Genomic DNA, 72,089 nt, shown 5'->3' on the forward strand with positions numbered 1-72,089 from the left:
AATTAAGACAAGAGCCTGGAATCTAGTTTAATGGATGTGATGTCATTAGTTGTGCAAAATGGCAAAGCGTTGCTTTTACATGTAAAGTTATTTGTCAATATTTCGGTTTGAATCGACTCTGGTATCATCTTAAATTCAAAAATTATGGCAGAAAGTTCAGAAACTGAATCTGATAAGTCGTCAACAAATGAGGAAAATACAGAGTAGTGTTTACAAAGCGACAGCGAAGACAGTGCAAAAGCACTTGGAGACGAAATTCTGCCTTACCAAAATGAACCTTTAGCTAGTACATCAAACAGCGATGATTCAGATGGGTCTGGCGAACACGAGGGAGACGAAGATGGATTGTTTCCTTCGATTTTAGAGCAGCGATACGAGAACAAGGATATGATTTCTTCTTGGTAGGTATTTTTAAATATAAACTAACCTTACAGACACTACTAAATTATAATCTAAATATAGCTTGAACTATAATGGTGTTTATATTACCTATAATAGCAAGGGAAGACTGTCACCAGCCTCAAGGCGAATTTTCAAATAAACATTTGGTTTTCTTGTTTGCTAATATAATGTATATAAAAATTAACATGAAATTTACATGAAATCTATATAAAATAAATACTGTACATTATATATCATTTGAAAATAATAAGGTTACATTGTACAATATGAAATATAATACATGTATTAAAGAGTACAGTTGAAGTCAACTTTTATGCTAGTAGTAATAATCTAACAATGAAACCTACAGTAAATTCACCATTATTTTGCAGGTGTTCATGTACAATGTGCCGTCATGAGACATTAATATCTGCCCGTGAGTTCAGATGCTGCAAGGAAATTGATTTGGCTTATGGCAAACTGACATTTGACTGTCACTCTAGCACAGAAAAGTTTCCATGTATAACACTGCATCCTGATTATCTTGCCCTTACACATCGCACAGTGCTTATACTGGTTGCACCGTTGCTAAAGGACAAAAGTGGCAAATCGTATGGGCGTAAAAGTGGTTCAGCAGAAAATGAGTGAGTTATGGGTACAGTATTTATATTATGCAAAGCACTTTCAAATAATTTCATATGCTCTAAACTGCAGTGCTACTCCATAGTAGTAAGTAAATTTGATATGGGTTAGTGAAACACTATACAATTTCATGAAGGCTAGGTATAATTGTCAGATATAGGAGAGTAGGTATTTGGCACAGGTTGCAGCAGTTGCAAAAATTCAGTTGTTCTCAACCATTGATTATTTTTTATGTATGTGGACTGCTGGTATACATTTGACATATGTTTATGTTTGCATCTGTCTTAGGTATCTGAGAGCTACAGGATACAGATGGCTTATTCGCTGGATATTTGGCACCTTAGGGTGGAGAATTACCAGGCCTTTGCCTGCATCTTAATCCCTTTATTATGTATTGCTTCTTGCTTTGCAAGTCTCTGCGGGAACTTCCTATTCATTGGCTCTGGAACTTTGGATTTGTACTCTTCTAGTTTTGCCTTAAGTACAACTTTTGACAAAGTAAACACAAGTTTTCTTATTTCATCAACATAACCTGAAAACATTCACAGCAATTTGTCACTGGGAGTTTTATTTAAATATATTTGCTTTATGGCATTTATATAAGTGTTATGTAAACATGCCCATAAGAAAATAAGTGTGTTTATATATGGTGTAACGGTACCTTGTGAGCTTTGATGTTAAATATTACACTGTAAAGTGCATATATGACATCCACTTATTTGAAAGGATGTGTAAGTTGATGGGCTAAGTTAAGTTATTGACTTATCCTATGATTTTATGTGTCCTTTCAAATTAGCAGGTAAACAATTTTGTGTCATATGCACCTTAGCAATTTACATACCATAATTTGGAGGCACTGGCACTTCAACGTACAACTTCTTCCACCATTTTAAATTTTGGATATGAGACTTTGTAGTAGGGCTTGCCATTTTTGCCTGTTATTGTCTTTCTTTTTAAATTCTCATTGAAATGGAGACTTGCCAGTATATGTCTAAAATATGGAAATAATGCATAAAAATAGGCCATGCAACAAGTGATTAAGTAGCTAAGTAAGGCAAAAAGTACAATTACCTGCAAAATGTTCCCATCCAGGAAAAGCATAACATTTTTGGATGCCAGAAGTTTAGGGTGGCATGAAACCCTTCTAAGCAACTTGTTTGTGTGTCAGGTGATAGGTTTTGTATATCATTCAAAATTCTTTTGTTCAAGAGTATGGTAGACATCTTTTCATGCTCTTTTGTGCCTAGTCAGAAATATATTGTGTGGTTATTCAATATTTCTTTATTGCTGTTTGAATACAGACACGCTTGACAAAAATGCATGGCAAAGCGCCAATATGCAATCGTGTGTGCCTGCGGTTATTCACATAAAAATATCTAAAACCTGATGGCTACATGAAGTATCCACTCACTCGTTTTCAAAATGGCGGGGAATACAAAACTGACAAGGGAGGATGTTCTTGCTCAGATTGTTAACGAAGGTCGTCCAAACAAGCGAAAGCGCGGCGATGAGGAAAGCGTACAAAGGGTTTTAGAGCGTTTGGCCCTTGAATCAGAGCTGGACTCCGATTTATTTGTCTCAGCTGGCCTGAATGCCTTAATGCCACTCTTTGCATTATGCAAGATCGACCACTGTGCTGCCGATGTTTTGGCAAAATATAGCATGAGTACGTCGGCTATCTTTCAAAGTGAAGCAAGGCTGTGGCTTCAAAGTATTTCTCGGCGTCTGGGTGGGAGACAAAGGATACAAAATCCCTTTTTTGGGGAAATTTCCCGGGATATCCCCTTCGAGTTGTTTCTCGTAGTAGTTAAATTGGTAAAAGCAACACCTACATATTGTGAGCCATTTTGCTACTATAGTAACAACAAGAAGGGGGAAGTTATATCGTTTACGTCTCTGCGATTGGTGGTGGAATTACTTTCATTAGTTTCGGGCTATGGAGAAGAAGAAGTAGTCAACTATTTTAAAAGGAATCTTAAAGCCGGATCTCGAAAGGGACATAAAATTTCAGTAATATGCTCAGATGTAAAGGATTTTGCCTTTGTCTATAAGCGAAGACAAGGTAAACTTGTTATCTCGTTTTATTTTGGAGAATGGAACGTTGCTGGCTTTCCACAACATGTTTAAAATTGGATTTTATTTAGGCTGCAAGTTTCCTTTTATATATAGTTGACTACTTCTTGTAATGTTATGCATTTTATCACAGTTAATGGAATATACATAGTTTGGAGACTACATAAAAGTACAATGCAACTTATTAACTATGTTATTGTCCTGCTTTATGCAAAAAAAGGTTCCTTTCTTATCAAATGTCTATTGTATTTTAGCCAAACTAACTAATGGCATTTCTCTTGCTGAGCTCCTCAACCTTGACTTGAAAAATATGTTAATTAAAAGATTGCTAATGGTTTATCTGTGCAAAATACAACAGACATGTGATGGGAAAGGAACAATTTTTTGCAAAAACCTACCTAAACATAGTTAATGAGATGTATTGTGGTTTTATGTAGTCACCAAACCATGCTTATTTCATCAACTGTGATTTGATATCATCATGAGAAAGGTCTATTGCAGATGAGAGTATTGATGTTGGATGCACTTTGATTTAAAATTTTACCATACCCAAAGCCACACATGAGTGCCAGTGCTCTTTTCTTGATGTATATATATATATATATATATATATATATATATATATATATATATATATATATATATATATATACCAGGAAAAGAGCACTGGCACTCAACACGCAATGGATCTATTAGCTGATAACAGCAAAAATGCATGCTATGTACAAAATACACTAATATTGGCTTGAATAAGTGATTTTATTTCCTAGCCTGGTAGGTTGACTGGTAATCTTCAAATACCAAATGTCACAGGCATTAAATAGACAAATACATGTATAATCTAATGACATGAATTAACATAGTATAGAATTGTGTACCAATGCTATTAACACCTGTTAGTAATTTAAATTTGTAGTGGAGATTCTCACAACTAAATTGCAAGATGTTCTTACCACACTACATGGTTTAGCCTAAACAGATAATATCTTGCATCCATGCTAAACATTCAAACAATATTTGAAAACATTTGGCTTAACATTTCTATCTGTAACATATACACTACATATTAACTATATTTAAGTAAGGTAAAACTCAAAGTACCTTTTGATGTAACTAAAAGTCAATTAAACAATCATTGCAGTATGTTGTTATGTTTTGAAGTATATTTAGATAATATAAAGTTGGATTGGTTTTAATCAGTCTGCTGTTATTCAATAATACCTCAGTAGAAATACAACTATTTCCCACATATGCTGCACTGAAGCACAATCCTACTCGTGACAATACTATGACCAAGTTAGGATTGTTAATGGTTACAATCTTAACTTGGTCATATAGTGTTTCTTATATCTGTATGCTGTGGTTCAATCTACCCAGTCCCGGTACAATTAGTTTCATTTCGGAAGAAGTCGAGAGTACTCAAAGCTGAAGCCAGCCAGGAACACAGGGGGATTTTAGTCGTACGATTTTAGTTGACCGATTTTACTCGGGCAATATCAAACTCTTTGGATATTGTCTTATGCAGTCCACTGACAATATTCGCTTACAAATGGCATCGTGCTAGGATCGATTTGGTAAATCGACTAAAATCGGCTTATTAAAATCGCATCCTGTGCGCCCGAGGTGACAAATATTTAGATATGTGCGCAAGCAAATTGAAACGGGCTGCGGATATACATCAGTTAGGTTTGTACTCTTAGATGTACCTGGAATTCCAATAAATTTAGTTATCAGTTATAAAATATCGACAAGAATAATAACTGATTTTCCGATAAATTAAAATACTAGTTAATAGTGATGATTTTATCGGATCTTTTTTGCTGAAATTATTACGAAAGTTTTCAAAATGTTATACTGAACTGGACTACAGGCTATTTTTTGAGGCATTTGAAGAAACTCAAAGGAATTCCAACCCAAAATGGAGTATACAACCTAAAATAAAAAAAAAGCCATATATTACATTGTATATTTTAAGTTGCTACAACTTGCTTTGGCCGGAGTTTTTTTTACTATGCTAAAACGCGATTTCCGAATGATTCGTGACAGCCGAGACATACAGTGATCATGAAAACGAGGGTCGTGGTGTGATTTTGTATTGTTTTTTTAATAACTTTAACTTAAAACGAAGGCTCAACCCAGTATTATTGTTTAATTCTAGCAAATTTGAGCATGCAGTAACTCGTAATTCTTTTGAATAGTTACGCAGAAAGGTTTCTGTAAAAGGAAAAAGGTTTTAACACAAGTTGTATTAACTACATATCTAATGTGACAATGGCTCATTTTTTAAAATAGGGTGCAAACATTCAGCTAGGGTACATTCATTCATTGATACCTCACAGTGACTCCAAGTTTCCGAAAGTTTTCGTTAGTAACAGTGGTGCCTATAATGAGGGCGAAATCAATGCTTATAATAGTTGAAAAGGTCAACCATACTGTTTTATATATCAGTCCATGAAGATATTATTAAACCTAATTAAATACAGTACAACACAGTACAATATAAACGCACAATCCAAACCCAGCCAATCCAGTTCAACTCATCCAAACAAGTCCAACCTAACCCCTTCAGAAAACGATTCACACACTCTCTAGCACACTGATAGATACACTAATCAAAAAACAGACTTTTATCACTTCTGCAAAACAATAAACAGTTAGAATGACATGTCGGATATGAACTAATTATTATCGTCAGGATCTGTTAGAAATAATCTTTAGAATTATTGAGTGTAATGGGCCTTTATAAAAAGTCTGCGTTGTGACGTATTTGCAGAGAAATCATGTTCCTGAGCTAGTTGACTAACTGGGAACATGTTTAGTCCGCAAACTACGTCAAAACAAATACTTTCTATATAAAGGTATATACATGTATATCATATTTTCGGGGTAATTTCAGATCATTTCAAATCAGATCGTTATTCAAAAGTCCATTCGACTGTATGGTACTGTACTTTATAATAATAAGTTTCATATTCGTTGAATGAATGACAACACATACTGAGTAACATAGACAACATTCTACCTGTACAACTATAGCCCCGTTTACACTACACTCAATTTATCGGCACGGCACGGCCAAAATTGGTACCCGTGCCCAAATTTATTAGTGTTCAGGCTACCAAAACAAAGGCAGGGCACGGATGAAATGGGCACGGGTACCCATTTTAGCCGTGCCGTGCCAATAAATTGAGTGTAGTGTAAACAGAGCTTATATGCTTTAGTCGAATAAAAATAATCTTGAGAATTATGCATCATGGTAACAGTAGCTACATTATGAGCTTTTTTAATTGAGATGAACAGTGGTCCTCGTTTAGTTTGCGCATGCGAAATAGAATGTTGTCTATTGTCTTCACGGGCATGCTAAAGATCATCAAGTAAGATATATTGCAGTGCTGTCCAAGAATATGCTGGGCTTGAGTTGGACCCTAAGGGCCCAGACACACTTGACGCGATTTGCTAACGCGACGCGAATTTTTCATTTTCAGCAAAAAACAAATTCAATTCTGAATGAACATTTTGCGAGATATGGGTACCAGACCAGTCAAAATGTACCGTTAGTCGGTAATTACCAAGAATATTATAACAACATTGTCAAAATTAGCGGCTTTTAAAAACTGACAAATTCGCGTCGCGTTGGCGGATCGCGTCTGATGTGTGTGGACCTTAATACCTCAATTCAAACCCGAATAGCCTCACATTTCTCGATGCTGTCTTTTATCTTTGTGCGGAGCTCATGACTGCAAAATCTACAAAGATCGTCAGAATTCAATTTGTTAAAACCACAGTTGCAAAACTCAGGGTCTTTATTGCAAACACGTTTTGGTAAGTAGGACAGTGCTTTTGGATTTTTAGCCCTTGCATTTAAACCCTGTTCTCGTAGCCAGATTAAAGAGATGTATTCATGGCGAAATACTTGTTCCCATCTATACAAATAGCAAGTATTAGCACAATATCTGGATATAGCAATATGCTTTGCTTCTCTCCCTTCCATTGAATTCAGCCCAAGCCCTAACCCATATTTCAACTTCATCTCTTGAGTGTGCTTATGAACAAAATTGCCAAGAGACCATACTGTGGGATTAACATGAAAATATAAACAATAGCCATGATAAAAATTTCTACAATGCAATTCTAACTCACTAAGTTCATCATCAGTTATGTTAACACGACTAAACAATGAAACAGCATTTCTCAAGCAAAGACACATGTAAGCATGGATATGAATGACAAGTCTAGCTTGTTCATTTTTAGCTGCAGTATCAAGAACGTCTATAAGGAACATGAAATTAAACAAAAACATTCTTGAATCCTTACCTGTAAAGCGGTACTCAAAATCCTTACCATTAGCCCCTGTATCATTAAACCACCTGATGATCCTCTTAGCCAACCTATTCAGGCCACACTTTGACTTAAGTATCTCAACATACCTATAAAAAGGGGAAATAGCTGGCACCTGGGAAAAAGTAGAAATAGATGTAGATAAGTTAGACCATGAAATTGCAAGTTTTAACAGATGTCGATGTGCTAGAGCACACGCATTGTTCTTCAGGTGTAGTGGTTCAATGTGGGCTTTATTGATTAAATCAGTCACTAGGGGAATAAATTCCTGTCTGCTTTTAAGCTTGGCAATGAAACTGGTAACTCTTGATCTCTTGGTGGCCTTGCTAAGATTTGGATTCAGCTTCTGTTTGAACTTTTCAACTGCCTGTGCATCTGCAACTCTCTTAGTATAAACCCAAGGCTTCCAGGTGTCAGTAGGATGGGGACCAAATGTGCCTCTACAATTTACTATATTATCTTTACTAACATCTGCAAATGATGAAAAATAGGTGGCACTGTTAGTTAGTTCACCTCCTAAAAATGCAAGCATTTTCATGTCATTAGGCAGTTCCGCAATAACAAATTTAACTTGGACAGGCTCACCATTGATTAATACAGAATATGATTTTTTTTCTATCCTCTTTAAATCAGCCATCAGCTTGGCAATGAAGCGTTTCACTAGGAGACAATTCTCAGAGCAGTTAGCCCCAAAAAGAAGGAAATTTTCATTTCTACTCAGTATGTGTTGTCCGATATTGAGAATACTCACCAGCCAAGAGCATGCAGTATCATCCTTGCCAAAAGGAGCTCCATCACCACCTAATGCTATATGGAATGTGTTAGGCTCATCAAAAGTTAAAATATTATACTCTTCACTACTAATATAAAACTCTGCCAACTTCAAAACAAGATCTTCAATCTCTCTATAACAACCATTCACCTTATCAGCTTCATCCAACCCATAACAAAGCGTCTCCCGAACACTGTGCAACCTACCTATTTCAATGTACTTGATATATGACACCAACCTGTGGTAGGGAACAAGCCTAGGGGTGGGGCAGTTTGCAACCTTTATACACGCAGCCCGTTTCTTATTTGTGGCATGACTATATGAAAGAGATTTTTACACTGATCTATGTCTAACCCTACCCATAACCCTGTTACTATAATAGATAGCAATTGATCTCAACATATTATCACTTGAAATTTCAAACTTCTCTAGATCTTCTTTGTAAAGCTTCAGCAACACCTTTCCTCTCAACTTTGATCTCTTAACACCCTTCACAGCCTGCACCATATCACTTTCTTTGCATCTGGTTTCCAGTGCCTCTACCATTCCAACTGTAGCTGGTTTTGTATTTGCCACACTCCCGCCATTAATGATACACGCTGCCTCCATTGTTTCCTTCCTCCGCTTTCTTCCAGTTGATATGCTGTACCCAGGAGCTCCAGTCGGTGTGGTTTGCCTTCTAGCTGCTGTTTTCCTGCTAATTGAAAACGCTGTGTTTCTACTATCTTTCCCTATCTCCTCTACCACTTCCTCCTGGATCTCCTCTACCTCCTCTAACTGATCAACTAGTCTGGCTACCTGCAATACATCATACATGTATGTAATATATATTGGTGTTTGGTCAGTGTTTTGGTAAACATTATTGAAATCATATCACTCTGGTTATTGACAGATTTTCAATTAAATTGAAAATTGCTGAAAATACCAATCAACTCCCATTTCATTATTGGCAATGTATTCTAAAATTTCCAATATAATATCAATATGATAGAGACTCTATTAAATTTGTCAATATAAAAAATAGTGGGCTCTCAATGCAACACAATTCGGAAGCATTGAAGCTTGAAATACTTTGTGATTTTTAAAGATATATAATATATACACAATCAACAAATGTTTTTATTTACCTTATTGTCTAATCTCTGAAGCTTTGCAGCTGTCGCCCGAACCTGCTTTGTTTGATCTGCGACTGTTTGGTTGCCCAATTTCCTCTGCTGCACATACGGGCCAACATTGAAGCGCCTATATTGACGCCCCCGCGGAAACGGCATTTTCACGGTGTTTAAAAGCAAAATTCTAAAAAACAAAAAAGGTAGGATTTTAAGTTGATAACATCTGTACAAAAGACCGGAGAAGTATCGATAATTTGAGCAACAGCAAAAAACTTAAAACAAAACGAAAACCGATAACTTTTGATAAATGTTGCCAAAGAACGCCATTCTCGCGAACGCCTTGAACGACGATCGCTTCCCAAGGAAAACAACTTTAGTAACCATAGCAACTTTGGTACCAAAATTATCACTGAAGATCCCTCTTTTAACACCGCAGATCTATTTTTGCCCCTGAACAACCCCTCTTTTTCAAAAAGCAAACAAAATTGCGCAACATTGGAGCTTAAATTAGTTACCAGTTTTCGCGTATATCAAGCGCGGAATCGAACAAAAATTGTCACGATTTTAATTAGCGCTTTCGCATACATTTTTGTCAAGCGTGAGATGTACCTTTTATTAACTATAGCTAAAAGAGAGTTACGAATTTTTTTTTCAGTTAATAAGTAATATAACCTCACATTGGAAAGAGTAATATGACAAAAAAGGGCACATTTCTGATTAACAATTTCTTATGAACTCCCTAGGATAAAATGATTCCACTGACTAGACTTTCTGTGCTTTACCTATTTTAATCCATTTCCGAGGGCTAATATCTTCATGGGCACATGTGGTAAATAAGGAATTTGGATGATGTTTGCGTTTGTCTGCAACATGGAACATGAACGACTTCCATTTTGCCAATATAAGCTCTTTAAATCCCTGTACAGTTGATGTAACACACCAGTACAAGTGGTTTCTCACACCTTTTAACCAGTATGTTATTTTCTCTAAACCCTTTTTCTTGCTTGCTTTAAACAGCTTTTTGTGTATAGATCTTGTGACATGCCAAATGTCAAAGAAGTGAATAGTCCTTGGTTGGGTCTGTCTGATCCATTTGGCAATCCCCTTGTGCCGGTCAGAAACAAAAGTGTCAACTGACAATCCTTTATCTTTCAAGAAATGAAAGCAAAGTTTTGCCTCCTCAAGCTCCATTGCTGTACTGCTTCCAGTTTCATTTGCCTAGGATATATAATTATAACTAACTTATATAATTACTGTACCACTGCATTAAGCCCTCTCTTGCCTAAATATAGAATAAGTTTTTCTGTGCAGTAAACCACAACTACCCCAGACGATTTTACTTGTCAATGGGGAACCTCTGGGCATTAAAGGGTTAAACACTATCTCATTAAATTCCTTTCTCTACGCCATCGCACTGATTTTTGGTAAAATTGTACATGTTCCTAACAATGTGATCCTTGTATTCACAATTTACTCGACATGTCTGGTCTAAAAGGAAGCTTTAAACTTCCTTCGCTGATTAAGAAACGAAGATCAGACCATGGCCTGCCAACGTTTAATTGGAGTTTGCTGACGGATATCCATGAGATTGGCAGTGGTGCTTTTGGTTCAATTTATAAAGCAAAATACGACAAAAAAGAGGATCTTGTTGCGGTTAAGCGGCTAAAAGGTGAATCAGCCATTTCAAAAGATCGCTTTTTGAAGGAAGCAAAGTTGCTTTTCAATTCAAAGCATACCAACATCGCACGTTTTCTTGGTTTCTGCGACAATCCTTATTCCGTAATGATCAAGTTTCTTTACTTCTCGTTTACTCCATTCGGAATCGAGAAAACAGTGAGCAATCTATAAGACTTCTGTCATTTTGTGGACGGTGAGTGTGATTTCGATTCGTTTGCCGATGTGTTAGTGGTCTGTTTAAGGGATGTCGCAAATGCTCTTGATTACCTCCACAAGGCGATTGTTTGTAAAGTCACGGACTTTGGTCTAAGTCGATCATTGCACGCTCAGACGAAGTCAGTTCTTCAGTCGCGAACAGATGATGTCACCAGAGGAACGCCTGTGTATATGGCACCTGAAGAGAACGGACATTTGGTCACTAGGTATGGTAGCATACACCCTACTCAACCCAAATTTACTGCATCCTTACTGCAGAGAAGCGACTGACGGTGGACTTTCTGAGAACAAACTTCAGGCCTTGATGAAAAAAGGATAAGTCCCTACCCACGAGGACAAATACGAATCAATGCGAGTCACAGAATGGTGGCAGATAGCCGAAGTTTTCAAGGCGTGCACAGCCTTTAGGCCGGCCGAAAGGCCAAACGCCTCAGAAATCATTAAGGAGTTGAATCCTGATGATCCTGTTGCTTCGTTAACCGTGATGAGCTTCAGTGTGAGCCAGAACACCGCCCTAGATAACGCCGATGCTATAATCGCAAAAAGAATGAATGATTGTGGAGAAATTAATGTTGAGTTTCGCCTGAGAATGATGGGACAAATGCATGTGTTTTCCTGGCCTTAAAAATAGGCGATCTTATAACCCAGCACGTGATGTGGGACGACAACGATGCCATTTCCTGGGAAGATATGGTGACAACGGCAGAGAAAGTCATCACTGAATTCCCGTTACAGATAAACAGCCTGCGTGATTGCTCAGCGGAATATGATCCAGCCAGCGTTAAAGCCATTCTCGCATCAAACAGTATGCTGCTCGGCAGTTACGAGTTGTCAGAGGAGTGCGTTTCGGACAACGGTGCTCTAACAGAATTAGGGCGGCAGGAACTGTTCAGTGAGATGAGCAGCACGAAACTCGTTGATACGGGATGGGCAGTAGGTCTCTACACATGCAGTCCATATTGCTTCCTCGTTGGAGTGGTCCGTGAGTCATTCTTCCTGATCTACACCCACCCAGTCAGTGAAGCGTTAGGTGGGAATGGCAATGGGGCTTTTGGTGTACACTGAGGATAGGAGCACACGATCGTGCAGGATGGTGGTACAGTGGATCCTCAAACGGCTTGCGGCCAGTGGAGTCGGCAAAGAAGCAGCACAAAGTGTTTCATGAATCATGGAAACCTCATCGGATAAAGGTGTGTGCATTTAATTTTATATAGTTTCCCATTCTTTATCAATATTTATAAAAAACAATTACGCATCATACATTTTCCTGCACCACTATAGCGCTTATATATAGCGTTTAATTATACGACTTTGTTGAAAAGAAAATGTCATGTATGTTCTTCGCTGAACATCCGATGGGTCGCATTGTCTTTTTGCAATGTTTCGGGTGACAGGCCTACGCAAGTTACTGCCTGCGACAGTTGCAGTTAGACTCGTATGCCAAATGCCAGCACACTACACTTGACGGCGATGCTTTAGTTTAACTCTAGCGATTTGCTACGATATAAGGCAGGCAATGTTTCCTTCAGATATAGCAAGCGCTAACAGCAAAGGGTTGAATATAATGTGTATAATACCCGAGTAATTTGTTCGCGTTATGTTTAGACAATTGCACAAGATCAACTAGACTGGATCAACTAAATTCCATGCAGTTCAAGGGAGACGGTACGTTTATTTAACTGCTTGGTCCATTCATTTCTATTAATTATTTACAGATTGAATTCAGACACTCTATACATTGTGCTTATAGTCCCTAAGCTAGCGATGTAGATGTCAGAGCAATATGGTCAATATAGTAAAAGAGCAAATTATCTTATTCCCATTTAGAGTCCTGGTTACGAGAGCGGCCCGGACTCAGATACTGACGATTTCAATGTACTAGACAATGTGCAGAAAGATGGAGCTATTGACTCAGAACAAAGCATAGAATTAGACAGGTATATAAACGTTCGTTTTTAGTTGTACAATTTAATAGATGATCAACATTTAATAGATGATCGACGCGGTTATTGAGGTAGCCCCAAATCCCAGCGCGGTCAAGGCAAACAAATACCATGGCATACACTCTGTATTAGTAATAATTAAACAATGGTGATCTACCACACAAGTGACAAGGTAAAATAACGTTGCCTATTTAGCATGCATGCGTCGATTATTAGCGCGGCCAATTTACAAGATTTTGATGCACTATACAGCCACAAAAATAATTTAATTTTATTTATTATTTTATTTAATAAGTGCTTTCTTTCGCAGAAAATGGGTTTTATATCCCACTATTCCATCATTTTTGTTGCCATTACTCTTGGCTCTTTTTAGCGCAATAAATATTGCAATGGACAGCCGTCCAAGGTCGGTAAATTTATGAAGACAGTTTTATTATTTTAACTTTACTACTTTACTATAGTGATGCAGATTGTGGAATCTCAGAAACCAATTTATACAGAGGCGATCCTCTTACCCCAGTGTTTGAATGGAGAAGCACTTCATACTGTTTAGAGGAATTGGTACGCATTTTGCTGGCAGACCATGACAAGGAACGTTTATGCGTCGCGCCTCCCATAAATATCGCCCACAACGTTACATTTCTCATAAACAATGACAACCTTAAAAATGAAGACGATCTTAAATGTGACGATATGGGGTCATGGGAGCACACAGGCACGCCAAAGAAAAAGGTCGCGATTACATACATGGAAGATGGGAGCGTTGACGTGGTCACCGACATATCAAAGAGTCCAGACGATGCTGTGCAGGGCAGCAGGCACTTTTTGGTGGAAAGAGTCTATTACGTGAACAAAACCAGCCCCGATTTGAAGAAGATGCGCTGTATGTTACGCGGTAAGCAAAATCAAGTATATAGTGACCCTATATGACCATGAAAAGCTAATTATTGGAAATATATAGAGACCCCATGGCGTGAGCGTGCAAAAGAGAGTTGTTTATATTTCGTATATATTATCATACTAATGTCTTCTAGCGTGCATGCAGCGCACGAATCTACGGCTGCACTAAAATAGTGCAATCTGCCTATTGCCTTGAGGCATGAAACACTGTGTAACGCTGAAGTTGTGAAATTGTAGATTAATTAATAAATATATTCCCTTTACTGCACTAGTATAATATATAATAAACTTTAAAAAGGTAGTGCAGAAAAATCCTATTGTCATAAATATATATAAAATACTATTAAAACTTAACTTAAATACAGTAATCGTTATTATAGATTGTGATACAGAAGCTAAATCCAGGTACACCCTTGTGCAATATCAGTTTACGAAGGACGAGCATGAAGTGATTCCGCCACTGGCTCACGGGAACTCCAAAAGTGGTCGGTCCTATAGACGAGTCTTCCCAAGCACCAGAAAGGCTTTGCAGTCTTCATCAAAAGCTGTAAATCCGAAGGAATTGTTAGACAACGTGTACCGTTCTGTTGGCGATGTTACGACAGCGAGAAGCCACGGACAACTCCCACGGGGACTACGCGATGTCTACAATGCCCGTTTCTCTGCTAAAGCCACTGCAAGTACAGATGGAGACCGCCCACTTGCCAACGAAGTAAACAACATCTGGCAGCTGCTGGAAAAAGCCAAACGCGATGAGAAGGCTTGTCCTGATTCATCGTTTATTCGCGAATGCCGGATACACCCGGACTTTCTGGTTGTGTTGGCCAGTCATCGCCGACTACAAGATCTGACGCGTTTCTGCACAAATGCTAACGAGTTTAGCATCTTAGGCGTCGACCTGACTTTTAACATTTTCAAAGAAAATATTAGTTTGACGGTCGTCACCTATAGAAATCACAAGTTGCACCACAACGCAACCAAGAAGTCGCCAGTTTTCATTGGACCAGTACTGATGCACCAACGGAAAGACTGGCAGACATATTCACGATTTGCGAACACACTGATTACGGAGTGTCCAGCCCTAGAGGGAATCATCGCATGTGGTACAGATGAGGAAAAGGCGGTTATTAGAGGCTTTCAACGTAATTTCCGCTATGCATTGTTCCTCCGTTGCTTCATTCACGTGAAAGACAACATCCAGCGAGAGTTGGAAAGAAGAGGGATCGCGCCCGGTGACAAGAGACTTGTTCTCGACGAGATTTTCGGCAAACAAGTAAACGAAGTAAAATACGAAGGGCTGGTGGATTGCAGCAACAAGCAGGAATTCACAGCAAAGCTGAAAGCGTTAGAGCATCGCTGGAACGCTCTTGAAAACGAATGCGGCAATTCAAGTTGAGCTACTAGTTTTTACGAATGGTTTTGCAAGGAAAAAGTAAGTAACCATTAACTTCAACAGCAATGCACAAGTACCTTTGTACCACAATAAGGTATTTTCAATTTCCGGGCAATTTGAAACAACATAAAATTGGTAATTTATCTTTCTGCATATGAATTATAAACATACTTTTCCTATGTTTCTGGGCGCCAAATTTCGCCTTATGTCATGTCCAAAACGTTAATCAATATGCAGTACCTGCATGCATTGTTCGTTTCGATTATACTTTCAAGTTATCATCAGGAGTGGACGATGATTTGAAAGTATATGTCGAAACAGCAAGGCAATAAGTATAATCTTGTTATTCTGCGTATTACTAAAGGTTACACCATGGTACAGGCACTTCAATTTTTGAGCATGCATATGTATTCAGGATTTCACAAGCCCCGCCACTTGTATTATGATTAAAAATGATAATGAATGCTTATGTAGGCGCCGTTAATCGTGGAATCGATGCTGAAACCAATATGAACTGAGGCTGGTCTCGGGTTCCCACCAAAGCAGTACACAAACAACGACGCGGAAGCTGCCCATTCTATGATCAAGCAAGTGCTACACTTCAATCCAAAGGCGCCGCATGAATTTGTGAACGCCCTTCGAGATATCATTGAAACACAGTATCGCAACGAAGATCGCGCTGTTTTCGGCAAGGGTCCATATGAGATTTGCCCGGAGTTCCAGCATCTCGCAGTAAGCGAATTCGAGTGGAGCAAGCTGACGGCTGAAGAAAAGTTATCCAGACTTAAAATTTACGCAAAGAGTGGTATGGATAGCAAGAAAACGTTAGTTAATGAGGAACCAAAGAATACAACCGACCCGTCGTCTTCACCAGCTCTCGTCTTCACTGCTGCCTCTTCAGGGGTTTCAAACATCCCTCCTTCTGTTTTTGCAACCATGTTCGACAAAGCTAATGATCTGGTTAGTGATGCCACGAATGTTGTACCAAAGCCCGGAGTTACTGACGACTCCTTTATTGTTGCAGGCTACGGAAATACTATCCATAGTGTTACGCCCGGAAAAGGAGGATCCATAAAGTGCAATCGAACATGTACACACTACTCCACAGGAATTTGTGAGCACGTTTTGGCAGTAGCACATGTAAGAGGTGGATTAAAAGAGTTTCTTCAGTGGTACAAACGGTCACGACGAGGCCCAAGAGTAGCTGAAATGGCTCTAGGCGGTGGTCCAAAGAATGCGGGCAAGAAACCGAGCAAGCGAAAAAAGACCAATCAGACAAAACCACCAATCACTGAAGTGGTTTATTTGCTGGAAGAATCAGATTCTTGTGAAGCACTCCAGTTGCCTTCCCAGTCTGCCCACCAGGCAGAGCTGTTCCCTCCAAATCAGCCACTTACTGGTCCAACTCAGCCCAAGAAGTCAAGGAAGACAGCTAAGAATTCAAGTAAGCCACAAAAAAATGCAAAAGCAAACCCACCCATTGCTAGCAAGCAGAATGTACTGCAGCACAACCCTGATTCTCTCCAGGCACCTGGTTTACCCTCTCTTGCTGTGGTATTACCATCTACCCAACCACCAGTATTTCTTCCACCAGACCCATCACTTCTTGTTCGTTTTCACTCGCAGATTCCGTCCGCCACACACTCTCCAGTCAATCAACCGGTCTTCCATCCTGCACAGAAATTGGCAAAACCAAAACATTCAGTGTAACCCTGAATGGAACTCACACCTAAATATTCCTCCCACTCCTGGTCCAGCCAACCCATTTAGGCTAAAGTGGGTTAAAGGTACGACAGTTTCCCGTTGTTATGGATGCAATAAGGAAATCAAGAATCCACCTGAGTGTTTACCCGATGACCTGGTGGTTGTATACAGAGATTTTCGCCAGTATCGAGATCGCATGACAGGGCAGATCTAGACAACACCGGAACCTCAAAATGTGCATTTTCACTTGACAGCGTCCTGCATCAGACAACGCTATCCAAGCTTTCCTAGTGCATGCGCTCTTGCTGTAACCAAAGAATTTCGCCGACACTTGAAATATAAACACATCTTCAGATTAAGCACAGAATTTGGTTGGTCACCATAAAGTTATTACTTACATTGTATATAATCACACAAAGATTACCATGGATGTTGATGTTACAATGAAGAATAAACATAAGATTCTGGATTAAGGAATAAAAACTTTTAGGGCCCATAGGTTTTTAGGTTCCATGTTGTAGGTTCCATGTTGTTAACCACTACAAATGCCTAATCCCACTATAATTTGGTCACATTTCGCTAATTTCATAGCAAGCATGCTCTTTTACATTTATGTTCAACTTTATTTTCATGTTATTTGTTGATATTATGTATATGCTTGTTAGTAGTTACAAATTATTAACCAAGATCGTGTCTTATTTTTATTTTTTTTTAATTAAAGTAACCCATTGCTGCCAAAAGGTTTCACCCTTGTCAAGTATAAATGTCATCTGGAGTAGGAAGAACTAAAATGCTGGCTGATGCTGGCAGCCTGGCACCAGTCACCAGGTGATCAGTTAAATGTAAGGGTATTTTTACCACCCACAACTCAAGAGATTTTACTCTAACAGCAGATGATTTTACTAAACAAGAGGATGGCCCCTGGCTAGTGGCAATGTGTTGAAATTACAAATATATTTAAAGTGTGTTGGCTTTGTATTATATTATACCAATACCACTTCAATCATCTTTTGTAGAAACTAAAGTGATTGTCATAGAACTACTAAGAAGCTCACGAGTGTTATACGACTAAAAGGATATTAACCAGTTCATCTTTCGCGATAAATAGTATAAACTTGATTGTTTTTACCTCAAGGAATTCAAACTGTGAGTAGCTGTCTCATAATTCATGACATGGAAGCGTTTACAGGTTTTAATCACGCCAAATGGGCCAAACAAACTCAAACTGACGCACAAGCTGCACATTCCCCGAAGCCATTCCATTCCCCGGCTCATTCCCCGAAGCCATTCCATTCCCTTCCATTCCCCGTTCCATTCCCCTATTCCCCGTTCCCTGTTTTAAATATAGCCTTTTGTAAATTGTTGACAGCGTAACTACATTTTTAGGAAATAAGTGACTTTATTAGTGCTACAGGAGCATAGGAACGTCAATGTTATGGGGTTTTAAAGTTTCAAACTTGGACCAAAGGTATATTTATTGTAAATCATTATACCAGTGCACCAGTAATTTGTTCAGCACTAGAATGACTGTGAAATATTTTGTTAAAGTTTTGTTTTGTTACTAAACTGTTAGTTACAAGTTTTGTTAACGCACCTGTGCGTCCGTTGGTTTCGTACGCGCTCGTGAATTTTCCTGCATGAAATTTTTCTGCATCGGGGCATTTAGCGAAAAGTTCTGATCTTCGATAAAGGCTTTTCTTTCCCTTTAAAAGGCACAACTTTTCCTCGGTACATAGTCTGCAGTGTTTTCCGCCTGCCAAACAAGCTGGAGCACGCTTTAATGTAGACCACTTTATTGTATAGTCCTTCCCAGCGTTCTTTAATTTCCATACATATTTGGAAAGTTCCGTCTCATTCTCGTATTGTGGGTTGTTAAACGACTTCTTGTGGTTCCCATACCTCTCTTTGAATCTGTTTGCCGTCATGCCGATGTACTCTTTCATGTCTTGACTGTCATTTGTTGTTATCACGGCCTTGTAAACAATGCTTTTCGTTTCGCACTTTCCTTGGAGTGGACATTCGGTGGGCACTCTACATTTACACAATTTCTCGGAATTTTTCGCTGAATTTTCGATTTTTGCAAGAACGCGTTTATTGTGTTTCGAGATAGAACTCTTGATGTTTTCCATGCAGCTGTAGCTGACCTTGATGGAGTTACGATTGAAAATCTTGTGTAAAGGGTTGGATTTAGGGAAGTACTTATCAATGAGGCGAAGAAAGTCCCGAGTAATATTTGAGCGTACGGTTTTACTGAAGGGTGGATTGAACCAGATTATGTTTCTATGCCGTTTCTGCGTAGTAGGTGTTGGAAGATTATCTGGGGAATATCTAAGCTTGTCGTTGTAGTTACTTTGGTGTAGAGCTGTTTCGTACACGCTGGCAACCGAGTCAAAGGCTTCTTTACTTGACAGGGACGATATTCATCTGTTGATCGCTGCTGGAAGGTGCTTAGTAATGCAGGGTGGGTGGTTGGAGCCTTTGTCCACGTACAATAGGTCATTGTCAGGTTTCCTATATGGCAAGTAGCTCTGGTCTTTAAGGTTAAGTGTCAGGTCGAGGAAGTTCACAAGTTGATGATTCACTTCTACCGTTATTCTCAAGCCGAATTGCTGAAACTGGGCAAATAACTCCTTCCTTGGTTTGTCTGCCAATCTACCGCTGGTGCTTCTTATCAGGGCCAAAAACCATAATCACGGTACAGTCCGATGTTTTCTGCGCCAAATTTTGTTGAGAGTGTATTTAACACAAATAAACCAATTAGCTCGCACACTTCAGCTCCATCAAAGCTACCCATGGTGATGTCAAACATAGTCTTACTGTCCTTTTTCACCCATGATTTATTCGCGTTAAAAAGTAGAGATTTTCGTGCATGCTTATAATGGCAACGTATTCGTTTGGTATATCAACAAAGGATTTTGCCCAGGAAATTGCCTTGTCAAGGAGTTCTTCAGTAATAGAAGGGTAAAATTCTACGATGTCGAAGGAAACAAACGTATGGTGGGGTTTGTTGGTAACCATTTAAACCGTTAGTGAGTAGCGTCACCAAACTGAACTGCACTATGAACAGTTGCCTGATGATTGCAAGAAGCATGAAACTTTAAGTAGCAGGTAATACTGTTTTAAGATTAAATAAATAAATGAATAAATAAATAAATATATATATATATTATATATATATTTTTATATATATATTATATTATATTATATAATTATATATTATTATATTATATATATATTATATATATTATATATATTATATATATTATACATATACATATTATATGTATTATATGTATTATATGTATTATATGTATTATATGTATTATATGTATTATATGTATTATATGTATATGTATTATATGTATTATATGTATTATATGTATATATGTATTATATGTATATGTATTATATGTATTATATGTATATTATATGTATTATATGTATTATATGTATTATATGTATTATATGTATTATATGTATTATATGTATTATATGTATTATGTATACGCGTGTCGCGTGTATACACGTATACACATATACACGTATACTCGTATATACGGGTATTATACACGTATAGGTATATGTACATGTATATGTATATACATGTATACACATATATGTATATGTATATGTATATGTATATGTATATGTATATGTATATGTATATATATGTATGTATATATATATCACAGAAGTAAGAAACCAGAAGCAAAAACTTCACAACAATGTTATTGAATTTTTCGAAGGACGACAACTGAAATGGAAAAACAGTTAAGTTACAGGCGTGGGAAATTCTTTTTTGAAAGTGATGATTGATACACTATGGTACTTAGATGGTCATAACCACGTTTTATGCAATAGAGGTCAGAAAATTCCTGAATCAATGAAGCAATTTACCGGGTACATCACCCCCGAAGTTTCCAAACACTGAAAGAGAAACTTACAAAATCCATCCAAAATTATGCTTCGTGAGATGTCCAATAATCTATTTACACGATTGCAAGATACTTTCCGGGATAGAGGTGGTTGGAAAGATTTCAGATCGGATATAGAGACTCTAGCTACCTCGATTTCTGACTATGCTGCCTACTTAAAGGAATAGAGTAAGAAAACAAAATACTTGCAGTCCTTAACAGAACCAGTGTGTTCAATTTCTAATGATCTGGAGGTTCGATTTCTTCCACAGAGTGAAGGTGCTCCCTCTCTTTTCAATCAACTAGAAGCACTCCTACATGAAAAAGATGGTTTCCAGCATATAGTATTGGAGGAGGTGTGTCCTACTGATCCCAATGTTGTTCTTGATTTGAGATCTTTAACTACGGGACATAAAAGTCAATATGACATCTTTTGGGACAAATGCAAAAAGTTCTTAGAGGAAGAAGTGGGAACACCTGTGGAAGACAGAGGGCACAATCAAGTGGTGCACCTTGCTCAAGCAATATCAGCAACAGATCTCCTTGATCAAGTGAAAACCAGATATCCAGAAGGTACCAAAGTACCTTCGGAACCTTGGCTTCAACTTCAATTTTGGCCAGAGTCACAGCACGCCGGATCAAAGATCCATTACACTGGAAAGTTGAAAGTCAAATTCATGGTTTAGGCTCGACAATTCAGAAAAGTCATCCTGATGCTCACTATGCAGCCGCACTTTTCAGTTACCAGCGTGAGTTGGGTGTGAAGTGCAGGTCACACAGCAACTTTCCGTGCATTGACGATAAACATCGCGTAAAAGTTGGAGGACAAGGATTTCCCGTTGCTGCGGCGGAAAGAGGATGGAGAGTACTTGTCAATCTTAACACTTCATATCAAGTTGGTGATCATGACTTTACTCAAATTAGCATTGTTCCTTCTGTCTGCTTCTTCGTAGATATACCTAAAACTGTAGAGTCATCATGGTACACCGGTGAAGTTGTAGTAGGCTTAAAGGAAGGTGCTTTTGAGCCATCCAGTCCTGCGAGGCACTGCACAGAGCTTGGCAATATACTGTCATCAAGGAACCTTCAAACCAAACTCATCTTGTTCCTCTACAGTTATGGTGGACCAGACCACAGGCTCACATATCTGTCTGTACAGATGTCATTGATATCATTATTCTTGAATTATGATTTGGATTTCCTGTGTGTCACTCATACAGCACCATTTCACTCGTATAGCACCATTTCACTCATGGAGAAATCCTGTAGAGGCATCATTTCATTGCTCAATATTGGGCTGCAGTCCATTGGTTTGATGAGGAAGTAAATGGATAATGAGTTTGAAGCAGCAGTGGCCAAATGCAAGAATTTGAAACAGCTTTGGGCGGCAGCAGACAGGAATCCCACCATCAAAAATGGCACCCTCAATAGCATTGCTCCTGTGAAAATACTCATGTCAAGTGTCTTTCACAGACTTTCATTAAAAGAAAAGAAGATTGAATCCTTCAAAGCAGCTACAACAGCTGAAATTGAAGAGTTGTTCTCAAACCTAAAGTCAGTGGACATGGCCGATTACAGCAGATATCAAGTGGGTCAAAGCAATACTACCAGAGTACTCGAAGATCAAGGCATTCATTGAGCATTGCTGCCAGTTGAGGCATTACTCCTTCTGCATTAAAAAATGTGGCAAAAGTGGCTGCAAAATATGTAAGCCACCTTGTCTTCCCTCTGATATCTTTCAAGAAATCAAGTTTCTTCCTGATCCCGTACCAAACGCTGATGGTCACTACAAGCCATTCGAGACAGTTTATGGCAAACTGACAAGCAGGGAACATTGCCTTACACTCCAGAAGCGCCCTTCAAGGCTCAAAACATTGCTATTTGTTGCTGGTGTGCAACATGCACGAAACACAAACATGATGATTCAGTGCGAAGAATGTGAGATGTGGCAATTAGTCTATTCAAAGTGCAAGTTAACACACAGCGATTTCACACCAGGTTTGCTAGACCAGGATGCTTTGCAAGCATATTATAAGCCATCATTTGACGATTTAGCCGTTTTGCGTACAGAACATGCGCATTGCTATTCTAATTTCAAGATGGGGGGCGTTATGTTCTCACCCCTTGGTAATGATTTTGAAATAACGCCTTCTTTTGATGTTTTAAAGAAGCTATTTCGGAAACAATTGTAGTTTTTGAGAACAAATTAATTAAGAAGATCAAGGACCACAATTTCTTTCGAGTAACAGCAGACATACCAGTGGAAAAGTGTGTAGTTCTAGAAGCGTTTAAACTCGTATTTATGGAGTCTATATATAAGCGATTTAAAAGGTTTGAAATAGTCCATGAACTGCCTGTTTGCTTTGTTTTAAATACTCTGGATCAAATGATGGACGTGTTTAGTGCCAAAGCATTGGTTAGACATTTCAGATCCAAAGATTTCACAGTGATTTTACCTTTTTTTGTCGTTGCTTGTGATATTGATATATCTGATCAACAAACAATACATGCTGGACAACTTGTTTTTAATATTGAGAAACGTGGAGATTATTTTAAATGTTTGACTCCATATGGTGGTACAGAACCTGACGTTGAAAATCAGACAATGATTCTGCAAGGCTTTGAAAATACATACGTAGCAACTTATGAAGGGTGATTACCGCCAAAATATAAATATGCAATTATGCTTTGCTAAGATGATGTTTTACACTTCTAAAATGGCATGATACAATTCTGTATTGTCATTATACAGTAGTTGTGGCAATTGTGATATGATTAAATTTTTCGCTATGGTTATAATTATGCCTTTCGACATTTCTTGATAAATTTTGCCCTTTCATAATGCTATTATACATTTCATTGTGACTTTTGCCATTAATTGTGCTATTATGCATTTCATTATGCTATTATGCATTTCATTATGCTATATGCATTTCATTATGCTATTATGCTTTTCATTATGCTATTATGCATTTCATTATGCTATTATGCTTACGTCATACTCTGTATGACACTCAGTAGCTCAATTTGGTCCTCGTGGCCATGTGTAAACAGCGCAGCCCGGGCTCTGTCAGCGCCACTGGTCAGCGGCTCAGCGCAGGGAATAGAAGATGGCCGACATTAACGACGACCGAGCACGTATAAGAAGTTATATTCGTAATTCTCTGCTAGATGTCATAAGGCAGCTCCAATCAGGTGACTTAGACGGTAATTCCATAGAGTATATACAGTTGCGAATAGAAAGCCTGTATCAAGTAATCACCAGGTGTTTTGATATTGGGATTGTCGACGAAGATGTTGTTAGGTGTGTAAGAGAAGCTGTCCGTTTCTTGGATTCAAACGATTTTGAAATACCAACAGGTTATCAATGTGCAAAAGTATTTTCTTTAGAATTCTTGATCGAAAAAAGATTCTCGAGTGTCGACATCGCCCTACTACTTGGTGTGAGTCAATGAACTGTTGAAAGGCGTCTAGCAGAATTTGGTTTGTCTATCAGGGCAACATACTGTGACCTTTCACACGACGAACTGGATGAATGAATATGCAGTATACTAAGTACAAGCGTATGACTGTTTTTTTGTTATCCCAGAATTTAAGAGTTCAGCAGCAACAAATCCGACACTGTTTGCAAAGGGTAAATCCTGAAGGAACACTGCTACGGAGATTGGAAATGAACGTTATTCAACGGAGAACTTATGACATCCCAGGCCCATTTGAATTATGGCACATTGACGGGAATCATAAGCTTGTGAGGTAATTAGTCTGTCATTTGTACGTAATATTTGCTGCCGTTGTCTGTTACAGTATGTTATGTATTTTTTTTCAGGTGGCGTTTCATTATACATGGAGGGATAGATGGTTTTACCAGGATGGTAGTCTATTTGGAATGCTCTACAAACAACAAGGCTTTAACTGTCTTGACTGCATTTGAAAAAGCAGTCCATGCATTTGGCCTACCTTCCAGGGTTAGGTCAGATAAAGGAAGGGAAAACATAGATGTAGCCAGGTATATGCTACACCACCCAAATCGTGGCCCAGACAGAGGCAGCCATATCGCCGGTCGCAGTGTCCACAATCAGCGGATAGAACGCTTGTGGCGCGATTTGTTCAAGGGATGTATATACATATTTTATCACTTGTTTTATTTCATGGAGGAGGTTGGGATTCTAGAACCCAGCAATGAATGGCATTTGGCATGTCTTCATTATGTATTCCTCCTGAGGATCAGACGCCATTTACAGATCTTTGCAAGAGGGCACAATAGTGGGCCTATTAGCACAGAACATAACAATTCACCAGAACAGCTTTGGATAAGAGGAATGATGACATCAAGAAATGCACAATTAAGGGTGGCACAGGAATTTTGGCAAGATCAGGTATGCTGTACAATGTAGATTCACAAATTAATTCCCTTGGTTTGTGATCTATTTTTAGGAACTTTTATTATTAAAATAACTTTGGTAAGGTGCAGTAACAGTAATATTGTCACAGTGTGAGGTCTTCTTGTAAGTAAAATAATTATTATTAGTCATTTCATACAGTGAAATCTAGCTTGCTTGGAGTAGCCAAGCTTATCATTGATACTAAAGGAAGTTTTTGGTTTGTAGGTAAACATTGAAACCTATGGGATTGATTATGATGAACTACTACTCGCCCAGGATGATGATAATAATACAGTTGAAGTACCAGATTCTACAGTTTTGGGTGACACATTAGGCAATGAGGCATACAGACAACTCTCTTTGAGAGTAAACCCACTGGACACCTCCGAGTTTTATGGAGTTGACTTCTACTTAAAGACTCTGGCATTTCTTTCCGAAGTTGAAGTGATAGGACGGTGTGAACTGATAGTTTTTTTATTTGTTTCAACATTTTACCAGCAGTATTTTCTAAACAATCAACACAACAAGCTACATCTAGGTTTTAATGAGAACTCTCCCTCAACTTTAAATTATGTTCAATCAGTATTTTAACAGTTCAATTTTTCCTTACAAACTGTGTGCTTAAATGGTAGCACCTATAAAATATTAACCAATAATCGTGGTATAATGACAGTAAACTGCCCATTACTTATTAGAAACAGATTGTACCGTGTAGGTACAGTACTGGGGCTGGTTGTACGAAGGTCAGATAGTGCTATCCATCGGATGGTAATTTCTTTAACCTTTGTAAAATGCTTGAAAAACTTTGAAACTACAGATATAAAAAACATAAGATGTCAATAATCAAATACAAAAGAACATGTAACTTATAAAATCTAAACTTCAATAGTACAATTTATACCAATCAACAACTGATTTAACAAAGCTTGATAACGCTATCCGGCCTTCGTACAACCGACCCCTGATGTGTACAGTAACATAAAATTCAATATACAAACATAAAATTCTCAAGAATATGTTCCAAAGTACATGTTTTAGGACTAGTGAGAATACAAATATGGCATTGCTACCACTTGATGTTCCTCTACAAGTAATTTCCAATGTGAAGATTCAAATAACATTAAAATGAATATAAACTGTACAATTTAGTGCATTTCTGTCAGTTTTATGCTCTACCATAGCCTCTACCTTGACATGATATTGTTGCATCAAATGATGCTTGGAATTGTTCATAGGTTGTGTGGCATATTGGAACTTTGAGAGAATTGTTGCATGTATCTGGATCTGGCAATGGTTCACTTTCCGGCAAAAACTTTACTGCAATTTCCGTTGGCATTAGGGGTGCTCCTCTTACTAATGCCAGTACAGCCTTGATATCGACCCCTAAAAAACGTGTAAAATCATAGTAATTATAATGGGCCTTTAGCCCTTTAAGTAATTTTTTTAACTCCAAACGTCTGCACAAACATTTTTCCACAGCTTGAATTCGAAAGAGCGTCACAAAATTAGTAATATTATGAAGTTTTGTTGCAAAATGTCCTAAAATCTAGATAATATAGTTCTTGGAAGTTTGCCGTTTTTTTAGTCATTTTGTATAGGAAACGGGAAATGATAACCAATTTCAAAATCTGGGTATTATTTTCCGTTTCCCTATACAAAATGACTGAAAATTACAAACTTCTTGAGGCTACATTATCCACATTTTAGAACATTGCGCAACGAAACTTCACAATATTACTAATTTTGTGATGCTTTTTCAAGTTGCATTTTTTAACTTCATCATTGACATTAAAACTAATATGGTTGGCTATCCATGTCATCTGATATCAATTACACTCACTGAAATAAATTATATTGTCATTTTGACACACTTGGATATTTTAGCAGTACTTCTATTGTTTGACTACATAAGGTTTTAATCTTTAATAAATTGACCATAAGGCCATTTGAGAAGTTTCTTGAATTTATGGGTTGACTCAGATACAGTACAACCTGGGATGCACAAGGCATGTATAAAAGTTGGGTTATAATGTATTCAAATACTTTAATTAGGTATTGTGTTTACATGTATATTATGCTACATGTGACTCAACAAGACAAAATAATTTTATTTTATACTATATTGAATTGTATTTGTACTTACCATCAGTCCTCTTACATGTCTCACCGAAGTAATCAAGGAGGAACTGATATGCAGTATTTTTCTTCTGATCCTCTATCTGATTTACTGTAAGCGTAGATGTATCCTTTTTCACTCTTGCTTGTAAGACATTCATGTCGATGGTTGCATCTTCTACTGTTGGGAACACCAGTGAACTGAGATCGGGATGTTGCTGCAGTGATTTTGCAAGCTGGAGGACTTCAAGACCTTTTCGAATCTCCTGTAACTCGTTCACTCTTTTGTGAAGCACTTGGTACACCAGGATTTCATATGCCACTTGTGTCGCATTCGCAACAGTGAGAAATGCTGCGCTCACTCCAGATACTCTGTATGACACTCAGTAGCTCAATTTGGTTCTCGCGGCCATGTGTAAACAGCGCGGGGAATGGAAATTGCTTTTTGCTGGAAGATGGCGGACGGAAAGAACAGCACTGGCAGCATCGACGAAGGGATAAAATAGTGTAGTTAATGGTTAGGGTTGGCCATGTGGGGTAGAAGTTAAGTTAACAGATAGGGTTAGAGATATGGTTTAGGGTATTGCTAAGCCTAAGTTGAGGTTAATCTTAGGGTCTGGGTTTGGCTTAGGGATGAGTTAGTAATGGAATCAGGTTTGAGAATGATGCTATGAAACTTCAGTTGCATTTTAATTGTCCTCCTTAGTAATCAACACTCATATTGATATAATATCGAACTACTCAAAAGGTCAGATTGACTTACATTAACTTAATGCATCAGCATGATGTTGCCTCTCACCAGTTAGGTCAATACAGGGTGTCTTATGAAAATTAGACAATACCAATAATCAATAACTGCCAATGCATAATTAATTTGCTGGATGACATGATTCATATTATTTATGTGCTAATGATTACACATAACCTATGGTAAATATGGATTAGAAACAATAAAATTAAAACCACAAAATGATATAGTCTGATAATATTTAACAATTATTTGTTGACTAATTTTTTTTAGTATAAATTTTCAGGTGCTCACCAAAACAGTGTATTTTGCTAAATTTGTTCATCTGAAACTAGTGCAAAATGAGTAGCCATTTTGCAAAAATTTTAAAACCTTATAGTCACTCTTCAGATTCTTTTCCTCTTCACCACTGTCTTTAACAGAGCTTTCTGATTTCCTATTATAATAAAAAAACATTACCAAATAACGAGAAAAGTACAGTATCCCTTTCTTTCTTACAATAACCTTTATAATAAATCATGAACTTCAAACGTAAATGATTCATACCTGGGGCATATTTCCTGATGTTGCCTCACTTCAGTTACTGGCAGTTCCATAAAACACTTCTGGCACTGCACAATTGGTGCAGCAGACGTGGACTATATAATTTCCAGTTTCATGTCAATGATATGGTAAGCACATAACTGAATTATTAAATGATTATCAACCAACTAATTAATTGAATAAGTGAGCATGCAACTGGCCATAATTAAACACAAAAAATAAATACAATGATAAAGTATCAATACAAAACTAAATGAATACAACACTGAATAAATAGACAGATAAATAATAGATAGACAAATAAATAAATAAATACAATCAATCAGTAAATTGGATAAATAAACATGTAAATTAATAAATTAATAAATAAATAAATGAAGAAACAAATGAATGAATGAACGAATGAACAAATTAATTGATAAATGGTCATAAATAAATAAATAGAAAAAATAGATCAATAAACAATTAACACACAACCTTTGCCTATATACCCTACCTCAAAAACTTGTTTTCCTTGATTGGTGGTGTCATGTCCAAATTGCATTGCAGTGGGCGGATGTAGGCTACAGCCTGACCCAGGCATGCGGAATCACGAAGGACTGTCTCCTGATGTGTGATGGGACTGTCTCCTGATGTGTATAACATAAGCAAAAAAACTCATGAGTCCACGTATCACGCGGCTTAAAAAAAGAAAGTCCTTCTTTCTTCTTCTGAGGTGGGGCAGGAGATTGGTTCCTACTTTGCGATGAGAGAAATTCACTGCTACTGCCATTGTTCCTTCCTGTTCTGCTCCCTCCTGCTTCAGGTGGGTAAGGTGTGAATAGCAATCCTAAGTTTGACACTATTCGTTCGCTTCGGTTGTTTGCCGTTGGCGTTGCTGGAAGCTGAACAGGTGGAGTACTTGTTGCTGTTGATTCACTTGATTGACTCTGGTAAGCTCTGGAAAGCAATTCGGTCGCTTCTTTAAGCAATTTTATTCCTTCGTCGATGCTGCCAGTGCTGTTCTTTCCGTCCGCCATCTTCCAGCAAAAGCAATTTCCATTCCCCGCGCTGTTTACACATGGTCGCAAGAACCAAATTGAGCTACTGATTGTCATACAGAGTATGACGTAAGCATAATAGCATAATGAAAAGCATAATAGCATAATGAAATGCATAATAGCATAATGAAATGCATAATAGCATAATGAAAAGCATAATAGCATAATGAAAAGCAAAATAGCATAATGAAATGCATAATAGCATAATGAAATGCATAATAGCACAATGAATGGCAAAAGTCACAATGAAATGTATAATAGCATTATGAAACGGCAAAATTTATCAAGAGATGTCGAAAGGCATAATTATAACCATAGCGAAAAATATAATCATATCACAATCGCCACAACTACTGTATAATAACAATACAGAATTGCATCATGCCATTTTAGAAGTGTAAAACATCATCTTAGCAAAGCATAATTGCATATTTATATTTTGGCGGTAATCACCCTTCATAGCAACTGGAACTGAGAGACTTTGGTTTCCTCTTTTCAAAGGTGAAGATTCTTTACTTGTGGAAAAAGGATATGATTTTGTTTATTCACCATGTAATGTGATACAGCAGGACAGTGTTGTCATCCTTCGACAAAAGGAATATCATGTAATTGGAGTTGTGCAAGACACCTTAGATTCAACAAGAGATCTAGTTCGTTTAAACCAAGCTCCTGATTTTAATTCACAACACTGATGGCTAACTCATAACACATATCAGATTAAGAAGCCTGTTGAAATTATTGCAAAATCTTTGCATATTCCATGTGCTAAAGTGTTTCGTAACATTAACCTACAAGGAGGATAAAATGTCGGATTATGGGCACATCGAATTGCGATTCTGGAATGCGTCTGTTAATAAAATGGGCATTTTAACACAGGATGTTACAATTCCACCTGCCATGTTTTTACGTATTTTGTTAGCAATGAATAACACTTTCTACAGGATAATATGGGGTTGCAAATATGATTGTATTAAAATTCAAAACATGAAAATCGTTTCATTACAACGAAAACATGAATATTGATTATTACAGAAAATTTGTGAATTTGTAATATCGTAATGATTATTATTCAACCATAGAATAATAACATTATTTGTTACGCATAAACCATTTTCATAAACCCTTGTGTCAAAAACAATCCTATTAAAATACTTATCACAGTAAACAACAAGATCAACATTTTCCTGTTTTAGGTAATTCTCATAGACTGACTATAACTGAAACTTTCCTGACAGGAAAGTTATTTTTTTTGTTAATATAAATATTTTCTTTCGTAAAAACATTAATCCTATTATTAATCCTTCTAAGCAATTCAAACTTTTTTGGGTTTCTCAAATGAGATTTCAAATTGTATTAAACCAAAAAATTTCAAGCAATAGAGAAATATTCACCTCCTACAGAGTAATTACAGGCCTGGTATCATTTACGGTGAAACATAAATCAAAGGGGAAGGAAAAAAATATGCAATATTATCTTAGCAAAACGAAAATTCAAAAATCACTTAAGAAAAAAGCTGGGAAAAAGTTTTAGTCCGTACTTTGCAAGAATAAATAAAACTATACAAAAAAATTCTACAATAAAATCACCATTGATCACCAAAATCACCAAATCATCATTTATTAAGCAGAAAAAGCTGGAAAAAAATAAAATAGAATGGACAAGAGACCTGTACTTTATTTTCTAAAATATCATTAAATTAAAAAGTTTGTTTTGCTAATCTTGCTTTTAGGGGACTGGGGAGGACTGGGGGATAGAGGGGGGATTGAGGGGACTAATTTTTTCCACTCAATAGAAAAATATACCATTCAATAATTGTTTTTGCAACACTGCCTTTATTGAAGTGCATATGCAAGGAAAAATGAAAAAAATTCAACTGTCAAATTCCAAAAGACTTTGATGCCCTTTACTAGGTAAAAATGCTTTTTGGTTGATGTTTCTGAACAGTCATCTGTTGCACAGCCCTATCAGTTTGAGCCGGTTGCTGATAGCGATTACGAAGAAGATCAAACTGACGAAGACAGAATTTTGCGAGAAACCCTTGTAGCACGATTAAAAAAATCTGTTGCAGTCAGTTCATGGTAAGTTTGAGAAGACAATTTAACCCGTTCTCTACCGGAACCAAGTATTCCCGTACATATTTTCGTATTAGATAACGTACCGGAACCGGGTATTCCCGGTTTCTGCATGTGGTTTACTTATTTACCATATACTAAGAGTAGAAAAGACCGGAAGTATTTTTGTGCTGATTGTATTACGAAGCAACAATAGGGCTTACTACCTACCTGTGGCCGATGGCGAAAAGCAACGGCAAACACGCACGTTTTTAAAAAAGACCCGGCCCCACAAATAAGGCCATTTACTGGAGCTAATGAGAATGGTCAAGTGCTCGCAGACATTCCTGAAAACTGTACTGCTCTCCAGTGTTTTCAGCTGTACTTCATCGACGAAGTTTTTGATATAACAAGACGCCTGTTCTGGCGTTAACTCCGGCGCACGTGCCAGTCTTTAATATAGAGCTTCTGAACATAAACAATACAGTTCATATTCGCATTTAGATACCTTGCGAACCTATAAATGTTCGATCGCGAAATTCAGAAGCACATCGTACTTTAGAAAGTGTAGAAGTTCAATTGTTCAAAAATGTAAATAAACCGCATGATACATTCGCTTTGTCTTACACTTTGCCTTTGGAATTCGCGCTTATATAGTTATATTAAATCTTCAATCCTGTGCAAACTACGATGTGTCAACCTGCCCATACACGACCACATCATCTTGTTAAACGGCAAAATAGCAGTGATATTATTAAAATAGGACCAGAATCAACATGTATTAGTATATTCTGACCCCAATTCAATCTAAACTTAATCGAACAGCATGAAAACAACGGTTTATTCGTTCCTCTTGGAGGAATTGCCGTATCATGCGAGCGAAATCGCATCGGAAAATTAGCTAAAGCTGTACACCACAACTCTTGGGAGATAAGACTGGGACGTAGATAAATACGGTCACATACACGTTTCAAATACTAGAATGTTTCGCACCATTTCAGACTTGCGACGACTAAAAATAAAAAAAAAAACAAAAAAACAAAAAAACAACAAAACAAAACCGAGGCGAATTTTCAACTCCATCGCTGACGCCGGAGTAATTACTAGAGAAACTAATCGATATGCACATCAATACATAGAAAGTAAAGGGGGCGAGGATAATTTGTCTACTTATGTTATTGGTGGGTGGATGTTTCAGTTGGTGAAATGAAGCTGTTCTTTGGCCTTTTGTTTGCTATGAACATAGTCCAGAAGCCAAGCATGAAACTGTGCTGGAGTGTGCGAACTATTTTGGAGACTCCAATGTTTTCAAAACTTATGACACACACAAGGTTTGAAACCATATTGAAATTTATCCATTATAATGACAACACCACTCTCAAGCCACAAGGTCATAATGAGCATGATCACCTTGGAAAAGTAAGGCCTGTTTATGATTTGATCACCAGTGCTTTTACCAGTGTCTACACCCCAGGAAAGCATATTTCAATTGATGAAGCAATGATCAGGTGGTTTGGTAGAGTTATCTTCAAAACCTATAACCCCAGAAAGCCAGCAAAATATGGGATGAAAGCATATAAACTCTGTGATGATTCTGCATATACCTGGAAATTTGAGATGTACACTGGACAGAGAGACCAAACTGAAATAGATGATGGTACAGGCATAACATACCAGTGCTTAGATTGATGAAGGAACTACTTGGAAAAGGTCATCAGTTGTTCATGGATAACTATTATTCATCTCCACAACTATTTCTTGATCTTATTGCCAAGGATACACATGCAGTTGGAACTGTTCGAATGAACCGAAAGCATTTGCCCAAAGAAATTAAACCAAAAATGAAGAAAGGTAAGTATATAAATCGCTGATATCTTGATGAACCACAGTTTCATCTTTTAGGTGAGGTGCACTTTCGTCGTTGCGGTGAATTACTAGCACTAGCCTGGTGTGACAAGCATCCAGTGACAATGCTAAGTACAATGCACACTGCAGCTCTAGGGGACAGTGGTAAGAAAGATAAGGATAAAAACCCCATAATCAAGCCAAATGCAGTCATTGATTACACAAAGCATATGGGATCTGTAGACACCAGTGACTTCCTCACAGGGGTATACAGGAAAGCCCTCAAGACTTTCAAGTGGACCAACAAATTGGTGTTCTACTTGAAAGATCTCAGTTGTGTAAATGCCTATATAGTCTACAAGAAAGTAAGGCCTCATGAAGAGAAATCTACTTTGTTTGATTTTGTTACAAACTTGGTTGAACAACTAATTGCAGAGGGGAACAATGCAGATGTCCACAGGCCTAAACCCAGCCGGTCTGGACGAAGAAGCATTGAGCCTGATGACCAACATCCCTTTAGATTGGAATCAAAGTCCTCTTCGCACTGGCCAAAAAAATTGCCTCCTACTGATAAAAAAGACAAGCATACTAAGCCTTGTCTAGTGTGCAAACCACCAAACACCGGTAAAAGAAAGCAGGCCACGGAGAAAGTGCCTCGTCCAGAGTCGCGCTACTTTTGCCCGAGGTGTAACTGTGCTCTCCATCCAGAATGCTTTGAGCCATTTCATACCAAAGTTCAATTCAAGAAGTAAACCTGGAATTATAAAACTGGAGTAAAACTGAACATATATTAAAGATCTCAATTGAATAACGGATGCAGGTTTCTGACATTGTTGTTTAGTTTGAAGTTTATTTCTGTCTGCTTTCCAGGGGGGGGCCACAGATCAAAACTGATGACGCCAAATACATTTGCTGTATGTAAACTTGACATAAATGCTCACTTTTCATACAGGAAATAGGTTTTTTGTAGTATACTTATAGCATTTTTGATGGTTGTTCAAAAACGCTCGATTTTGGCCAGAAAATCTGGTCCTGGGGACTAGTGCAACCAAGAAAAAACTGGTAGCGAATGGGTTAATGTTAAATCATTCCTCATATTCTGCTTTGTTTGACAAACGAAATGTTTATAATAGGTGTACATGTGGGCATTGTAGTGATGCTTTCTTGGATGATGCTAGGAAGTACCAGTGCTGTAAAGAGATTTTAGCATGTATTGCAAAATTCACAAACGATGGAAAAGATGCAGATTGCATAACTCGGCACTGGGACTACACTATTATTACTCTTCAGACTGTATTGGAGATAGACTAGCTACAAGTCGACTCTTTAAACCCACATGCAAGCTTGAGCGAAAGCGAGGGGGAGGGAATGTTTGGAAGAGTCAACTTGTCAAACTTTCAATGTTTCTATTCATGTCTTCGTGCCAAAACGGTCATATTACTATGACAATGTGTTCAATCAATTTCGTGATAAATGCTCGAAAGCGTATGGTGCTATCCGTGACTCAAATGCAAGGCTTTTCCCAGCTCCTGTGGGTGCCAAAACGAAGACATCTCTGTTTGAAAGATATGCCTGAACAGTGTTCTGCTGATACTCTTTCAGTTCCGAGTAACCAACAGACTTCTTTGCTTTGTCAATCGCTTCGATAATGGGAGCCATATCAAAGTATTTTCTAATCAAGTGAAATTGGACACTAATATTGACACCTTGATTGACATTTTTATTCATGCTGAATAGTCGAAATGATAATAATAATAATTAATTCAGCGACCTGATTTTGGGTTGCCAAAAATGGCGCGAAGCAAGTTTGACAAATCAACTCTTCTCTGCGTTCCCTTCCCTGGCTTTCGCTCAAGCTCGCATGTGGGTTTAAAGAGTTTACTTGTAGCAAGTCTATAATGGAAACTGCTGGAGCCACAGATGGGTGGTGCATTGGATATTTGGTATGCCTATATTTGAAAATTCTAGACCTCTTCCTGCATGTTGTATAATGAAATCAGGAAGAGGTATTCATCCCCAAGTACAACTGGCTATAAATCATCCCAACAGAGAACAAGATAAAAGGCACTTGTATATACATACATAATCTAGGTATAAACGTTTTATTGTATATAAAAATATATTACATATATTACAATTACTTACATATTTTTTAAACTTTAATCATTTTGTTGTTGATGAGCTGTTGTTGATTGTTGATGATTAGACAAGTACCTTTTTGATGCTCCTTCATTGGCTCTCCACTCTTTTTGCAACATTTCCCTTGCGCTTTTGCCCCTGTTTTTTTCTGGTGCTAGCCTTTTCTCTCCTGATCAATGTTTCTTGAGTTTCAACTAAATTAAGTATATAATGTCTAATTTTTACTTATGAAATGCACCATTGACACATTATGGTATAATTTAGCTAGGCATAAAATTGTTAGATCAGAGAGAACAATCAGTGTTAAAATGAAACACAAGAGGTCTCGTAGGTTGAAAATATATACCAAGATTTATCTGAAGGAAATAATTTAGTTGTTTTCCCTTTTCTCTGTGCCTGGTTTCTAATGGCTTCCTCTTTAGTTCTGCAATTTGAGAACTGGCTTGTTATACACCAATTATACAAGGATTTATGACACTTCACTAAAGCATTTACATACCATAAATTGTGCTGGGACAGCAATCTACCTGACCATTTCTTCCCCTAATTTGAACTTTGGGTATGTTACTCTGATATAAGGAGTTCCTTTTTCTGAGGTTTTGGTCTCTCTGTGGAAATTTTCATTAGTGTAGGCATGCTATGATGTGTCTAAAGGCAAACAATAAAATATCAATTGTTTTGAGCATACCAATTGGAAGCAAGGTACCTCATTTGTACATACCTGCAATATGTCCCCAACCATGAGAAGCATATCATCTTAGGATGCCAGTGATTTAGCACTGAATGAAACCCTTCCAATGAGCTGGTTTGGACTACGGATGAAAGCTTCTTAATGTCTTTTACAAGGGTTTTCTTTGTTAAAATATTATTTAGCTTCTAATAGGGTTTTCATCCAAAAAATGTAAGTTAAAATACCTACTCAATTATTTTGTACACATTCTTGAACAGAGGCGGATCTAGGATTTTTTGCACGTTAAATTTCCCCCCCGGAATAATGACATTTCAAAAATTATCAACTTGTCATCTGAACGCGAAATTTATACAAAAATTATACGGCGAAAAGTAGGCATTAAAATGTTAACATTTAAATGTTTACTGAGCCTTCAGTTTTAATAGCAGAAGCATGTGAGTCCAAGTAACAGGCAATAATAGGAAATTACACCCATGGGCATGGAATAAAAACACAAATGTGGTCAGTTTGTAAGACTGACTGAATAATATTCATAATTGTTTAAGCATAAGCTAGTATTGCTCCAAGCTATGCTACATGCCAAATATAATATGTGCTTAATGCCGCTTACACTTTACAGTAAATATCACAGTTGGGCAATATTGTTTATAATGCTTTATGATTCATAATTGCCATTTGGTGGGTAATCATGATTGTGTTGTACTTTTTGACATAAACATGGATTACATGATTTTACAAATATATAAATCTTCTTTACACGCCTAGATCTAGTATTATGCATATAGGCTGTTTGTTAGACGTAAATTCATACAGTAAATCCTGGTTGATACTTGATACAAATAAACAATACAATAATCGACCTTATGACCGAACAACGACGGGCGAATGCAAATATATGCTAATACAGAACCACGCTCAAATATACAGTTAACATAGCATATAGGACTATAGTTTATACGAACTTATAGGAGTATTGTTTATATGAACATCAACATCAATTTTACCTTATCTCGGTAACGGAATTATCCATATTACTCGACAAGACGACAACTGAAAGCTATTCAACATATTCGCAATTTGTAGTGTGAACTTCCTAACAAAGATCTGTATTAGGCCTTGCAGGAACCTCAAATCATTGTGATGAAATGCCATTTTGTAAAATAAATATTCGAATTCGTATAAATGGCGAGATTGAGCAGTAGAATCCAACAGATTTTTAAAAATATCTGCTGTCAAACATCCAGAAATTTTTCAATATTCCTTATTTACTTGAGAATGATATATTTTTTCCTTTATGTCAAATAAAGCAAACCAATAAGAAATCAATATTTTTCTTTCACCAGCCAATGGGAAAGCTTAAATTTGGCGATTGAGTCAGACCCCCGCAAAGATAAGGCAAGCCAATGAAGCACCAGTATTAGCCCTCCACCAGCCAATCGGAAACGCTTTTGAGTGCTTCTGAAAAATTGCGCAGATGAGTCAGACCCCCGCAAAGATGAGTCAAACTCATTCTAAGCCAATCAAATGCCTAGAATCAGAAGTAGATGAGGCAAAATTCAAGCGGCTATCCGCTATTATGACTCATTTGCCGAGGGCTCAAATATCAGTGACCAGCAACTGCATAAAGCTTCATAATTTTTAACTGGACTGTTAATTATCGAATGACTATTTTCGCTGACTGAAGTTTAAATATTTCGACTTGGACTTGTATATTTTTTTACTTAGTCGCGTGACTCATCTGACAACCCCTAGATCCACCCCTGTTCTTGAAGGAATAGTGGTACATTTTTACTAACCAACTTTAATTCACTTCTTAGTTTCTGTAATATCACCATGATGACACTTGTCATACAATGCATTTGGATGCCTGTCATGCTCGTTATTCACATGCCCTATAAATGACAACCACTTTGCCTCTATGAGAGATGAAAACCCAGCTTTGGTAGATGTAGCACACCAGTATAAACGATTCTTGATGGATTTAGCCCATTCTACTAATATTTCAAACCCTTCTCCTTGGTAGCTTTTAAAACCTTCTTCACCGTAGACTTTGCCTGCTGCCATATGTTGTAGTAATGAGTGGTATCTCTCTGCATGGTTCTCATCCACTTACCTATATCACAATGACAATTGGACACAAATGTGTCAATTGGAAGGTTTTCCTTGCCTTTTATCGCATCAAATGAGCCTTTGGCCCCTTCTAACTCCATTTTATTGCTGCTTCCAACCTTGTTAGCCTATAACCAATTTTGGTGTTTGGGTGGTTAAAACGGTCATAATATACAGAACAACAAAAGACATATTTAGATAAAAACCATACCTGAAGTAGTTCAAAATGTACCAGTTTAGTCAAATTACAATTCAACATGGTGTAACGTCCATATTTCACACTGTGTCCCATGCTATCAAATCTACCGTCTCCAGCCCAAACACTGTCTTTTATATCTTTTATCTGGCTTACTAAAAATACTTCAAGATTTTTCCCAATAACTGTAGTATCAATGGAAAGATAAATTTTCTTTGATGATAGAAAAAGATTCTCGTGCAGTATATTTTAAGTCCTAAGTGTCTGAAGAGTAGAAGAACTTTGCTAACAGAGGATCCAGACATGGGAATTGTGAAGTTCAGCCAAATATTGCCAGCAGGATGTTTTCCTAACACTAATGGTTGGCTTCTCCATGCGTAAGTCCCTTTGCATGATTTACAACAGTAGCAATATGTCAAAATAATATTTCTGTATTTTTCAAAGTATTTTATAAATTATTCACTGATGCTGCATGTAGCATTATCCAGAACTGAAATGAAAACTGAGACGGAAAGAAGAATCCTGAGAAGAAACCGACATTATTCCCCAAATAATTTATCGGTTTAACAATATATTGCAGCCATGAGCGTGATCATTGCAGTAATTCAAACATCAATATTTCATGTTATGTTTTGAAATTCAAAAAATCCCACGGGAAAATTCAAGATATATTTATGTTTTATTGCATTCTTCCAGTTTCGAATGTAAAAAGTAAATATTCTGGCTCACGGATGCCTTAGAATACGTCAATATTTTCTCGCTCTTTTTGTTTACAATTTTTATTTTCAAGCATTCGCGGAGAGCAAAAATGGCGGAGAGCAAAAATGTCAAAAAACGTGCTGATTGGCTTAGAACAAAATCTCCCCTTGTTATCACTATATCTAGTTATTTTGTGCATGAAGTAAAATCACTTTAAAATTTGAATAACATTTGTATGAAATTTATGGTGCTTTAATTTTGTATGGATAGTGGACTACTAATTAAATTTTTTTAATCAAGCAACTTCCTTGACAAAACTATATACAAAAACAAAAACAACAAACTGGAATCAGACCTATACATTAAACCAACTGACAAAACCCTCCTACTATACAATAGCTCATTTCACCCCACCACATGCAAGAATACAGTCATCTACAGTCAGGCACTACGATACAGATGCATTATTACAAACAACAACAATGATTAAACCACCTCCTGATTACACTGATCCATCGTGGATATGACCATGACACCATAACTACTAATTTCAACAAAGCCTTACAATGCATTCAAACAGACCTACTTAATTGGAAACAAAACCAAAAAAACACAAGCTGCCCAATTTTCTCCATTTCATACAACACAAAATACATTGCAAATCTCCTACGTAAACACTAGGACCTATTGGAGAATGACCCCATACTGAGGAGTCTATGGCAAGAACCTCCAATTGTAGCCTACCAACGCAATACTAACCTTAGAGACACACTTATCACAGCAAAACTTAACACCAGGCACAACACTACCAAAGCACAACTCTAAATATCACCAAAATCTTCCATCAACCTCAAACCAAAACCAGCTGAAAACCTCAATACAACCCTGAACACAGTGATACAAAGTTTTAACCACTCCCAATTACATTGTGTCTGAACACCACCTTGAAAACATCAAAGTGGATATAACAAAACAAAGAACCTACTGGGGCACACTGGGTTACAAGTGAGAACATGCTGCTCTTAAAGCATATCTGAGCCGATTTCTGGTTTAATTTCCACTCGTTTAACATAACAACTTTAAGATGGCTCATTGCATTGGTTTATCCAAGTTCAAGAACAACTTTGGTTAGATACACAGTTTAATTTTACAATTTTACCTTTTACGAATACACTTCCACGCAGGTTTGATTACTTATGAATATCCCATGAACACACACCATTTTTACTCCTTTCTTATCTTCATGTTTCTTTTACACAAAGCCAACCCTGCTCCCTGCTGACGAGTCCACAAAAGGACGAAACGCTGCTTATGGGGATACTGATTTGCAGGCTTGACTATCCACGCAGGTTTTATTCTTTATGATTCTTGCATGAACACACACCATTTTTACTCTTTTCTTATCTTCATGTTTCTTTTACACAAAGCTAACCCTGCTCCCTACTGACAAGTCTGCTAAAGGACAAAACACTGCTTATGGGGATACTGATTTGCAGGCTTGACTATCTTGTCTTCTGTTTTTTTTACCTACCTTGTTACATAACTTTGATTTTGAACCTCACCAACAATACACAACCTATTACTACACACATAGCTACATATTTTCTTGAAGACTGTCATCACACACAAATAAAACCTTTTTTATAAAAAATTCTAATTTCATACACAACCACATGGTTGGCAGTTGTCCAACAAACTCCCAACCAGCCCTTAATTCACAATTAACTTTTCAACAAATTACTCATGATGTTCTCCTTTTGCCCACAAAAACCTAATGTCCTAACCTTTTTCTCTAGTTGGTTTAACCGATCAAATTACATAACAAATGAAGTGTTCGATTCTAACACAATTTTGTGTTTGCCAGAAATGCTGAAATCTGGTTATGCGACACATATGCATAGGTTTAATTTTGAAACTACTCCACAGTGGTATATTCATGTATATTACATAGCGGTGGTAATAGTCTTTCAGAATTTCCTTAGTCTTTCCACAAATCTGTCTAATGAACTCTTCTCTAAATTCAACAATAGTATAACTTTTCAGGCGATTCAAAAGTGGATTGTTTGGATTGTATAACCGTTAACAACAGCAATATCAATAAGATGGAAGAACAAAGTCTTCCACCACCTATAGCACATTATGGCAAGCAAGCATTTGATCGGATCAATCAACAGCATTCATGAACTGGTTGTACCTATAAAAAGCATAAGGCAGGTCAACATCAATCTCTTCATACACACCACCTGTTTTTGTTCGTCTCTTTGCAGCCACTTTCTCATTCGCCAAATCAATTCATATCACTAATGAGACTTGCTTATTATCAATCCATTGCATCATTAGGACATTTGATTCTCTCTCCAAGCATACTTCCTCAATACCTTGATGAGAATGAGTTAGTCATTAATCTGAATAAGGGGAAGACGGAGGTTATGCTATTTGAAACGGCGAAGAGGATTTCACTACAAAGTCGACAGATGGAAGTAATATTTCGTGGAACATTAATAAACAACACAGAAACATATACGTATCTTGGCCATATACTCGATAAAAATCTATCAATGCTGGATAATTTTGACAAAGCTTATAAGAAATCTTGTAATTGACTGAAGCTTTTGTCTAAATTACGGTATTCGATGAACTCAGACACGGTATTAAGGATTTACCAAACAATGATTCAACCTATTATGACATACACAGGAATACTTAAATTGCATTTCTCAGACACACAATTGGGTAGGATGGAATTGATCGAAAGGCAGGCGAGTTTGAAACATGACTTCAAGTTCGGAAAATCTGGTACCTTCTATCGTGAAAAGTCTACACAAACGAGCATGTAAGACAGTGAGACAATGTTTAGATAAACAAATATGTACCAATTTCCATGAGTACTATAAAATTAATGAGCATAATCGTAACACCAGAAATATGGGAATCCTAGTAAATATTCCAAAAGTGAAATTCGAATTTGCTAGGCAGTCATTTTATTTTCATGGTGCCAAAATCTATAATGATTTGCCTATTGAAATAAGACATGAGCAAAACTATTGCAAATTCCTAAACATGTTGAACGTACACTTCAAATGATATATTTTAATATTTATTTTTATATATAGGATTAGCTGTGTTCTATTGGGATCTTGTTTTTATATAACTTATTTTACATGTAAATAGAGGACACATTTTGATAACAGTGTCGTTTGAACACTGAAATGTTTTTTTTAATCCTCTGTAAAGATTTTATATAATAATAATAATAACTATCTGCTAAGACCCAAAGCTTTATCTCCCATTTGGTTGGCTTGTACTTTATATACAGCCTAATCCCTGACCTAGCTTTGGACTTCACCATTCGCTCATCCACTGCAATATTCTGGTAAGGTTGGTACAATAGATGGCATCTTTCCTTGAATGATGCAAGGAACTCATGAACCTTATAGCACAGGCAAAATTGGACGTTTTTTGAACTTTTTAGGCAGAAGTTCTGTTTGTGATTTTCTGAAAGACGAATACCTATAGTGTAAGAATTGCAATGGTTTTCAGTCTGTGGAGGTGGCATTCACCTGGAACAGGGGGGTAAAGCCATGCGTATTAAAAAAAGTAATTCAATCACAAGTATCAATAAATAGATGTCATGCTCAATTTAAAGGTTACAAATTGTTCAATTATGCATTTTTGAGACTGGGAAGACTTCGCAAATGTTGAAAAACATATCTGAGCTTTTTGTGTATGTTGCCAATTATTCATGGCCTCTCAAGGGGGGTGACGACGTTCAATTTAAACGTTTTCCAACCAAAAGTCGTTATTTTCCGGATATATATATTTGATCTTTTGGATGTAGATCAAGTAAGTACCTCTCGTTCTAATATTTTTGAAAATTGCCATTCTGTTTTACCGACACGTATGGTACTAGCGAAGATCCTGAAAGAGTATAGCACTTGCTCCAGTATAATTTATAGATCAGTGACTTGATGTTTTGATAATTTTCAAGTAAAGTTATAGCATAAGTGTTTACCTAATTTCATCATTGCTAACATATAAAATGAAATCAACTTTAACTTTTTATTCATTTAGATACCCTGTGTACTCTTAATCTTAAGACAAACTGAATATAATGTTTAAAAACTTTCAAAAATATTTTTGAAGTGACCCAAAATTAATATAAAATTTCAATATGGCGGCCAATTGAACTTAGTGGCTATTTTTGGGTGTGCTTTGAATTCGATTATTTTTTAAACACATGCACTTAGATGAATCCCACTTATATTATCAATTTTTTTAACCTATTTAATTTTATAAACCAAAGGCAATTTAGTTTGTTAACCCTTTCTTTCCAAAATTAATAATTATACAAAGCAAAAAAATCTATTTTATGTTTTATTGAGGTTATTATGTGAAAATGAGCATTAATAGAAAAAGAAAGAAAGAAGACAGCCTTGTATGTGTGCTTCATTATGCCGACCAAACATTGTACAGCACTGTCAAAGAGTTGTCTGATATCAATAAAGAAACAATCGTTCAGACGAAAAGAAAAAAAACGAACATAGGAGGATCACATTCACATGCAGAGCAATGCTTAACAATACCTGAAAACTTCAAAAGTGGAAAAACATGGCGTCTATTTAGAGCCTTGTTATAAACGGTATGAAAAGCTTAACATGCATACACATGTATGTTTACCAAAAGGACAAAGCACAGCGCAGTTTGTTTTATTAAACTGCCCAATTCCTTTTCAGATTTACCACAATACTTGGAAACAAGAAGTTTAATAAACCTTCTACCAAGGAGGCCCAAGCTAGAAGTAGCAAAGCACAAAGTACCGAAGCACAGTCAACGATTGTTTATGAAGATAAATGCCAATTCTGTGGGAAAAATCGTGTCCAGCATGGGGGGAAATAAAGGTCAACCAGTAACAATTGTTACAAGAAGGGCAGAAAACGACCTGATCGCAAAAGAATTCTGATACCATAAACCTACGAAAAGGACCTGATCGCAAAAGAATTCTGATACCATAATTATTGCTATAGGAACTTCACAAGAGGCAAAATCACTTACGACAAGAAAGGAACATATGAGAACGGAGATTTTGACACTGTTAGTGACTTTATTAACAAAGAGATTATTGAGAGAGGTAGAGTTGTCTCTCTGAATGAAATCCATTCTTTGTATGGGTTGCAAGTGGATAAAAAACGATATGCACACCTACTAAAACAGAGAATCAATGCAAAGTTTAAGGAGCGGGTAATACTCTTATTGTGACAAACCTGCTCAGGGCAAGAATATCTTGCCAGTAAAGATATCAACAAAGACAGTTTACACCATCGTCAAGACACCATATGAGCGGAATTGAGTTAATTTCGACAGTCGAGGATCAATGCAAAGTTTAAGGAGCAGGGTAATACTCTTATTGTGACAAACCTGCTCAGGGCAAGAATATCTTGCCAGTAGAGATATCAACAAAGACAATTTACACCATCGTCAAGACACCATATGAGCGGAATTGAGTTAATTTCGGCAGTCGAGGAGCAAGTTTAAACAAAATGGAAAAGGGGGATTGGTTCACGGGACCAGACTGGTTGCTCTACGAAACAGTGTGGAACGCCCTCGCTAAGAAAAGAATGACGAAGAAAACTAGTGGACCACTAACCATTGAAGAGATATCAAGCGCACAGAATTTGTGGGTCCGACGTTTGACAAACGGACGTTCGACCAGACGTTCAACCAGACTTAGAGACCCCGGGAGGGAAGCTGGAAAAAGAAGAGACTACAGGCATCTTCTAATGCAAGGGGAGAATCCAGGGGTATGAACCGGTTTTCGTTCCGAATGGGGAATTTGCGGATAAATTAATTCGCCATAGTCATCAGCAAGTTAACCATATGGTCGTTGCGAATACGATGTCTACAATTAGAGAGAACTGGTGGATACCAAGATTAAGATCAAAAGTTTAGAAAATGATCAACCGCTGCAACCTGTGTAAAGAATTCAGTACAAAACCGTATGGGACTACAACAACCGCAAATTTACCTACCTTTTGTACTGAAGGCGGAAGACAGTTCGAGACGACCGGGATAGATTTCGCAGGACCGTTGAGCCATAAAGTATCGAAGACCGAGGAAGGCAAATGCTACATCATCATTTTTACGTGTGCGGCGTCCAGGGCCGTTCATCTGGAAGTTACTAAATCTTAGACAGCTGAGGAGTTCAAGAATAAGCTCAACGCCTTTATCACCCGATGTACGAGACCGAGACGCATTATATCCGACAACGCGTCCACCTTTCAGTTTACTGCCAGTTGGATAAGGAAAATACGAAAGAGTGAATCACTTCAAGACCATCTAGCGCAGCAAGAGATTAGATGGCAGTTCAACCTCTCCAAATCGCCATGGTGGGGAGGTATGTACGAGCGCCTCATCAAGGAGATTAAGAAAACGCTATACAAAACCATGGGAAGGTCACATCTGTATTACGATCAAATGGAAGCGTTAGTAATGGACATTGAGAGACACCTCAACAACCGTTCATTGACCTACGTGGAAAGTCATAATGGTGAGGAGCAGGTGTTAACACCCAATGTAATTATGTGGGGACAGAATTCTCATGTCGTTGAAGACTGTGAAATCGAAGGTAATGAAGTGAGTAAACTCCACGCAAGGTTGATGATGAAACGGCAACACGTATGGCGCCGCTGGGTGAAAGAGTACATCCACAGACTTTTGGAAAACCATAGAATTAATAGAGGAGCCGGAAATGTTCCAGAAGTTGGAGAAATCGTATTGGTTATTGGCGACGGAAAGAATAGGGGAGAGTGGATTAAAGGAAAAGTTACGCATCACATTAAAGGCAAAGACGGTGTGGTGAGAGGGGTGACATTCAAAGACCCGTTACTCTTGTGTGTCCATTAGAAATCAAGTCTGTAGAGAAGGTTCAGACTGAGGAAGCAAGCAAAGATTCGCAGCAAATACGAGCGAAGAGTACTCAGAAAGCAGCAGTTGACGCACGTGAGAAAATACGGTTATTAGCAAATGAAGACGAGTGAAAAGCAAGTTTAAGACACTCAAGAACAAAACATTGAGATACACAGAACTAAAGAAAAATTTGGCATTTTTGTGTTAATTGGTATTTTCAAGTTGTAAAATTATCGAATTCTAAGCGTATAATTTTAGGGGAGCGTGAGCGGAATTGAGTTAATTTTGAAGGAACTAAATTAATTGAAAGTGGAAACACCAAAGGAAATATAGAGGAAACGTACTGAGAACAGAGTGAGCAAGAAATTGTAGAGAGACCTTTTAATTTTATAAATTTTGTATATTTTTTATTTTGTTTGAATTACCACCCATGTTGAGAATCTTCCAGAAATAATATGGCCACCAACGATCAAACAACTTTCCAACGAAGAAAGAAAACCTCCCGAATCAGTCAGAAACTTCTTTTAATCTTTTTTTGGTCATGCAGGTCGTTGTGACAACATCAATGTTTTACGTTTGGCCGATTCTTTCGGCTAAGACCTTGTTGATGGAGTTACCAAAGGGAAAACCATAATGGAAAAGCATTTTCTGATGGGCCTTGGAGTTCGTAACATGTCCGGCCAAAGGAATATCATTGAAATACTAAGTAAGTTTGGCCATAGTGTTAGTTATACAATGGCAAGTGAGATCTTGACTGCTAATGCCGAGAGCTGTGTAGAAAAGTCTAGACTTACTTCACTTCTGCCCTTGCAACCCTCAAGAGCTGGCGAGATTGTTCTCAGTCATTTTTGGGTTGACAATTTTGACTTGGCCATGGACAAACAGTGGTGGAGGTGAAATTAACATTACAATTTTTTTTTTCAAGAAGGGATAACTGTGGAGGCTCGAAATTTTCATGTACATGTGCCAAGAAAAACCTCGAAGTAGTGAAGATCCAGCTCCTACCCCCAAAAAAGTTGCCAGTCAAATCCAGCCACCAACATGCAGCATGGAAATCGTATCAAAGCAATTTCGTTTCAATGACCAAAAGTTCATGACATTCTATTTCGCTTGGATAATTGCCCGGAAGGACAGCAGTTCTGATCAAGCTATTCCGATACTCAATGGTTTCATGACGAATGCACGTAAGACAACAGATCCGGTAGTAAAGAAAACAACTGAAACCTATCTGCCACTGATCAATTCAAAGGTAAGCTAAATTTTAACTCATCTCTGCATTTCTAACGTCACTTTAAGTGTTTTTATGAAATTTTTGAGAATTGCATTTTAAATTACTTGACCGCGATCAAATAAGCTATTTCAAGTAACTATTAAGTAACTCTATCACTTTTAAGGTGAACGACATCAACACGATAAACCAATATCTCAAATTTTTGATAGCTTTGTCAGAAGAAGCCAATATGCCATACCTGAACATAACGCTTGATGTTGGTGCAGCAATGAATGCGTATAAGTTTATATGCACTGACAAAGACCAATACAGGAATGTGTTTATTCACCTTGGCATGTTCCACTTCATGAAGGAAAATGTACATTCTCAATTAGTACTTACAGTGTACAATTTTATTTGAGTTATTTGATATGAAAACTAGTACCAACTACGCCTTTTAAAAGAAATAACTCTCACAATCTTAAATTAGGTGTTTGGATCACTAGTGGCTGGATCTGGATTTGAAGAAATCATTTTTCAGTCTGGTGTTTGCACGTCCGGCAGCTTACAAGGAGTGTTGGCAGGTTCTCACTACAACCGTGGATAGACTGTTCACAATGCCTTTTCTGAGGCGTTAGAACGATTGTTACTTCAACGTTTCATGTATGAGAAATCACCAACGATTCCAGATAGCTTCTACGAGTTGATCGACCTGGACACCATAAAGCTACAATCCTTGGAGAATGACGCCTCAATTGCTTTCACTGAGGAATATGAGAAATACTGATCAAGTGTTCGCCTGGGAAGTGCTGGGAAAACAGTACAGTTCCGGATGATTTATCTAGAGCTAATGGAAGCTAAATTAAGGCTAAATATCCCGTTCCATTTGGCGGGAAATTTTATCCAACAGGGCTCCGTTTAGATTCTTAATACAACATGGTTTAAAAATAAACTTACTAGTTTCCAATTTATCATTCAATAGGTGGTATACGCAATTTTGCATCAAATAGTAATGCAATCCGTAAATGGTGCCTAAATCGAGCAGAGCAGTCAAAGAACATGGGAAAATTAAAGGTGAAAGCTGGAACATCAACAATGACAAATAGACACAGCTGCCTCCAACCATCAAAGATTTTGCCATCTGATGAAGCTGTTTGTCAAATCATGAGAGTATTGACAGAAGAGTATATCAACCCATTTGACGTTGTTATTGAGAGAAATGAACTGTTTAATCTGAGTTCTGGTGTTGCATTGTACTGATGTACTGAAATGCTGGGAGCTTGGTCAATTGAAATTCGAGAAATTTACAAAGGAGAGCATAAGTGGTAAGGTAATGCCTTTCCACGATCCTATCCAGAAAACAAAAATTGCTATGTTTAAGGAGATGACGATATTGAAAAAGGTAACAAAAAATGGGAAATCAGCGGTTATTGAGGCAAATAGAAACATCCTTGGTAAACTACTGGCAATTTCAGGCAAACACGAAAAGAGTATAAATTTTGAAGTGGCTCTTTCCTACCCGCTCTCAACAACGCCGCTATCCCTTTCAAATCCTGATGGATCTCGTAGAGTGACACAAAAAAGTAAGTTTGTCAAGGTGCTTTAATTGTTCCAAGATGAGCCTGGAGCCCAGACCAAGGTCGTTGATGCAGACATATTTGTGATAGATTTCATTGCTCAAGTCAGAATTATTACCAAGGCGGTTCCCGGTACCTATGAGTTAGCTATCAACCTTCTTCAGTCAATCCCTAAAGGTTACGCACACATTGATTTGGTTGCTGACACTTACAGTAAAGCCCCGCATAAAAGAACCAGTGGGTTAAGAACCACCAGCCTGAAATTTGGGCAATTAAGCACCCAAAATACAAGAACCACTTCAGGCTGACAAATGAAACTGGTTCTTAAGAAACCTTATTAAACTTTTAGCTGAATTAGTAAGCAGGTACTAAGAAGAAAACAAAATACTGTAATCTTGCCAGCAGGAATTATGTCTTTCAACCACATCATGCATGCATTTATTTTATCAAAACAGCAATCAATTCACAACATAATTCAACTTGCATAACTATATTCAAAAAACTTACATCATGATGGCCCTTTGTTCACTCAGTACTTGATGGGTATAAAATATACGCTATGCATCAACCATATTAACATAAACAGTAAAAACAAATGACAATGTCCAGTACAAAAGTGAAGAAGTAAGGAATCTAACTTAATTTTATGATATCAGTAAGTTTCCAGTTGCTAGATATTTCAATTTTCTTGAGCTTTTTAAGAAGTTGTTCCAGATAACCAGCATTTCCAATAAGTTTATAGTCCACTGGTATTTCTAGACCTTTGCCTTCCCCTTCATTGTATTTACTCCCAATGCATTCAGCCTCAAGTTCACCATAGTCCACTAAAAATTTGTGAAAGATTTTTGACAATTCGATTGGAACATGCCCTACAGTGTAGCCATCTTCATTCTTAACTACCACAGCGTATTTGTCATATTCATTGTCGGGTTCCACTTCACAAGTCAGTATCTCACCAATGTAAACAGTTGAAGTTTGAAAATATGCATGATAACCACGGATGCTTGCCTCTACATAAATTCCATACTCATTTTCCATTCTTGCAGAGAAATGTCGGTATTTTAGTATATTTTCTTTGAAAAACTAGCAAGAAATATCCAAGATGGCGGAACGGTTCTTACAAGAGTGTCTGACTCGTACCCAGTCGTCTCTCTTTCATGGCATTCACATGATCACATCTTGCCAATCCAGCGCCATTGTAGCTAGTTTGTAACTGTTTATGCAAATGAATCGTACATTATTCGATTGTGGTATCAAAAAGTCAGTAGAACTGAAAGATGGACGGCTTTACGACATTACAGAAACATTAGGAAAGTCAGTTGAACTGAGCAGCAAATCTTTGAAATGCAACATCTGTGAAAAATCGTTTACAGGAGAGCAGTATCTTAACATTCACGTGCGCCTAAAACATGAAATTCAGTCTGCTGCTGCGGCTGGTAACACTCATCGTAGTTTAAGCCAAGGACCATCTGGAGTGTTGCAGACAGATTCATTAGAGAATCTTGACAATCGTCAATCTGAATCAGACAAAGAATTCAATATTAATGGCCAGTCGGGACAAGGCCAAAGGCCACAACAACAGGAAAAGCGAAGAGGAAGTGCTAAACGGAACTCATACACCCTGGACTTTAAAATAAAAACTCTTAACCGTTTGGATCAAATCAAAACCAAGGGAAAGGTGGGCAAATTTTTAGCAGTTGCAAAGGAAAGGGGAGTCAGCAAATCCCTGGTGATAAAATGGAACAAAGAAAAAGACCGATTACAAGAACAACTAGTCCTCAACAAATACAGGAAAAACACGGGCCCAACCACAGCTGCTAGACGAAGGCGGAGAATTACTGATAACCGATCAAAACATATGGAAAAGTACCCTCGGGCATCAAAATTACTGGTATCAGAATTTAAACTGCGTAGAGCAGCAGGCAGCAAAGTTTCTAAACTTTGGATTAAGAAAACAATGAAAGCTAAAATCGAAATGTGCTACGGTAAAGAAGCAGCAGAAAGGTTTAAAGGCAGTCACAACTGGTTTCAGCGATTCAAGAAAAGACATGGCATTGTTCTCAGACGTCGCACAAACAAAAAGAAAGATTCTGCAGATGATGGTAGGAGTACTATACAGAAGTTTCACAGGAATTTGAGGAAATCTTTAAAAACACAAAGGAGAAGAAACAGGTCTTCTATTATTAATTATTTTTAATTATTTTTATTATTTATTATTTTTTTACCAATTATTTGTAATAATCTTAAACCGCTCTGATGATGTTGCGCTGCAAGCAACGAAACGTTAGCAATTAAATTTCTTATATATATTATGTCTTGTCTCAAAGTCATTTGCTGGGCATTAATTTTTATCTTTAAATTAGGTCTTCTATTGATCCAAAATATGGAAGATGGCTACCCAAGAACAGATACAACATTGATCAGGTGCCCCTTGCATTTGTTACTGGGCAAGAAACAACTTATGATACATTGGGTAGCAAGCAGGTATGGGTGTCACAACCATCATCTGGCTTAGATAAAAGGCAAGCTACCCTACAACTTTGTATACGTGCCGAAGGTGAACAAAATGTCAAGCCAGCCATCGTATTCAGGGGAAAGGGGAATTTAAGTATCTTTGAGAAAGAACAGTATGACAAGGGAGTTGATGTGTTTTACCAGCCATCTGCCTGGATGGATACAGAGGTAAATATGCAGTGGGTCAAACAAACACTTGTTCCTGGGATTGGAAAAGACAAAGATGACAAGGTTATCTTTGTTGATAATGTTGGTTTTCAGCAAAGCAAGACATTTCACCAAGTATGCAGAAATGAAATCAATGCATCAGTGTACATGCTTCCTGAAAATCACACGGATAAGATCCAGCCAGTTGATGCAGGATGTGGAAAAATGATGAAAGTAAAAATAGCCGCAGAAATGGAAAGGTGGTTGGAGGAGGAACAAAATCTAGAAAAATGGCATGACAAACTCTCAGCCAGAGAAAGAAGGATCCTTATGACAAAGTGGACAGCAGAGGCATGGAGGGAGCTAAGTAAAAATAAAGAATTTTTTAGAAGATTGTTTGAAAAAACTGGCTGTTTGTTAACAGCTGATGGTTCAAATGATGATAAGATCTGCCCCCAAGGGCTAGACAATTACCAATTCTAGTTAAAGACAAGTTACATTTATAGTTTATATAATTAACAGTTAAATTACAGTTCATTTACTAGTCTCATTGTATACAATAAGAGGTTTAAAACTCTAAACCAGGAACAATTGTTTTTGACTGGAAATAAGAACCAGTTAAGAACCACTTCAGCCTGATTTCTTTCTAAGTACCTGTTATAAAAGAATCACTTCAGCCTGAAGTCAAAATTCACTGGTTCTTTTATGCGGGGCTTTACTGTATCGCAGGTTTAGCATCAAAACAGCTGAAAGGAACAAAAGAGGAATGGCGTCCAAGGTTACTATTAGGTCAGAGAAATCAAAGATTCCTCGAAACTTTAAAGCCTTCATGATGAGTAGTGAGAACAAATGTCGCCTAATCGACATAATTTTTGACTTCATCATAAAGGAAAAAGCCCATTGTCTACAAAATTCTTCTATCAAGAGATGGTGAATGTCATGAAGTGACATCATCAGCAGCAAATTGTTTGGATCATTTATCAAGCAATCAAGAGGAAGCTGACACAAAAATTATTTTACACTCTCTACGCACTAGATAAGCATGACTCAAACATTCATTTTCGATCACCATCAGCTGACACTGACATACTTGTGCTATGCATTGCTTTAATTCCAAATCCTGAAAGAGTATAATATGATTATGGTGTTGGTAAGAATAGAAAGTCCGTCCACCTTAATGATTATCAAGTCCCACCTGAGGAGCGAAAAGCACTTATTGGTTTCCACGCTGTGACAGGAAACGATTATACCTCATCCTTTTTTGGCAAAGGGAAAAACAAGTGCTGGAAGATTATGAAAGGGAACCAGGAATTCGTTACAGCATTCCAAGAAATCGGAGATGATTGGGAACTTTTGGAAAATTTGATTGCTTCACTTGAAAAGTTTGTATGCAAGCTGGTATTGGGAAGGATGATGTTTTGTTTACCAGAACAGTTGATCTGACGACCAATGACAAAGAGGATGCAATAAGATCTAAACTGGTTGATGTTTTTAGATCCAGACTAAGTGATTTAAAAGCAAATGATTTTTCTTTTGTTAAAGTTTCAAGAAAGATTGTTTCTACCCCAGCATGCAAAGAAGGTCACAAATGGGATTATGCCCAAGTTAAAACAATTAAGGGTCAAAGAAAGTTATACATCTGTTTAGAAAAGCCTCAGAGTTCTTTAATGTCATCATTAGCACCCCAGGGGGATCTAATATTGCAACAATCCTGGTCAAAACATTGACGACACTCTGTGTTAGTTGACACTACAGTCAGCAGTCGCAGGGTTTATTTCAAAATTCTCCCCCTTTCCCCCACAAATCAATGTTGAGTGATGTGTCATAACTCATTCAAGCATTTAGCATAGATTCAACATTGATTAGGGGGGCGAGGGGGGGAAACGAAACAGAAATATTAATATTTTGCGTAAAAAAGTACAAATCATTCAGAGTGTAGTCGATGGTTTTGGCCAGGATTGAAGCAATCCAGTGTTTTTAAATGCACAAGACAATAGTGGAACTGAAAGAATAGAACCTGGACAGCATTTTACATCACATCACCAACAAATTGATCTTGGTCAACCATCTTCATTTGGTTGTGAACAAATTGATCTAACCAGTGATCAACCATCTGCATCAAATCATGATCAGGTTAATTTTGATGACAAGGAAGATATTGAGGCTCTACAAACAATGTTTCCAGCAAGAAGTGAGCAATATCTTCGCCAAATGAGAGGAAATAACACTACCCTACAAGACACAATTCATGACATTTTGAGAGAAAATGGCAATATCAATGGTATAGGTTATAGATATTTTTAATTAAAAACATGCTACAATGTTTGTACTCAAGAAAAACTGACACATGAATAGCCTGTGTATGTACTGCAAAAGACCTTTGTTTTAATTCTTAATTGACATGCTACTCACACTTTTCAACACAGTTCAATTACACATATAATAGTTTTAAATCAGGTATATTCATCTGTGTGTGGAATTATTAAACTCTGTGTTTTTTCCTGGCAAATATCACTTTTGATTATGCTATTTTGCATGTTGTGATATAGGGGAGAAACAAATGGGAACTGCATCAGATTTATTAATCAACTAAAGACGTCTATGAAGCCATACATGGAATCGGTTAAGCTAAAAATTGACAAAGAGGACTTAGTAATGGATTTCTTTCATTTTTACAAGAGCCCTGAATTTTATGCTGTGGTGCCATTGAAAGTACAAATAAGAGGAGAACCGGCAATAGATACTGGAGATGTCCTACGTCAAGCATTTACCGACCTATTTACTGAAATTGCAAGTGGAAAATCTTTCCTACGTTTATTTAGAGGTCCCCATCAAAAACTTACTCCAATTTACAGCAGTTAACATGTCTTGACTGGAATATTTGAAGTGTTTGGAAAGATGATAGCTCATAGCTTAGTACAAGGTGAGGTGGTTTCCCATTCCTTGCTCCTGGTATTTATTGGTATACAACAACAGGAGATTTGTCTGAAGCTGTTGCTCGAGCTTCGTGTCTTGATATTGGTGATGGTGAACTTTCTTGTTTTATTGAAAGGGTAAGATGTTCAAAAAAACGACAAATACTTTGAAACCTTTCAAATTCTTGTTTCCCATGATTCAAAATTGTCTTGTCAAAATTAAATGGGAAAAAAAAAAGGAATGGGTCACAGAAGTCATATTGTTTTTATGGATAAGTTGCACATGTGTGCACTGGAGGATCTCTTGGTGCTACTTGAGCGTTTCTTTATGCTACTCATGCCTATTCTCTGCCATAAAAACACCATAATTTGTTATAGCAGAAAACTGTAGGTTTCTGGTTTACCAGCCCTAACTGTTTTTGACATCCAAAATTGCCAAACCAAATCCTTTTGCTGATTTATTTTAAAGTTGAGCAAAGCCACTGTAATTAGATATTTAAACCCTTAAATGAAAATATTTTCTAATTATTTGAAACTATTCAGAAATGTAATAATCATCTTGAGATACATGGTTTGAAAAGTTATTTGACCATATTCATTCTGGCATATGCCATTATTTTTTAGTTATTTACTATAACACAAACTTGCATATATGCATGTCTCTTCAACTATAATGCTACAATCTTGGAAAAAATATTGGGAGACTCAAAATTAGGAAAGTCTACGAATTTTTTTCCAGGATTGTCTGAAAAATGGAAAATAGCTAAAAGTTTGTAATGTTAATTAGAAATAAATTTTAAACTATAATTCCACCATTTTGCAGTAATATACTTGTGGCAACTACTTCTTTGTTGCAGTAGGCATTTTGGGGATGATGGAGGAAAATCGGGGGGGGGGGGTTAAATAAACTGCCAAAAAAGTGTCTTTGACGCATTCTGCTCAAATTAGAGCAGCATATCAGCTTTCAAAAGTCCGCGGGTCGAGCCTTTTACAAATGTTTCCTCAGTACTCTAAAGCTGCTATATATAAACATGCCAAGAAACCTTTAAATGGTGAGCCTGTTTTTGATAAAAGAAGACAAAATAAAAGGAGACCAACAAAGTTATCCCCTCAAGACAAAAGGAGTGTAGTACGCTCGTTAAAAAATCTCCGAAAGAATGAAGGTTCGTTTACGTCCAAGTGTATTCAGCTGGACAGTGGTTTAAAGCATGTAACCAGCTGTGCGGTACGGAATCATTTAAATGCAGAAGGCTAGTGGTATTTACAAACAAGAAAAAAAGGTCTTCTTCATGCCAAAGATCTGAAATCTAGAGCCAGTTTTTGCAGAAAGATAAGAAGGCAGCAATTGGGTGTCGAATTTTGGAGAACTGGTATATCCTTCTATTTAGATGGGAAAGGATTTCAGTACAAACGTAATCCTTACGACCAAGCACGTGCACCAGGTGCTCGAGAATGGAGGAAACGGGGAGAAGGTTTAAAATTCAATTGCACAGCCAAGGGAAAAAAGGAAGGTGGTATTAATGTCAATTTCATGGTTGCTATATCTTACGGCAAAGGCGTTGTCTTGTGTTAGCAATATGATGGAACAATCACTGGGAATAAGTTTGCCGAAATTGTTAAGTCATCTTTTCCCGAAACATTTAAAAAATCTTCAAACCCAAAAGGAAAACGATTCCTCATGGATGGATGCCCAAGGCAAAATTCCAAGATGGCAAAGCAAGCTATCAAAAAAGTCGGTGGTTTAGTGTTTAAAATTCCTCCCAGAAGCCCTGATCTTAATCCAATTGAAAATTTTTTTCATTCGCTTACTGTTCGTTTAAATCATGATGCTGTTGAAAAACAAATCGTAAACGAAAACATTAAAGAACTGTCTAATCGGGTCAAAACAACCATGCTGAATTTCAGTCCTGAGGAAATTGATAAAATCATTGACAGCATGGATAGAAGGATTACGGCGGTTATAAGAGAAAAGGGTCAAAGAACCAAGTACTGAGTCGATAATTTAAAATGTCATTTAATCTTTGTAGTCTTTGACAAGAGTGTTGAACTTTTACCAGTGTAAATAACTCAGCAAATTGCACATTATACGTGCTTTAATGCTAATTTTAACTCATGTATAACTATTATGCAGAAACATTCACTTTTTATAAACTTTTCTATGTAAAAACTAATGTTAGTTCTAGCAACACTCTAAGCATACAAGGCTTAAACTAAAATTATCGCATGTTACATCATGTTACACTATGTGTTACACAACGTGTTACACCAAAATTACTATATTTTACTATAGTTTTTGACATGTTACAACATGTTATACCTACTTTTTAAAGAAACTATAGTTATTTAAAGACTAGGTGTAACATGTTGTAACATGTTAAAAACTATAGTAAAATATAGTGATTTTAGTGTAACATGTAGTGTAACATGTAGTGTAACATGTAATGTAACATGTAGTGTAACATGTAGTGTAACATGGCGTAACATGTATATTTTAGACTTCTTATAAAGTGTATATAGTATAAAGTTCAATTGTAATGGTTATTAAATTAATGTTTCTAGTCCAAACAGTATCTCATACACAAGAAAATAAAAAAAACACAACAGTATCGTATACTCCATTGTTACCGTTAGCGCTTACGAACAGAACAGCTTATGAAAGGTATAAGTTTATAACGTACTCTAGTATTTAACCCAAGAGAGCAAGCTCAGCAAAGCATTTTGCACAGGGTGCCATATCTTTCTGCTGGTTTTCCGGTATACCATATGGAAATTGAAACACTTTCCATCTTGACGCCATCATTGCGTCCTCACTTTGATCTTCTGAGTTGTAATTGCCCCTGTACTTAATTATACACCTTGAAGTAACATAACACGTACATTGTATATATTTAATTCAGCTGTAATAGGCTGTTTGTACCTTGTTTATAACTGTTTGAATGTGCAAGCTGTAGTTAAATATGAATTTTCTCAATTTTACATAATTAGAGAGAACAAATAAATAAAAAAAATTCTTATGATTTCGTAAAAAGAGACCTACTTACTTATATGGTCTTAAACTGGTCATTTCTGTTATGCAAATGAGATGGGTCATTCAAGATCATTAGTCTCATTACAGCAGAATTTGTGCAGTCAAGATGTGGATAAAAGTGATGAAGAAGTCTAATGAATCATGTATCAAATTAGGAGTTACTTTTCTAAAAAAGTGCACTTTGACAGATATTTGTTACATATATAAACATAGGAATCCCAATACAGTAAATATTTTTTAATATAATAAGTAAATAGTCCAGTTACATTGCGAGTTCAGTGACGTCAGTGATCGCAAAGCATAAGATATAGTTATTGAGAAGGATGGAAACTCTTGTAATAATATAAACATACATACAAATTTCACTCGCAATATTTCATATCAAAACAACAAGAATCCCTCAAATAAATTATCACAAATACCTTTTAGATACTCCAAAAACATTATTCCATTAAAAATATTTTAAAAACAAATGAAAATGTACAAAAAATGTAGAAAACTTTTGCCTATTTGCTGAAAAATATCGTGGGACCATGTGAGACATAAAATGCGGTTTGAGGAACGAATCTGATTGGTCAAAAAAAGAAATACACAATGTGTGCTTGTCAAGCATCCGGGAGGCAAAGTTAAAGTTTAAGGCAAGTGGAAAAAGTTTGTATAAATACCTGTTGTAAATTTATAAAATCCTTTTTATGCAAATGTTTTAAAATGCAGAAAATGGACTAGTAGTTTAAGAAGACTGCAAAGGTTAACAGGTGCGTATTTACATCTGCCTAGATTTATTCATATTTAAATAAAAATTATTAATTTCATCTTGCATTTTAGTACTTAATATGCAAAAAGATACAAATAATAAAAAGCTACAAACATTTCAAGGGAACATCAATTTGTTTCTTTGATAAGTTTTGATATTGTGTTTCGTGAGCGGTAGTTTTGTAGCGCTCATATGTACATAGCCTTAAAGTTATTTATATAAACACAATGATTTGCGATTCAGTTCAATTTAGTTTATATTAAAATACCGCGAGACAAATAGCAGCATAAACGTTTACTGATAACAGCGAAATTATCACAGAATGAAATGATTAAGTAACACAGGGATTCGGTAGAACTCTTACAAGGTCTATGTCTCGTGTTAATATAATATTTTTTTACCTCTTTAGGATCCTTTCAAATCACGAATATGATGAAAGTTCGAATTTGCCTTTGAACGTTATACAGGAGAATATCGTTCAAGTTGGGCTAGAGTTGAGCACAAATTTGTTTGGCAAACTTGTTAAAAGAATCTGGAGGGAAAGGTGGTACGAAAAGCGGACGTCGAGATACGCCAACCTAAAATTACGAAACAGTTGAGAAATTCCTAAGAACGAGTCAACACCCCTCAAAGTCTCTGTTTGCGGGTCTAATGTCATTTCTGCAACTTTAAAAGAAAGTAGACACCACCTTTGATTAGTTTCAAGCTCTTCCCTTCTCGTTAATATTAGTGGTAAATCCTGCCCATCCTGTGGTAAGGCAATGGTATTGTTCAGATCCAGGGATTGGAAACAAAAGGCATCAAACCCAATCTGTACCGTGCCGAAAAAATGCAACAACAGGTTGCTAGATAGAAATGGATTGGAAGAAAAAATTGCATCTCAAAAAAAAGAAATCCGGAATGAGGTTAAAAAGGAATCGGGATGTGCAAGAAATTTGGCAACGCTGGAATTCATGAAGGATGATAGCTCAGATTTGGTAAAAATTGTTCAAGGAATCGATACAGATGACGTTCCTTTAAGCATGAAATTGGTATGGGAGATGCAGAAAAAACAAAATCGTCGCGTGGTTATCGTTGGGATCCACAGTACAATTTACTCGAGATATTAAAATTAAATACCACCAGTTATTAGCCATGTTTCTAAAAATATTTTTGATTAATTGCAGTTGATTTTAGCAAATTTAATTTCCATATTTTCAAAATTCTTTTCCATACTTTAAATTTATAGCATAGTAAGAATGGCATTAAACGTTTATTGCAAAAGTCCTAAAGTGTTGGACATGATAAGGGAATTCATCATTCTACCAAGTAACCGCCTGATTAGGTATGTGCATACATGTAAACGTTACCCTTCTCAGTTTACACTATGTAGTCCAGTGTAGATGAATGTTAATAATTATTTTAGATATTATAAAAACTCTGTCACTCAAGAATCTGGATGGAACGAGGCAGTAATGGACTGGTGTGCTAGGGAAGCTAACCATTAGGAATTGAAACTGCAAGAATACTGGGGAGGCTTACTAATAGATGAGATGAAACTGCAGGTAACTGCATGTGTTCCTGTATACATTTGACATCTAAATGAGTGCAGGAACTGTACATTTTAAAAATTATTTATGCAGGAAGATTTGCAAATGACAGTGAAGGGCGGACGTCACCAGCTAACAGGTGTTGTGTCTCTGGGGAGCTACTGTGACGATATGTGCAAAATTAAAGCTGAAAGTATAGTTTTGCATCAATAGAATATATGAAGTTAAATACATGCATGCGGTATTAGTTCATTTCATATCTTAGACGGTGGGGAACAGATGCTTGATGTTTTTGACATTATTTCTAATATCATACATTTTAATCATGTGTTCAAGTAGCATCACATCTGCTCCAATTTCAATTCTTAAGCAACAGAGGATTTTGCTTTCCTTTTTTGGCACACTTTCCAACTGTAGAATGTCCCCCATCATGTTGTACCTTCAATTTTGGGAAGGTGTGTTGCATTTGCGCAGGAGAGGATTCAGGTTGGCATGAAAGGATACAGTATGTATGTTGAGCTATATTTCTAGTACGGCAACCAATATAAGAAATTCCATTTTTCTTTTAGAATATACCTTCTTTTATGTGACAGAAGAGAATCGAACCAACAATTTATCAAGATAAACTTTGAGGGTTGTGAGCTTGCTGATTTGCATTTCATCTGCTATAACATACTAACCGAAGATCCGGTGGTTTTCACAATGGATTGGAAGGTAAAGACCTGCTCATATTTCTTTAACTTCGTTGTGCATTTTTATTCACATTTTGTTAAGTCTACACCTTTTCATTGCAGCACAACGTGAAAAAGATCCGAAATAACATTGAAAGGAGTGCAACTTGCGGGTCAGCAAGAAAGTTGACAGTAGGTGGTCAAAATATTTTTTGGTCCTATTGGAAGGATGCCTACGCATGGGATCAATGAAATAATTCATGTCCAATGCACGAAAAGTTAACGAAAGATCACTTTCAACTAAATCCTAATTTGCGAATGCGAAACAGTCTGGCTGAGGATGTCTTAGACAGAAAAATGTTGATACTGATGAAGGTACAGGGAAACTATGATACTTTCTATGTCCATGCATCCACACAAAATTGCAATGATTTAGTCATGAGTAAATTAGTTGATTAAATTAATTTTGCTTCATTCAGGCGTATCAAAACCACCTTTCTTCCATTAACCACAAGGCAGCAGACAGATTAAATGCCAATTGAATTTCTGGAGCACAACAGTTTTGTTGTTTAACTATTTACGGATAAGCACATCATTTACGACATTGGGTACTGTAGATTATCAAAGTTCCTTTGTGTCCTTCAATATTTTTCAAAATGGAAAGAGAGCATGTCAGACGAATCAGAGTTCATCTTGTACAAGCTTTGGTTTGACATCCAATCAAGGGCTTCACGTCACTGGTAAAGATTAAACTCACACAATTCCCAGGATTCTTTATCAAGCCTGCAATTGTCAACCAGGATGCTTTAGAGAATCACTTCTGTCAATTCCTCGGCGCCAACGGGGAAAACGATAATCCCTCTTATCGACTTGTACAGGCAACACAAAATTCGGTGATATTGGGTCAAGCAACAATATGCCAAAAGTGTAACACAGGAGTCGAAAAGAACACTTTTTAACCAATTTGCCAAAAGATCATATTTTTTGCAGAAAATGCACAGAAAACAAGGCTAAAACATCCGGACTTTTCCTTACACAAAAAGTAAATAAATAAAATTGTAAAACTAAATTACACATTGGTTGTAAATAACGACATCATTTTCTCCTTGCAGGATATACTAATAACTTGATGGAAAATATGCTAAACACAATGTTATGTTAATATGATGGATAATTTGTTTATTTTGATCATGCATGTGCATGAATTAAAAAACGTGGTTACAGCAACTATGAATCGTTGGTAAATAGAAATCCATTTTATGATTAAACATTACATACAACATTGTTTAAAATTTACTATACTTTCTTCTCCAAGCTTTTGTCAGACTAACTGTTCTACACAAGAACATTATTAGAAAGTTTTCAGACTTTTCATCAAACACATAAACAAAAGGAAAAAGCGTTTAAATGTCTTTAATTCACGACCATCATGATCTAAGTGTATCCATATTTTTAACTGCATGTATGTGCAACATCAAACTCAAAAAACTCTCAAAATTGGAATTTTGTTGGTACTCGGAGAATCATTGACAATTTTGACAGAATAAAATTAAGTCTCTTCGTGATGTGGCGTGTATTCGTGTTCATTAATTTTTGCTATGTGTGCAGAAGCTAGTTTCTTTTTGTTCCATTTCAAAAGAAATGTAACTCCAAAGCCTTTTGCATAATAATTGAAGCTCCTTCTTGTATACTGACACGATTGTGTGAAAACTTCTTCCCGGGGCTCCTGTCATGACTAATCATGGATAATTGAACTTTCATCTGTTTCTTGCGCAATTTCTCCTTTCTTACAAGCAACGACTTCCTGTGGGCGAAAGACTTCTGTATGTGATAATCCCTTCTGAAATCATGCAAAAACTAACTAGGGAAGGAATAGATAAAGTCATTTCTAGGCTCTATGCACATGCTTTACAATCTTCAGAAAATGTAGAACTGAATGACGATATGCATGAGGTTGTTTATCATAGGATGGGGGATAAGTAACACATTTTTAAAACAATGATTCTTAGGATGATTAACAATTAGTACTATCACAAAAGTGATTTGTATAGTTAATCATGTGCTGACCAATATCTAACGATAGTATGTGAGGACGTTTTAAAAATTTTTTCACTCGCGACAAAGCTAGTTTGGTCTGGTACAAACTCTTGTGCGCAATGAACGACTAATGAATCAAGGGTAAGACCTTGGGCCTTGTGCACTGTCATTGCATAACATGTTGTTAGTGGGAACTGCGTCCTAGTTCCAATCACAGAACCGTTGGAATGGTATCTGCTCCATGTCTACTGCTCAATCTTAACTGTTCATCTCCTCAGGAAGGTGACAAGAAGTTGATCTTCACCATTTGCACTTTCAGAATTTATACCATGAAATATTCCCTGGTTTCCATTCTTCAAGTTATTATTGATGCTAAAGAGTAACATAACTTTGCAACCGGCTTTCAGGGATAACACTTTATTGATAGAATTTTCGAGTAACTTGGGATGTCCACCATCTCTGTTTTCAAATCTCAACAACGGGCCAGGTAGGCATGACAGAATGTCTTGGTTGTGAATCTCTACTGGTAGCTTCCTAAAGTAAAGGTGCAGCGGCTGTTCTTCCTCCCTCACCATCCCCAAGTCTCTACTTAAAGAATTGAAATACTGTTCCATGTCGTCATCCCACTCACCTGCTCGTAACTTATCCAACGCAGTTCGTAAGTTGCACTCCGAGTCATGTTGCCTGAAAATCTTTGGCAGTTCTATTCTGTGAGGAAACACCGAAGAGTTTTGATTCGTATATCAGGTCTCCTTTGTCTAATAGATTCCTTACTGGTTTTAACTGCCGAAAATTGTCAACCAATATAACTTGAATTCCTCTGAATGCATAGGTGTTGTCCAATAAACGATTGTGCAAAGCATTAACCAATTCAAAAAGTCGTTGACTAGTCATAGAAATTTCATCCCAGATGAGTACATTCACACCACTAATTTGCGCAATTGTGTTTTTCTATGATTAAATCGAATAGCAATTCTGCTGTTTGCAATCCATAATGGGAATAAATCGTCGACACAGCACCGTCATAGGCATCACAGGAAACAGACAGGACTTTCATTCTCTTAATTACTGTAGTCTTCCCAACTTCAGCACGGCCAAATATACACAAATTATGATCACTTAAGGCTACGTCGATGGTTCTTTGCTAGTCTTCTGTTAGGTTAATTAATCTTCTGAACCGCTTATTAATTTACAGTCAGTAGTGTGGTCCTCATAAACTGAGCGTAAAAAAATAAAAAAAATCATTGCAGGAATAACATACCACACTTATACACTCAAATAAAGAAAACTGTGCTTAAATTAATGAGTATTGACTTATCTTACTCAATATGTTTGGCCTTTTCACTTGCTGTGGACATATCCACTCTCGTGCCAAGGCGTATATATTACGTCAAGACATAGACCTTGTAAGAGTTCTACCCAATCCCTGTGTTACTTAATTTCATTCTGTGATAATTCCGCAAGCAATGTTCGGTGTCATTCATGCACTGAATGGCATTTCGGTTATTGCAGTCTTCTACTATGACACGCACTTGCTTTTGATTATAATTTATTCATTTGTTACAATTAGAATCAAGGCATGCTCACACTGCACGCTATATGAAAGCAATGTGTTTGAAAAAGAATGGATTTTATTAAGGGCTGTTTCATCTAAAAAAATCCGTTTTTTAGCCGATTTTGTATGACAATTCAAGTTGCCAACATGTTTTACCAAGGTAATAATGGAAGCAGACAGTTTTTTAAGGTTTGGAGCCGTTTAAAATTTGTTTTTGTGTCCAAAGTTGTCGGAGCTCATTTTTGACATTTTTTAGTTTCGAATTTCGGTGCTGCAAGTGAGATTGCAAGCGTATTTTCGCCGATATATTGATTTTTTTTGTTTCAGGTGCATCAGAAACTTGCTATGGATCAGTGTAAAGTATAATTTGTGTGCAATTGTATCTTTTATATAATTCTACATCGAAGATTGGTTTGGAGCTGGATGAAAAAAAAATCACCAGTCGCCACTTTGTGAGGTTGTACGTCATTGCAACCAGCACATATCATGGCACACACAAATGTTCATGTTTATGGAGTGTTTGACTTTTAATCTTACCACGCATCTCAATTTGTGGATGTTTTGAGAGTGAACTGTTCAAAAGATGTTGGGACGACTTGGTGATGGACAAAATATATATAATTTGTGCGTTGAAAATTTTGTGTGAAGCCAACGAGCCGAAAAGTGCCTTTAGAGTATAATGCATTAATGAGGTAGGGTCCTTTATATTATAACATAAAGACTTATGTTTAAACTGACAGGGCTGTTATCAGTAAACATTTACGCTGCTATTTGGCTTGCAGTATTTTAATTTCAACAAAATTTAACTGAATCGCAAATCACTGTGTTTATATAAATAACTTTAAGGCTATATACATGTGAGTGCTACAAAATTACCGCTCACAAGACACAATATCAAATCTTACCAAAGAAACGAATTGATGTTTGCTTGAAAAGCTTTTTATTATTTGTATCTTTTTGCATATTAAGTGCTAAAATGCAAGATGAAATTAATAATTTTTATTAAATGCATTTGTGATAATTTATTTGAGAGATTCTTGTTGTTTTGATATGAAATTTTGCGAGTGAAATTTGTATGTATGTTTATATTATTACAAGAGTTTCCATCCTTTTCAATAACTATATCTTATGCTTTGCGATCACTGACGTCACTGACCTCGTAACGTAACTGGACTATTTACTTATTATTTCAAAAATATTTACTGTATTGGGATTCCTATGATATAAAAGCCATGTTTAGCATGAGCAACCAACTAACAATGACAACATCAACAATTGCAGCACAACGCGAAGACCGAAACTATATATATATAACTATATATATAACTATATATATAACTATATATATATAACTATATATATATAACTATATATATATAACTATATAACTATATATATATAACTATATAATATATATAACTATATAATATATATAACTATATATATATATATAACTATATAACTATATAACTATATAACTACAATCATTGACAAATTTCGCTGTAATGTTCAACAAAAATGCTTGTAATTTACATGAAATAACTTTACCGACAGTACTGTCGATCAAATAACCCCCCTTCCCCCAAATCAATGTTGAATTGTTATGTTGAAGCCTTATAGCACATGTTGCCCACGATATATTCTAGCATTTTCATCCAGGCAACATTGACTTGGGGGGTAAGGGGGGTTATGGATAAATTTTGTGGCGTAACGCGCGGCTCGTCACAACATTTTTGTCAATGATTGTCTGTGAGTAATGAAAGACTATTTGGAACAATATCTATAGTTTTTGGGTCATTTGAAAATGCATATTTGTTAATTCCGTTGAAATTATATAATGTGAGACATATAGACCAAATATGGATTATACATACATTACATGATGTCATAATCGTGTAATTTGCTGAAACGATACGTTTAACATGGTATTCAGAAAACGTCTGACGGGTGAGCAGTGTGCATTTGCTTTATTCCTGCGTCAGGAAAAAAAATACTCACTTAGGCAAATAGCCGTGAGGGCAAAAATGTCGAAGACGAGCGTGTGGCGAATCGTTCGTGGCAAACGACGGAAATCTTCATGGGCAACTGAGACAAGGAAACGTGGACGGCGTGAAATACTAAGCATGCGCGATAAAAGAAAGTTAAAAAGGGCCGTAATTTTACTTCGCCAAATGAATCCAAACTTTACAATTATGGATGTGGTAAAGCGTAGTGGTATACCCCTAAATGCGGCTCACTATCGGACATTTTTGAGACAAATTCAACGATTTGGTTACAAGTTTCGACCAAGCAGAAGGAAGGGTGTTTTGACCGAGAATGACATGAAACGACGACTTAAATTCGCGAGGTCCAAAAGTAAATATTCCGACGATTACTGGACGAAAGAAGTAGCGTTTTACTTGGACGGGGTCTCGTTCATCTACAAAGGGAATCCTATGAGTGACGCAATGAAACCGAAAAGTAGAATTTGGCGTAAAACAAGCGAGGGTCTCCAGGTCTGAAGTTGACCAGAAAATATTTGTAATGGACAACGATCCATCCCAAACATCAGCCAAGGCGATGGCAGTGTTAGCGGAGTGCGGATACACAATGCAAAAAATTCCACCAAGATCGCCAGACCTAAACCCAATTGAAAATATCTTCCATCTGGTTAGAAAACGCATCGACGCCCAAGTTCGAGCAAACAGTGTTACTCATCAGACTTGGGAAGAGTTTAAACAGGCTGTACAGTACAATATTTGGTCAACGTCTAAAGAGCTTATTGACAAGACCATTTCCACGATGCCAAAAAGGTTACAACAAATTGCTAAAACCAATGGAAGACGTACAAAATACTGAAACGTTTTATTGATAATAAAGGTTTACACTCCACAGTATATATGTACATTATATCCCTACAGTGCCAACCACTGCTTAAACAACTCATGTATTCTTTGCGAATAGTCAATAAATGTCAACCTCTAATTATTTACATGTACTTTTGAAAGATTACAAGCCAGTTAACGCCCCACACATGACAGCCCATGGCCGTATTATACACTGATTAATTACTCAACAAAATAGATTGAACACTTTACCACACTTTACCACACTTTACCATGAATTTGAAACTAAAATTGAATGTATTAATTATTTTAAAAATAATTGGTAAAGTGTGGTAAAGTGAACAGAAATGAATCATATATGTTGTAGAGTGCCCGAATAATATATATATATATATATATATATATATATATATATATATATATATATAATATATATATATATATATTATATAATATTAATATAATATATTATATATATTAATATAATAATATATATATATATATTATAATTATATATAATATATATTATATATATATATATATTATATATAATATTATATATATAAATATATTATAATATATATATAATTATATATATTATATATATATATATATAATATATATATATAATATATATTATATATATATATATATATATATATATATATTATATATATATATATATATATATATATATATATATATTATATATATAATATATATATATATAATATATATATATATATATTATATATATAATATTATATATATATTAATATAATATATATAATTATGTAAGTGAATCGTCATTGTGCAATATGAGATGTGCAAAACACGATAAGCAGGATTCTATTTGCTTTTGCTGCTCCTCTGGAATTTGATGTTTAAGGTTGAAAATTCTCCATCTAACATTCATCATTTCTGTCTCGGCGTGGTCCATGCATCCATTCTTTACGAAAATGATCGGCTCTTTTGTTGTGCAGAAAATTGGTGTATCCATGTCAAATTTTATATCCCTCGTATAATGCTGAAGTCGTTTAAAAAAATGACCTCGGATTCTTCAGCCCCCAGCCAAGCATAGGTTGTCGTTGCTGGATTCGTGAATGTGCGGTAAATTTTGTTGAGTGGCTTCAGTAAAAACGTTTTGCCACAATTTGTGTGCCCTGTCAGCATTATGTTGCGGTATTTACCTCTACCATTTTGAAGTAAGTGCTTTACGCAATTAGCGAACTGCTGTGGTGGTATATCGTTGGTGTGTAGCACTTCCAACGCGCATAATTCCCACTCTCGTTCTGACTGGCAACTGCATTCTTCGTCACACGCGTCTCGTAATATCTCCATTCGCGATTTTTGTTTTCTTCTCTGCAAGGCTTCGGCGTTTTCCAACTCCCATGAACTGTTTATCAGCTCATTGATCACTTTTGTTCCCCGGTTCACAATGAATTCTACCAAATCAGTTTTTCCCACTCGTCGCTGGACATTAGCATAGGCTAATAAGGCTGTTCGATCACGGATGTTCTTTGCAATTATAATCTGCGAAACATCGAAAGCAGAAAGGCGTTTGCGTTTTTCGGCTCTTAACAATCTTGGTGGTTGAACATTTGAAGCTGTCGAGGGCTCTCCACAGGCTGTGCCGTGTTCAGTGTTTACTGACTGACTTCTTATTCGGGCCATACGTCGCTCCTGGAGTGCTTGGTGTGCTCGCATTGTAGGCGGCTCGTGAGTATCACACAGGTCTGGGTGGTTCTCGCTTTGTTCGTAGTGCATATCGTCTTTGGTTACATACCGCCATGCCGTGTAATAGTTCGCATGTACATTTGAAAAATGTACTGAAACACCGTATGTTTCCATGAAATACCGCTTCACCGGCAACCATCGTTGAATCTTGTCAAGTTTGATTGCGACGTGATAATGGACGCCCGAATGCTTGTGAGTTTCTTTCGCACAACACCAATGTAAAACACGGGCTGTTCCTGTTGAAAATGAGCGGACGACGGCCTGAGCGAAAGAACCTCTTGATGGGAATATCTGTACATCTGCCTGGCTGTAAGTAACCAGATATACTTGGCGAACCTCCCGTGCACCAAGGCTCCCGGCCCCTTCATCGTCAGAACAAGATGGCGAGCTATCGCAGTTCTGTAGCAACTCCATTGCAGGGAATCGATGTACACAACAACTTCGTGAATATAAGCCAACAGTGCACAACCGTTTCATTTTATCGTCATTCGCAAAGTGTTAATTGTAATAAATTAACATGCAACTGGAGGCGTTAGTGAGAACAAACGAATTTTATTTCTGTTATATAACAATGGTTCTTACTGGAAAGATATGCATTGGTGAATGCATGCTATGATGCGTGGGAATTTTGCATATATTTTCTCATTTCATGTCGGTACACATTGTTGTTAGCGGCTTTTGGTTGCTTATTAATTAGTATGACGCGCTTACGTGCAAATAAGAGGATTTTTCCAGGCTATCAGCAGATATTTATCATACGCATATTCCAGACAATCATTGACAAATTTCGCTGTAACGTTCAACAAAAATGCTTGTAATTTACATGAAATAACTTTACCGACAGTACTGTCGATCAAATAACCCCTTTTCCCCCAAATCAATGTTGAATTGTTATGTTGAAGCCTTATAGCGCATGTTGCCCGCGATATATTCTAGCATTTTCATCCAGGCAACATTGACTTGGGGGGTAAGGGGGGTTATGGATAAATTTTGTGGCGTAACGCGCGGCTCGTCACAACATTTTTGTCAATGATTGTATATATATATATATATATATATATATATATATATATTATATATATATATATATATATATATATATATTATATATATATATATATTATATATATATATATATATATATATAGTTATATATATATATATAACTATATATATATATATATATATACATATATATATATATATATGTATATATATATATATAGTTATATATATATATATGTATATAAATATATATATGTATATAAAAATATATATATATATATATTATATATATAATAATATATATATATATATATATATATATATATATATATTATATATATATATAGTTATAAAAAGGTATATAAGCACCAGACAAAACGATGCACCCCCCAGTAGAAGGATCCACCATCGGGATTAAATTTCTGCTTCTTAAATTATTAGAAGATAGGAATATAGGTTATAAAAAGCAGACAACTTCTCACTGCTCCATTTATTCAAGACGTTTTGGACTTTGTCCTTCTTCACGAAAATTACAGGAGTGACAAATGATATAGATACATAGGTACATACGTACATACATAGTGACCATATTTGACCTTTTTAGTGACCATACATATTTACTAAGTTAGGTAGCCGAAGCTTGGGGTTGACAAAAGAGCTTTTGTGGTTTGCAAGACGCTTTTTGAATTTCAGTAAGGCCAACGTATGTTTCTTTGCTTTTATTGTCTTTGCCAGTCACACTGGCTTGGTAAATCAAACTTTCAACTTGGCATTTTTGCTGCAGAGGGTAATTAGCAGTTTGGTGGCAGTAGCAGTTGTACATTGTGTTTGTTTCATTTAGGCTGGATTGCTTCCTAAGTATGGCTTTATTATGAGACGTGATTGTGGCGTTGATGTTGGGCATGCAGCTGTAGCTTAGTTTGATGGTGTTTCTGTTGAAGATCTTGTAAAGCGGGTGGCTGTGCGGGAGCACTTATCTATATTTCTTAAAAAGTCATGGCCGGTATTGGTGAAGATCTTGCAGCTGTAGCTGTAGCTTTATTCTTGGGACATTAACAATGAATTCTTCAATGCACTTGAGGAATTTATGTGTGATCTCTATGGGGAAGATAGCATCAAAATTATGTAACTCAGCTCTAAAAGTGCACCAGAAGTTAGCAGAAAGAAGAGCTCCCACCTCTTCTCACCCACCTAATTTCGTCACTTAAGAAACCTGGTCAGGTCAACCACGATGCAAGAACATGTTTCTTGCCTCTAATCTAAATCTAACAATGACTTCACATGGTCTTACATGAAGTAAAAAATTAGTTGATTTATTTCATAAATGCGGCTTGGGAATAAATTATGCATCCATTTTATGTGACGCCTAGGCAGTTCATGACATCGAACTGTGCAATGAATGCCAAAACAAAATTGCAGAAAATAGGTGTTATTGTCATTGACAATGATGATTTTTGAAATGATACCTTGACTGGTGTAGGACACATCTCATCGTACCAATGTTATATATGTACAACCGCTCTCTCTTGAGCATCATGATTTGCAGTCTCATGAACGAGTAAAGGGCCGAAAAGTTTTTTTGTCCAAGATTAAAGAGTTTATGGAAGACATGTTAGAACACAATTGCTACATTACTTGCAAACGTGGTGAACCTTTTTGACTTACTTTATGACCTATCCATATCCTCCAAAGAAATCAGTTCTGAATGTTATGATCATGGTGAACAATGCTATGGGAAGCAGTAGTTGTCAGTGATCAACCTGTTTATACACTGCTTGTTGAGATTAAGAGTGAACATCAGCAGAAATTTGGAAAAAACCATTCCATTTCTCAGTCCTTTCCACATCCAAACGTCATAAAGGGTGCAAACTGGCTGAGGTATTGGTTGCTGCAGGTATCCTCTTTGAAGGTTCTGTCAATCAAGCATTGAAGGGGAAGCATTATCATTGAGCTCTACCTTGCTTAACACATTGCCAACATGTGTGAGAATATTGAAAACACTGACATGGCAGTTTCTGGCTGGGTTTCATGGAAATGGTGGAAACTTTCATGATGAATT

General features: G+C 36.7%; 7 protein-coding genes across 7 annotated transcripts; 4 read left to right on the forward strand and 3 right to left on the reverse strand.

Annotated features, from left to right (window-relative positions):
* Positions 1–2,090: 2,090 nt before the first annotated feature.
* Positions 2,091–10,756, reverse strand: LOC114526733. Its single transcript, XM_028548260.1, has 3 exons — positions 10,724–10,756; positions 10,101–10,536; positions 2,091–2,266 (listed from the first exon to the last, which is right to left on the reverse strand). Exons 1-3 carry the CDS (start codon positions 10,754–10,756, stop codon positions 2,091–2,093), a joined length of 645 nt encoding a protein of 214 aa, XP_028404061.1.
* A 41-nt stretch (positions 10,757–10,797) lies between these two features.
* Positions 10,798–11,530, forward strand: LOC114526734 (G-type lectin S-receptor-like serine/threonine-protein kinase At5g35370). The gene is made up of 3 exons (XM_028548261.1): positions 10,798–11,151; positions 11,272–11,417; positions 11,470–11,530. The coding sequence occupies exons 1-3, from the start codon at positions 10,798–10,800 to the stop codon at positions 11,528–11,530; spliced, it is 561 nt and encodes a 186-aa protein (XP_028404062.1).
* A 22,102-nt stretch (positions 11,531–33,632) lies between these two features.
* On the forward strand, positions 33,633–34,541 carry LOC114526735 (piggyBac transposable element-derived protein 4-like). The gene is made up of 2 exons (XM_028548262.1): positions 33,633–33,795; positions 33,847–34,541. The coding sequence occupies exons 1-2, from the start codon at positions 33,633–33,635 to the stop codon at positions 34,539–34,541; spliced, it is 858 nt and encodes a 285-aa protein (XP_028404063.1).
* A 10,619-nt stretch (positions 34,542–45,160) lies between these two features.
* LOC114526736 lies at positions 45,161–46,657 on the forward strand. The gene is made up of 3 exons (XM_028548263.1): positions 45,161–45,421; positions 45,903–46,470; positions 46,524–46,657. The coding sequence occupies exons 1-3, from the start codon at positions 45,161–45,163 to the stop codon at positions 46,655–46,657; spliced, it is 963 nt and encodes a 320-aa protein (XP_028404064.1).
* Positions 46,658–49,787: 3,130 nt separating this feature from the next.
* On the reverse strand, positions 49,788–50,564 carry LOC114526806. Its single transcript, XM_028548320.1, has one exon. It carries the CDS (start codon positions 50,349–50,351, stop codon positions 49,947–49,949), a length of 405 nt encoding a protein of 134 aa, XP_028404121.1. The 5' UTR covers positions 50,352–50,564; the 3' UTR covers positions 49,788–49,946.
* Positions 50,539–52,457, forward strand: LOC114526737 (tigger transposable element-derived protein 2-like). Its single transcript, XM_028548264.1, has 2 exons — positions 50,539–51,485; positions 51,677–52,457. The coding sequence occupies exons 1-2, from the start codon at positions 50,539–50,541 to the stop codon at positions 52,455–52,457; spliced, it is 1,728 nt and encodes a 575-aa protein (XP_028404065.1).
* Positions 52,458–62,922: 10,465 nt separating this feature from the next.
* Positions 62,923–64,266, reverse strand: LOC114526738 (ATP-dependent DNA helicase PIF1-like). The gene is given in 3 exon segments (XM_028548265.1): positions 62,923–63,616; positions 63,693–63,836; positions 64,232–64,266. Coding segments are annotated over 3 exon segments (873 nt in total).
* Positions 64,267–72,089: the final 7,823 nt, after the last annotated feature.

Source organism: Dendronephthya gigantea, unplaced genomic scaffold, assembly GCF_004324835.1.
Source record: "Dendronephthya gigantea isolate DGI-Jeju-01 unplaced genomic scaffold, DenGig_1.0 000041F, whole genome shotgun sequence".
NCBI classification, from domain to species: domain Eukaryota; kingdom Metazoa; phylum Cnidaria; class Anthozoa; order Malacalcyonacea; family Nephtheidae; genus Dendronephthya; species Dendronephthya gigantea.

Coding starts and splice junctions, on each gene's coding strand:
- LOC114526733 (XM_028548260.1), bottom strand. CDS start 10,756: ATGTACAATTTTACCAAAAATCAGTGCGATGGC. Junction 10,537..10,723: donor CCAAAAATCAGTGCGATGGC/GTAGAGAAAGGA, acceptor TATATATCCTAG/GCAAATGAAACTGGAAGCAG. Junction 2,267..10,100: donor TCGGAAATGGATTAAAATAG/GTAAAGCACAGA, acceptor ATTTCTGACTAG/GCACAAAAGAGCATGAAAAG.
- LOC114526734 (XM_028548261.1), top strand. CDS start 10,798: ATGTCTGGTCTAAAAGGAAGCTTTAAACTTCCTTCGCTGATTAAGAAA. Junction 11,152..11,271: donor CATTCGGAATCGAGAAAACA/GTGAGCAATCTA, acceptor TACCTCCACAAG/GCGATTGTTTGTAAAGTCAC. Junction 11,418..11,469: donor AACGGACATTTGGTCACTAG/GTATGGTAGCAT, acceptor TCCTTACTGCAG/AGAAGCGACTGACGGTGGAC.
- LOC114526735 (XM_028548262.1), top strand. CDS start 33,633: ATGAAGGAACTACTTGGAAAAGGTCATCAGTTGTTCATGGATAACTAT. Junction 33,796..33,846: donor TAAACCAAAAATGAAGAAAG/GTAAGTATATAA, acceptor TTCATCTTTTAG/GTGAGGTGCACTTTCGTCGT.
- LOC114526736 (XM_028548263.1), top strand. CDS start 45,161: ATGGAAAAGGGGGATTGGTTCACGGGACCAGACTGGTTGCTCTACGAA. Junction 45,422..45,902: donor TGCAAGGGGAGAATCCAGGG/GTATGAACCGGT, acceptor TCCACCTTTCAG/TTTACTGCCAGTTGGATAAG. Junction 46,471..46,523: donor TCACATTAAAGGCAAAGACG/GTGTGGTGAGAG, acceptor TGTGTCCATTAG/AAATCAAGTCTGTAGAGAAG.
- LOC114526806 (XM_028548320.1), bottom strand. CDS start 50,351: ATGGAAAATGAGTATGGAATTTATGTAGAGGCAAGCATCCGTGGTTAT.
- LOC114526737 (XM_028548264.1), top strand. CDS start 50,539: ATGAATCGTACATTATTCGATTGTGGTATCAAAAAGTCAGTAGAACTG. Junction 51,486..51,676: donor ACACAAAGGAGAAGAAACAG/GTCTTCTATTAT, acceptor TCTTTAAATTAG/GTCTTCTATTGATCCAAAAT.